The 72,089-nt window shown below is 41.5% G+C and overlaps 1 pseudogene across 1 annotated transcript; it reads left to right on the top strand.

Moving 5' to 3' along the window:
* The first annotated feature begins 41,400 nt into the window (after positions 1-41,400).
* On the top strand, positions 41,401-42,931 carry LOC103257964 (annotated as a pseudogene). Its single transcript, XR_002481838.1, has one exon. The product of XR_002481838.1 is annotated as an actin, cytoplasmic 2-like (transcript).
* Positions 42,932-72,089: the final 29,158 nt, after the last annotated feature.

The following is a 72,089-nucleotide window of genomic DNA, read 5'->3' as shown; positions in this document are numbered from 1 at the left end:
TTTATAAGCAGGCTACTTATTAATATGAGGTTTCAATGAAGAAAATCAATTAATTGGAAGCCTGAAAATTAATCAGAAAAACTGAGATACTGATGAGTTTTCCTCCACCCTAAACACAGCTGGCTATGCTAACAGCTCCTTTGGAATTTTTGCTCTTCTGGAATACAGCGAGAGAACCAGGTGAACATTTTCCCCCTTAAATGCTAACTCCCTATATTCTGCATCATTTCATTGGCACAAAGTCTTCTCTCTGGCTTCCCCCTTTTAATCTATGAGGATATCTGCAACCCTGGAAGTTCTTTCTAGACTATTTGTGTGGTATATGTGTGTGTATGTATACAGATGGAGTCTGACTATGTTATTCAAGCTGATCTTGAACTCCTGGCTTCAAGTGATCCTCCCACCTTGGCCTCCCAAAGCTCTGGGTTGACAGGCATGAACCACTGCATTGGCTTCTTTCTCAACTTCTTGACCCAAATCTCTTCTACCTAACAGGTAGTCTTTTTTCTCCTTCTCAGCTAAATCTTTTTGGAGCACTAAGACACTCTTCTGGACACTGAGACATAAGAATACAAACAGAACAACTCTCAAGGAGCTCAAAGATCCCATAAAACCCAAACAACTATGGTATAATCAATAAAATAATAGATGCATAGCCAGAGCTACAAGAATATAAGGAAACTGAAGAAAGCTGCACAGAGGACAGCACATTTCTCTCCTTATGGGGAGAAAATAAACTAGAATTTATAGTGGAAAATAAGGCATTTATAAGACCCTGGAGTCACTGTGCAAAGACACAGAGAAATGACCAAGGCATGCTTGTGCAAGAAAATGTTGGAGTGGAATAAGGCTATCTCTTAGGGAAGGCCAGATATAACTGGAAAGGTATATTATGGCCTTCTACATCATCTGGTTGTTGATTTTATCTGGAGAACTCGTGTTGACAAGAATAACTGGACATCATTCCATGAGATCCCATATAGCAGTGCTTTGTAAGTTAGTAAGCAGCAGAATTGATTAGCAATGTCTGCCATAGGCATGGTATTGGAGGACTGGAAGTCTTTTCCCTGTATATTTGCTGACTGCGCCTTTGGGAACTAGGAAACCAATGGAAATTTTGAATCAAGAATGGATAGAATCAGATGTGTGTTTTTAATGGACAACTCTGACAGGATTAATGGCATATAAAACTGCCACAACGTTCCACCCATGTATAGCATTCAGATCAACATATAGGATCTATGTGTGGTGAGCAGCCCTGTGCATCAGAACCAAACGTGAACTGTGATAATCTGGTGATCTAAAGAATGAAATATTCATCTCCTGCATGCCCACACATGTTTGCTCATGAGTGTATGCATGTGTACACACACACAAACCTATATATGCATGCAAAATTCAATAGTGGAGTAAGAGCAACATAAGGAAAATAAAAGATCTCATTTCAAAAAGATCCCATCTCAAAAGATCCCATTTCAAAATGCGAAACAGATGCACATTTGGGGGTCCCTTTCTCTCCCCAAAATTCTTCATACAACCATAAAGACATGGGGAATTAGGTAAACCTGAAATATTAAGAGTTATGTCTTTTGAAGAGCTGGTCCACTGCAGTATCAGAGGGTCACTTCTAATAACTCTATATATGCGTTCTCTGGTGACAGGCCAGATTTGAAGTGCATGAAAAGTTTGTGAAAGAGTTTTGTCTTGTTTTTCCAAAAAATCACACTGGTCCTGAAATTAATTAATCTATCCCTTTTTTCTTTGCCCTACCTAAATCTGACTGCAAATATAAGTTTCTCCATCAAGTTTTAAGTTAAACCACCTGTAATGCATCTGTAATGATTCTCTCTTTCTCTCTCTCTCTCTCTCTCTCTCTCTCTCTCACACACACACACACACACACACACACACACACACACAGAGGAGGAGGAGAATGAGAAGAAGAAGGAAGAAGAATGAAAGAATGAGAAGAATGAGAAGGAGGAGGAGGAAGAGGATGAGAGGAGAAAGAAGCTGCTGCCACCTTCAAGTCCTATTATGTGCTTGGCAATCATTGTCTTATTTAAACTTCAACATTTCTATAAGGCAGACACAATTATAATCACTATTTTACAGACAGAGAAATTGAATTCTAAAGATTAACTGTATTTTCCCAAGATCGCAAACCTAAGAATCTTCCAATATCTGAGCCTGGTCTTCTGGCCAACTTTTAGGAGCCACTTTCACTGATATTAATAAGCAGAAATAGTCTGAAGAAACAGGCAATTTTATTTAGTGTTGATGCAGATTGGAACAGTAAATCAGAAACTTCATGTTTTAAGCATGACATTAACTCAGATTACCATCTCCAAGTGGATGACTACATACCCTTGCATCCAGAAGCTTATGGTTTATTGTGACAGAAAAGGTTGAAGAGATGCACATTAAAGTGAAGATAAGAAAAAAGTATCTTGAATTTTTAATAAACAATAATTGGTCATCATTTTAATAAGACTAAGCTTCTGCTTATTTGTTATAGCATCAACAATAATAGTTAAACTGATTTTCATGAAATATACAGAGTGGATGGTATAACTGGAATATTTTGACTTAAATATCTTTATATGTTAAGTAATAATGAGCACCTCAACCAGATCCACTAGTCTGCTCCAGACAAAATTAAACTGAGGTGCAGTGCAATGACTGAACTAGAAACTGACAGTTGAGAAAGATATGCTGTACTTCTGATAGGTGCTTATTAAAGAAAACAAGCAGTTACTTCAAATATAAACTCTAAATATAAAGATAGAAGATTAGAGATTCCAAATTTTAGTCATTAATTTTTAGCTGAGTTGCAACACATGTAGTCATTTCTATGCATCTTGCTCCAAGACACCCAGAAGCAAGGATCTACCAATTTAATGATGGTCATATGATTTTCTTGAACCATGTTGAGGAGGCTCACACACACACACACACACACACACACACACACACACACACACACACACACCCACACACACACACACACAAATCCAGCTTATGAAGGACTCTTTAAAAGTGCTGGTTATTATATGACTGGAAGGTATTAGTGTATAACAAACCATATGTTGATCAAATAGTTTGCCTGCCATAGCCCTACAATCTGTCACTCTCAACAAAATAAAGAAGTCTAGAGTCTAGCACACTGGAAAGGCTAGAAGGAATCAAAGTAACCTCCAAACAGGGCTTGTATACCACTCACCTAATAAAGCCAGAATTAGAACGAAAAGGGAGGTAGGAGACTGGCATTCAAATAGCCCACAGAATGGCAAAGAGAAGCCAGATCAAAGTCAAGGGTAAAGGGATAATGTGAAAGTTCTCCCAGGAACCATTACTAAGAAAAGCTTATACTGCTGTTCAAGTTAAGTTAAGGAAGCTCCTGCTCTGCTCTTAAACCACACCTGGTCAGATGAATGAACCTCAAACAGGTCCCTCATCTCATCACTATACTTTCATTAGCTCTGTTGGAAGTAAGGACAACTTATAGGATCATAACAACTAGAAAGTGATTTTACCACCAAACCTAGGTGGTGGGGGTAAAGGCTAGGATAGGAATCAAGAAATCTTGGTTCTATCCGGTATTATGACTCACTGTACTGCTAAGTCAAATCCCTTGCCTTCTCCTAGAACATACATTTCAAATCTCAGATATCACTACAGTCTCTCTTTGGTGGATCCTGCCTCCCAGACTGTACTGCCACTAATGGGCTGGCCTGCCACTTTCCTTGGGAATATGAAGTCCTGGGCCTTGGCCTCCTCTGCACAACTGGGCCAACTAGACATACATTGAGAATGTCTGGCTCCTCCTCTACTTTCATATTCAGAAGGAACACCATCCCCATTGGTGGTATCTGGCAAACAAAACAAACACCAGAGGGTTGAGATGATGTGTCCCAGAAGTCAGTGAATTACTGTCCATGGGCTAAATCTTAACTAATGTAAAAAAAAAAAAAGAGAGAGAGAGAGAGATCAAAGAGAGCCAAGCAGATAGATTTCCCTCCTTCCTGCCTCTATGGACTACTCCATTTCTACTGCAGCCAATCCATGGAAGTTCTTTCTCTGAAGTGACCTGGCCTATTATGAAGGGGTAAAGTGCCTGATGATACCTCACTTCTCATTGTTTCACAAAGTTCCTTGCCTTACTTTCCTTTTTTTCACATTTTTCTTGTCCTGATCCACACCTCCCTAGTCAAAGGCATCAGACTCAGCTCTTGTCCCAGGCTCTGTTTTCTCAAGAGCCCAGGTTAAGTCTTAGGGGTTTTTTCCTTCAAAATAAGAGAGGTGGGACCATGTGCCCTCACAGTTACTTCTGGTCTGAGATTCTGAAGTTCAGGTTCTAACTTTTAACAGAACCCTGACCAAGAGTTTTTACAAAATAGGCAAATTGTGTCCACAATAAAGTATGCAGGTTTGAATACCACTTTCTACATTGGAAACTATTTCTTTCTTTCTTTTTTTATTTTAGAGTTGTGAGGTACAAGTGAGGATTTATTACATAAGAAAGTTGCATGCAGGTGAAGTTTGGGCTTCTAGCTGGCCCTCTCTCCCCTGATAGTGGACCAGGGACCCAGTGTGTTGCCATGCCCAGTAGTGTCAATAGTGGCTGATCACACCCTTGTGCACATGGTGACCAGTGATCAGGGCCCACTCATAAGTGAGAAAATGTGGTATTCAGTTATTTGTATTTTTGATAGTTCCCTTAGTATGATGGTCTCCAGCTGCATTCATATTGCTGTGAAGGCCATGGTTTTGTTCTTCTTTATGAATGCATGATATTCCATCTGCTTGATTGCTTTGGCTAGAACTTCTAGTACTATGTTGAATAGGAGGGACGAGAGTGGGCACCCTTGTCTTGGTCCAGTTCTTACAGGGAATGCTTCCAGCTTCTGTCCATTAAGCATGATATTGGCTGCAGGTTTGCCATAGATGGCTTTTATTGTTTTGAGAAATGTTCCTTTGATACCTAGGTATTTGAAGCATTTTATTAAGAAGGGATGCTGAATTTTAACAAAAGATTTTTCTGCATCTAATGAGATACACATGTGGGTCTTGGTTTTACACCCATTAATGTGATGAATTATGTTTATAGACTTAGGAAGGTTGAACTATCCCTGCATCCAGGGAATGAAGCCCGCTTAGTCATGATAGATAATCCTTGAAATGTGTTATTGGATATACTATTTGCTGGAATCTTGTTGAGAATTTTTGTATCTATGTTCATTAGGAAAATTGTCTTGCAATTTTATTTGCTTTGAAAAATACTCCTATGAGGTTTCTAGCATTCCCCCATTTTACACATGACGAAACTGAGGCTCAGAAAGCCTAATTCACTTGCCCAATACCATGTGACTAAAAAGGAGAAGAGCTAAAATTCAGACTCAGACAGTCTGATTCCTGAACCTGTGTTCCTTGTCACTACTTCAGTCTGTGCCTCTTAGACTCTTCTAGATTCACTTTTCAAATCTAATTGAATTTCCCATTTCTTAAAGTCTAGACAAAAAATTAAAGGGATGTGTGGGAGAAGAAAGCAAGATGGAATCTCCTAGGCTTCATCAGATAATATGGAGGAAAGAACAAGAAGAGTATGCCCTACTATTTAAAAGGCCAGCATCATATAACCTACAACCAGGAGGTAGGTTGTCTCACATTTTAACATTAATCCCCTTGATTTTCCTGAAAGAAAAATATCTTTAGTAAGAAAGAAAATCCCTGATTTGGGTTATAAAAATGTAACTTTTGCAAGCCTAAATATCATATCCGTTTACTTCTACCTAAGATCTTTTTGTGCCCCCAGCATCAATACTTATGAGAGCTTCATGAGTGGTATGTAAATGAATCTCATCTTTCCCATTTGTTTGTTTTCAGATTTGTGTGTCTTTAGAAGAGATAGTAACTCTTAGCCAATTCATATTTTTCACCTTAATTTCTCCCCTTTTCTCCTACTCCTGACTAGAAAGAAAGGGTGCAGATCTTAGACTTTTGCTTCCCAAAGACATGAAGCCTGCATTAGATTCTACTGATGTTTCCTGACTATCTGGAGCAAATGTTAACATGCAGCCCCCAAGAGTCAGCACGGTATGAAACCATAACAGGAGCAGACAACTTACTACCAGTGAGGCTGCTAGGTTTCAAGGGGTCAGAGAGATACAAAACAGGTATTCCCGCTGGCCACCCTGTCCCTGAAGTGCCTGCCCTTCCATCTGTAACAATTCAGCCTTTTCCAGGTTCATGATCCTTTACAAAAGAACCCTGATCCCCTCCAAGTAAATAGCTCAAGTTTCTGTTCAGATTCTTGGTACATTTGACAGTTTAAGGAGGGTTAGCGAGACTAGTAATTCTTCTACACACAAGACAATTCTCCCATTCACATGCAAGTGATACAAGTGACCTTGTGGTTTGTGAGGAAGATCAGCCCAAGTTTCAGAGGCTAATCATGTCTAAAGCAGGACAAGGAGCAGATGTTGTGTCTGCCAGAGGCATGGGAAGTTACAGCTTGTTCAGGAGCCCTCAGAGGGCATGAACTGGGACTGTTCGAGATTGGGGACCAGAATCCACATCAGTCGAAGACTGCTCTAATTTCATACATCTCTTTGTAGTTTCAGGATTATGAATACTTTAGCTTCCCAGAAGGATAGAATAGTGTAAAAACTACTTAATAAGTATTGAATGAATGAATTTAATTTTTCCCTACCCACCATAAGCACTAATTATCTCTTTCTTGGAAACAACCTGATATTGAAGTTTTTGAGGTTAGGCAGGCCCTTGAATCCTAGTTTTTGCCATTTACTAACAGGTGATTTTAATCTCTCTGAACTCTTTTCCCCATCTGAATGAAGAGCATTATAACCTCCATTTCAAAGATGACTGTGAATATTGAAAGGACTAATTCATAAAAACTATGCGACACACAGCAGGGCTCAGTCAATGCTTGTTTTCTTTCCCTTTTGTCCTCTCCTGTGTTATCTGAATTCCCTGGTCCCTAATGCCTGGTACCAGTGAGCCAAGGTCAGTGCCACTGAGTCCTATGCCCATTTCTGACCAGAAGAGGCTGTATCATAGGTCTCTCAAGAGCACAGATTCTGAAAATTGTTTCCACTTGAATACCAGCTCTTTGAACCTAAACCTCTTTGAACACCTGCTTCCACATCTGAAAAATAAGGATAATAATAGTACTTAAACTTTAAGGAATTTCATGGACTTAAGTAGAGTTTAAAATAATGTCTGGGCGGAGAACTGCTTACGTGTAACTAGTATTATGTCATGTATATAAATCTCCTATACCTGAAATCCAAACATCTCAAGTCAAGAACTAAGTTTTCTATCTCTCAAGCCTGTAGCAGGTACTTTGTCATCTTACCTGACTCATTAGACACACTCTTCTATTTGGACTGAGAATGGTTTGCTTTCCCTACCCCATGCCACACACCACCTCATTTTTCCAGATCTTAGAGAACTTGAGGACTTTCTGAGCAGGTCCAGGAATTTGAAAAGTGCTGCAGGTCTGGAGCACCTAGCAAGCCTCAAAGCGCCCCCTCTGTAGCATCCTAGGCCTCAGGGAAGCTCACAATGAGACCTTCCTGCAATATATTCTCCTCCCTTTAATGAACTCCTTAGGTTCATGTGGAATTCATGAGATTTTTAGCTTGCTGATAATACCTGAACCTCACCTCCACCCTGTCCAATTTTTCTAAGTGTTTTTTTTTTTTCTAGGAGAATGGGTATATGAAGAGCACATTAAGGTTTGTTAAGTAAGAGATAGAAATGCTTGCAAACTTTTACTGCTCCTTCCAGGCCTATAAACAGATCCCTAATTCTTATTTCCAAGGCAATAAAACCTGCAGGGAGGTGAGTCCTGGAACCTGGTGATGAGGGTAGGTCTGCATCCAACCTGAGTCTGAAACCCAGTGTGAGGCCATGGTAACAGCCTCCACTTCTCTGTCCTCCACGGGAAGAGAATAAAGAGGGAACACACAAAGCTGTACTGCTGGAGGCCCAGAAAGCCTGAGCCTCCTCGCTTGTATGGAAAAACTTGAGAAGGGGGGATCTCAAAGAGGCTGGAGACAACTTGGGGACCCAAGAGGAGCTTTGGGAGGCTCTGCAGCCAGAATCATTTATGAGGAAAAAAAGCAGTCTATAGCAGAGGAAAAACAGCAGACCATGAGCCAAAGTACTGATGTGTCTCTGCTGCTCACCAGTCAAGGGGTCCTGAGCAAGTGCTCTGACCTCTTTCTCAACCGGTTTCCTCATCTGTACATGAGGATGATGAGATAACAGGATGAGTGCATAAGGTGATAAATGCAAAGCAACACATGCTGTGCCAAGAAGGAGACATGAGAATGACACGACAAATCTTTACTTAAAGTGTGTGTTGAGCACATGAGTCCTGAAGGATTAACAGGAAGTAATGTGGGATTGATGAGTGTTCACAGAGGTTACCCCCTGCAAGTGTGCCTTGGTGAGAAACTTACCATCTTCTCAGAGAGTCCAAAGGAAGGCTTAACCAGACAAAGCCTCAAGGATTTAATAGGCATCAGTGATTCTAAGATAGGTTAGCAGCTCTCTGGCAGTTGGCATCTGAGGAGTCCACCTGTCATTGTACCACCAGCTTCCTCCTCTGGCTTGTGCCCAGCATCAGGTGGTCCTGCTTTTGTCCAATGAGCATCCTGAGCCCAGAGTCAACAGTGCCTGGGTCTAGAGCTGGGATAGACTTGTGGTTTGTACCCGATGTTATGCTGAACAGCACATGATGCACTGTAGCAAAAAGGAATATAAAGACCCACACCTGGGTCCAAAAACACAACTGCACAAATAGAAAAGGAGATCTGTGTTTCAAGAGTAACACCCATGGTGGAGTGTCAGTGCTCCTGGTGATCAATGATTTCTATTATGGTCCTTGACTGAATTAGATTTTTGTTTACCCCCAGTCAGTTGAATTTTCATCTGCAAGGCATGTTAACAGAACCACATTTTCATTCCAAACATTCAAGGGATGCTCTGATAGATTATTGATATACTCATTTTTGAAAAGTTACATGAATCTTTGCTCTGCCCAACTGAAAGATGAAGCAAAAACCCGAACTGAAAAATGGTGTAAAAGGCTACCAAAGAGCACTGAAATCTTTTAAAATACACGTATGACTAAACCAACACTTTAAGCTTAGTTATAAAACCATATACCAATGTTAAAATTATTTTTGAAAGAAAAAGTACTCAAAGTAAGCAAAAACAAAACAACAATAAGAATAATTTCATACCAACAATTTATATCTAAAATTCCAGAGCCTGTTGAAAATTTCTAAGTGGAAGAGGAAAATGAGGGGATGATAGAGAAGAAAGTATGCTAAAATTCTTAAGATAAACAGAGTGAAGTTTAATATAGGGTACATAAATTGTAAAAGTATAATGGTAATAGAGAACATAAAAGTATTTAAAACATACACAAAAGGCAAGAAATCAAGAACATGATAAGGACATATTAAAATACATTTTAAAACAAGTGGCAGAAAAATGAATATAATACTTATAATTTTATATATAAATGCAAAATATACCAAAAAACAAAATCATGAACTTTGCAGCAAATTGGATGGAGTTGAAGACCATTATACTAAGTGAACAATCATGGAAACAAAGAACTGAATACCACATATTCTCACTCATAAGTGGGCCCTGAATATTAGACATATTAACACAAGGGAGGGATCAGCAGTCACCGGGCACTGCTAAGGGAGGGAAGAGGGCAGGGTACACATGACAACACAAAGGGTACTTGGTTCATTACCAGGAGGAGAGAGAGCCAGTTAGAAGCCCAAACTTCACCTGCATGTAGCCTACTTATGTAGCTAATCCTCACTTGTACCCTACATTCTTATAATAAAATAAAATTTAACAAGTAATAATAATCAATATAAAATATGTGAAAACAAAGATTCTTAGATTTTATCAGAATCTAAATTTAAATAGTCATCAAAATGTCAAAAAATGAATTGTTAGTTAAAAGTAAAATAAAATAGTCACAGTATTACTATCAGACAAATGATTAATGGGAATAGAGAGCACACTGCTTAAGAATAAAAGCCCAACCCACCAAGAGAAAAAAGAAAAAGGTACAAGGAATAATCATAAAAAGTTAAGTATTCATTTCTCAGTTTTTAAAATTCAGAGGGTTTTAATTTTTTTCTATATTTTCTATATTTTCTTTAATGTACCTAAGAAGAAAATGAGTTATAACCTTTTCCATTTACTCCCCGCCCCGCCCATTCCCAAATAAGTAAATGCAATTTGGATATCACGTCATCCTACCATTACTAACCCACTCCCAAATGGATCCAATTAGACACCTTTCTCAGGGATGTGCTGAGCCAGCCCCTATAAACTACAGAGCAGAATATGTGCATCTCTTCCTAACTCCCTGTGTAGCAGCAGCAGATTGGTAGCTTGAAATCTGCCAAAATGGAAGAATTTACACCATGGGAATCAGCAAAAGCTACAAATCAGGGTCTCCCCCACCTAGAGCCAGTTGTATTTATTATCACACTATGGTTTATGTTCCTAGAAATGTGTGCCTATTCTTCTGTAGGTTTCATCATCTTGTACTCTAGTGATTGACTTGGCTTTTTTTCCAAGTGAACACCTAAAAGGTAAGACATTTCATCTGTTATCTCTTTCCCATATCACAGCACCTAGCACATAGTTTGTGCAAGGAAAGAAAGAAGAAAAAAAGGAAGAAAAAGAGAAAGGAGGAAGGGAAGACCCAAAGAAAGGAAAAAGGGAAGGAGAGAGAGAGAAAGAGAGAGAGGGGGCAAAGATAACTGCTTTCTTCCTCCAAATGTAATAAAATTGGCTAATTATCCTTAAAAAATCAACCCATAGCCCATCCTTTAGTGCATGAAACACAAAACTTTCCAATATCACTGAGATAAAGATCTGGAATTTCTCACTTCTGATTTCTAAGAAATCAGGATTTCTAAGGCAGACGTGTACCAAACATGCAGTCTCAATAAAGAGTTTAGGCTTGAAAAGCAGGCCCCAGTCTTTGGAACTTCTAGCCAGACTGGAAAGTAGAATGAGACTATAATTGAGAAGATATTCCAGAATCCAAATTAGAATAGCAGATTGTAGTTTTACTTATAACATGTCCTGGGGATTAACAATTTTTCCTCCTTCAGCACATGGGAAACATGATAACTCTCCCTCACCATGCCTTCTATTATTTCATTGAGAACCAGGTATTAAGAAAAGGCACCATAAACAAAGCTCTTGAAAGTGTGTCTGTTTGGTTCCTGACCTCTGTCTAAATGTGTTGGATTCTCTTTCCAAAAAAAAAAAAAATTATTCTGTTGTTATATAGCCTATTAGGTATTTTTTGGTAGTGATATATTCAAATATTGCGCTTATTAAGTTTATAGACCACAATGTATCTTCATTAACATAAACTCCTCTTCTTTATGACTACATAGACCCAGACCAGAAGAAGCCTCAAGAAACCTGATTAATTCAAGCAAAGCAAACCATAAAATAGTGGCTAGCTCAACGGGTTTAGCCAGTTTTTTTCTGATACATACTAGATACAGCCACTGAGAAGTAATTTCCATTGTTCTATTCAAGTTCCTTCAAGTTGCATGTGCCAGTATGTGTGTATGGCAGTGCTGCTTAAAAAAGAGAAGGAAAAGAAAACCACTAATTATTGAGTAGCTACTGGATTCACTCCTTGGCCTAACAAATATTGGCTGAACAGTTTGCCAGGCACTGGCCCAGCCCCTGGGGATACAAATGAATAAGATAGAGTGTACAATCCACTGGAGAAATGGTTCAGAGAGGAGTAATAAGAAATGTGTAAACAACATAATTACAAATTGCAATAAGTTCCAGGAAGGAATTACACAAAGTGTTGTGATACATTGTAAAGAGGGATGTATGCATTTAGGAGGAACAAAATAAATTTCTCTAAGGAGATGACATTTAAGCAAATGTACGAACAAAAAACAAGAAGATGGTCATGCAAAATGTTCGGGAGAGAAGCCTTCTCAGCAGAGGAAACAGCAGGGGCAAAGATCTTAAGGTGGAAAAAAAACTCAGCACATTCAAAAAATATAAGGGAGATATGTGTGACCAGAGTAGTTGAGAAAGAGTGAGTGTGGGAAATAAAGCTGGAAAGGTAGACAGCTACCAAACCTGCAGGGCATGATGAAGAGTTTAAATTTAAATGCAAGTGCAAAAGGGACCAACTGAAGCATTTGAAGCAACAGAGAGACGAGAGCTGGCTTCAATAAAAGCATTCCTGAGTATTACATGGAGAATAAGATAAGCCGGGCTCGGTGGCTCAGCCTGTAATCCCGCGTCTTTGGGAGGCTGAGGTGAGTGGATTGCCTGAGCCCGCAGGTTCGAGACCCGCCTGGGCAGCGAGACCTCATCTCTACAATAAATCAAAAAAATCAGCCGGGCGTGGTAGTGCATGCCTGTAATTCCGGCTACTTGGAAGGCTGAGGCGGAAGGATCACTGGAGCCCAGCAGGTCGAGGCAGTGGTGGTCGGGAGCGGCCGCTGCACTCCAGTCTGGGCAACAGAGTGAGACTCCAACTCAAAAAAAAAAAAAAAGAATAAGATAGAGGAGGCTTGAATAAGAACAAGGAGACCAACTGAACTGCTGTGTGAACTTCCTTTTACCACATTCTGGGACTCAGAGGCAAGAAAATAATTTAGTGCATGTTCACTGAATCCACTGTAAATTTTTCAAACATAGATCCATTTGTCCAAAGGAAACATTCTGCATTTTCACACCTTTCTCATATTTCTGGCTATGAAATCTTGGGCAAATTACATCACCTCTCAGAACTTGTGTCTTCACTTGTAAAAGTACTTTAGCTGAGTCTTCCAGAGTATCCAGTAAATGTTATACTCCTTGGTTTCTTGGAAAGGAAAATGACTCAGATCTGCTGGAAATAAATCAGGTATCTCCAGGCAGTTCCCTGGGCCAGAACACAGCCAACATTGGGTGGAGCCTGAAAAGGGCCAGGGTGGAGAACCAGAGAAACTTGGGTACCTGATTATGCATGCAAAGTCCCATGTCCCAGGCTGCAAACCTTCAGCTCAGAAATGTGGCCTAGGTGGGGCCTGTTAGTGATAGAAACAGCAGAGAGAAAACCAGGAGGCACTGGATGAAAAAATGTAGATGAATATTTAAATTATTGTTGGGTGGGGAAACATTGCTAAATTGGCAAGCAAAGGTAGAAATCATAAAGACAAAGATTGATAGAATTTATTTTATTGAACATCCAAGGTCATCCTACAAATCAAAAATAAAATCAGGAATGACCCATTTAAAAATGAGCAAAAGACATGAACAGGCATTTCCTAGAAGAATGAGTGGCTAATAACCCCTTGGCAAGGTGTCACACAGTGTTAGTGATTAGGAAAAAAACAAACCAAGACAATTATGATCTACAGTTTTACACACCCTCAGTTGGTAAAGATTGAAAGTTTGCAGTCCTTAATTATGAAGATTTAGATCTACAGGATTTCTCATACACTACTAGTGGAACATAACATGGTATCATCATCTTGGAAAATAGAGTAGTGTCTTCTAATATTAAACATCTATATAGTCTATTGTTCAGCAATTCCTCTCCATTATACACATGTATCAGGACACACAGCCAGAAATATTTAGAGTTACTGTTGACAATAGCAAAAACTTGGAAACCACTCAAATGTCCAACAACAAGAAATTGGATCAGTAAAAATGGTATATTTATACAATGGAATATCATACATCTGTTAAAATGAATGAAGCATAATGACATGACAAGCAATTATGTGGACACATTTTAGCAAAATGACATTAAGTAAAAATCATACCAAAAGATTGTATACAAGTCCTTTAGGCCACTGGAAGAGTTCTATATCTTTATATTGGAGGAAGCTACACAGGTGTTTATATAAGTAAAAAATCTATTGAACTCTACACAATATTTTGTGTATGTTATTGCATGTACATTATAAATCAATGCTAATTGTTTTTTAATAATTACATACCATTTTTATGAAATTACAAACAATAAAAATTTTAAAGCCTACCTTTTAATACTAAACTCCACTTTTATTTAATAAGACAAAATAAAAATGGATTCAGGATGATGGAGACCTCAGAGGAGAGAGGTGAGAATTGTATTTTGTTTTTTAAGAGATGGGGTCTTGTGCAGTCACCCATGCTATAGTTCAGTGATGGTGCAGTGATGTGGTCATAGTTCCCTGCAGCTTTAAACTTCTGGGCTCAAGCCATCTTCCTGCCTCAGCCGCCTGAGTAGTTAAGGCTACAGGCATGCACCATCATGCCCAGCTGTCTTTAACAATTTTTATACAGATAGCATCTTACTATGTTGCCCTGGCTGGTCTCAAACTCCTAACCTCTCACAATCTTCCTGCTTTGACCACCTAAAGTGCCAAGATTACAGGCATAAGCCATGGCACCTGACCCTCAACCATGTTTATATATAGCTTCTTGTGAAGAAAGTAGCTGAATTGGGGCAGGTATATTATAGGTGTCTACTGCATTATTAAAATAATTAAACAAAAAAATGACAAATGCAATGAAAACAACTACATAAAAAGAATGTCAATGTCTAGTTCTTTTAGAAGTTGCCACATGTTTTCCAAAGAGGTTGCTCTACTTTACATTCTCACCAGCAGTGTAGAAGCATTCCTTTTTCTCCACATCCTTGCCAGCATCTGTTGCTGTTTGTTTTATTAATAATGGTCATTCTTACAGAGGTTAGGTGGTATCTCAATGTGGTTTTGATTTGTATTTCTCTGATGATTAGTGAGGCTGAGCACTTTTTTATGTGTCTGTTGGCTGCCTACATGTCTTCTTTTTAGAAGTGTCTATTCATGTCTTTTGCCCACTTTTTAAAGGGGCTGCTTGTTTTTTTTTTCCCTTCGGCATGAAAGATACCAGCACGCGCATGTTTATTGCAGCACTATTCACAGGAGCAAAAACATGGAACCAACCATGCTGCTTATTGAAACTGGACTGGATAAATAAAAATGTGGTAAATATACACAATAGAATATTATGCAGCCATAAAGAAGGACAAACATATGGACTTAGCAGCAACTTCAGTGAATTTAGTCTATCCTACTCAGTGATCTATCACAGAAACAAAGAACAGAGTACCACATGTTCTCACTCATTACTATAAGAAAGGGATTGACAGTAGCAGGATACTGACAGTGTGAGGAGGCAGGGGAATGCAACATCAATAATAGTACCTGATCTCAAACAAGGCAAAGTGGGAACGAAAGGGAAGTCCAAAATTTATCTGTACAATGACCACTTGTATACCTAATCCTGAATTGTACCCCACATCTTTAAAATAAAATAAAACCGTTACATAAAAGGAGGCAGTAATGATTAATTTTATGTGTCAGCTTGACTAGATCACAGGATGCCCAGATATTTGGTTAAACATTATTTCTCGGTGTGTCTACGTGGTGTTTTTGAATGAGATTAGCATTTGAATCAGTAGACTGAGTAAACATTACCCTCCTCAGTGTTTGTGGGGTACAATTCAGGATCTCATCTAATTTGTTGAAGGCCAACAAAGAATAATGTTTGAGTAAGAAAATATTCTATCTCTGTTTTACTGTCCTCAAGTGAGGACATCAGTCTTCTTTCATCTTCAGACTCAAACTAAACTACACGATCTCCTGGATCATCAGTTTACCAGCTATAAATCCCAGGAGCTCTCAGCCTCCATAATCTTGTGAGCCAATTCCTTATTAGATAGATAGATACATAGACAGATACATAGATATAGAGATAGAAATAGATAGATGAATGATAGATACATATATACATACATAGTATCCCCATATCTGTCTATATATGGATAGATATAGATACATATGGATATACAGTATATAGGCTACATAGATAGGTATAAACAGACAGACAGACATGGAGATATGTTCAGAGATAGAGATATAGATATGGATGTGGATATGGATACAGATATAGACACACATATACATCGTATTGCTTCTGTTTCTCTTGAGAGCCCAGACTAATACGGATGCCACGAAAGGACAATAAAACAGTGTGTTAGTACCAGGGATCACAGTAAATAAATTCTGCACACCTGTGATTTGAACAAAAGGAAATAAAAGGAAAAAAAATTGTATATTTCTTTATGGGAAACAAAAACAGAATGAAAAAATTCTAAATAAAAAATGATAAACTTAGAAGAACATTTTAATATTTGTACATGTAACAGAGAAGCAGTTAATAAATATAATGCATATTACATATAATAACATATAATGAAGAATTCCAAATCAAAAAGGAAAAATCCAAACACATCAAATCAGAATTTATATATTAAAATGTAAAAGGCAAAAGCAAAATGTTAAGCCTTACTTGGAAACAAAATTAAAATACAAAATATCTTTTTTCAAATATATCTGAATATTGACAGCCAGTTTTCCCAGTATCATAGAAGTAGTTCACAATAGGAAAATGGAAAGATTAGTGTTTGTACACTAAAGAGGACCTAAAAGGCCTACACATCCACAGTATTCAGATCTTAGATTCTAAATACCCTCCGCCATTAAAAAGAATAAAGACTCCTTAGAAAATAGGCAGACTCCAAGGATGGGTTAGGAAAAATAGAAGAGAGTTCTAAAAGATCATGTTGCATCAGAAAAAAATGAAAGTTTTCAAAGAATGATAGGGACATATCACAAAAACACAGAAGCCAGCTTCAAGGAACTCCCACTACCAACATCTGGGACAATTTGAGCATTAAAACTGGATTATAGTCTAGTAAATAAAATATAGATCTATGATTCGGTGATAATGTAACTAAATAATTGACTAAAAAAAAAAAGAATAAAGATCTTTCTTACACAATATTATCAATTTGTGATTGTAGAAATAACAATAGAGTTAGAAAATCATCAATGAAACCTGGAGCTAGAAGTTGAATGTTTGATGACAGTATATTTGCATAGCCTCCAATATTTACCTACAAAGGGAGTACAAATGGAAAACCAATAACTTTATGGTAGAGAAATAGGGTAGACGTCACCTGAACCAAAAATTTGTACCTCTAAAAATGGGCAAAAAAACATCATATGCCTCCTTCTATGATGATCCAAGAAGGACACAACATTACTTTGGTTTTTCTACCAAATATACATAGCCTGAACCTATTCATGAATAAGCATCAGAAAAACCCATCTTGAGGAACATTCTACAAAATAACTGACTTGTACCCTTCATAAGTATCAAAGTCAGAAAAATACCAAAAAAGGCAAAGAAATTTTTCCAGAATAAAGAGGTCAAAGAAACATGACAACCAATGCAGGACTAAATTCTAGATGGGAAAAACCACATCACTACAAATAATATTAGACAACTGATAAAATATAAATTTGGACTGTGGATTAGTAGGGAACATATAAGTAGGTGTTACTCTTTTAAATGTGGGCAGTTCAGTAATATGTATTGAAACCATACAAATTTGACCTAGCAATATGGAAACATAAACATGGATGCACATAAACTCAGAGCTAAAATATACTAATGCTGAAAATCTGGGAATAACCCAAATGACTAGTAATAGGAAACCAATTTAACAAATTGTGGAACATCCATTTAGTGGAATAAAGGTACAATGCTTCAAAGTTTTAGTGCTAAAAGATAGTTTAGTACATGAAAGTTTTTCTACAACATATTAAGTGAAAAACTAGTATAAAAATTGAAAGATATATAATTTGAGTCAATTTTTGCACACACACACACACACACACACACAATTACATGATATGGGAATAACTTCATAATTGACCCTAGTTCTGAACTACTTTCTGGATCTATACCCTTTGTCCCTGATTTTGGAGTCCCTTGCTTTGACCAACAGACTGAATTGAAAATGTGGGTGCACCCATTCAAGCTCTAGGTCATAAAAACCCTCGCACATTTCCACATGTTCCCTTGTGTTTCTGTCCAACTCCATGAGAAGACTCTAATTGGGATGGTGACTTTTGTTCCACAGGAGGCAAATAAGAATCATATAGAACAGAGCTGTTCAACCAAGTCCAGCCTAGATCAGCTAACCCTCAGCTGCCCCTCAGATTGATAAGACTAAGTGATCTCTATGCTAAGCCCTGAGACTGGGGGTGGAGCATTTTTCTAGAAATAGTTGAATGATATCTATTTGAAGTACATATCCCAGAGACTTCCCAGGGGCTGTCTCCGGATTGCATTATTGCAGATGATTTCTATTTCTTTTTATTTTGTTTAGCTTTATTATCTAAATATTTGAAGTGTACATGTTTTACTCTTGTAATAAAAAAAGAACTTCAAGAAATGAGGAAACATAAAAATGATTACAAAAGTAATTATAAGGTGCTCAAATTCAGTAGATCTCAAAGGATTCCTAGAAAATGAGTTTCAATACTCAGTGAAATAGATAGCTTCAATTTATTGACTGTCCATTATAACCCAGACATTTTAATAAGTGCCCTCTCTTTGAGGGAGTGCTTAAAGTTAGGTAAGATTATTTCCATTTTACAACTGAGAAAACTACAATCTGTGTAAATTGAGAAACATGTCTAAAGTTACTCAGTAATAAATTTCAGAGCTGGTATTCAAACACAAGTCTGCCTAACATGAATTCACCATCCCTAATTGGTATAGGAACCCCCTGGATCCTTGGTCCAAGGAGAATTCTGCTGTTGACCTTAGAACCTTTGCCCTCTATTTTGAGTTATATGGAATCCTGCACATGCAACATTGCTTTGCTACCATGAAGTTACCGGCATTATATGCTCACCTCCCGCAAGGTAAGGGTAGCAAATTTTTAAAAGGCACAAATTTGTTTGCTACTTTTACCACTTAAAGATACAGTCTAGTTCCCCTCCCTTTGAATCTAGGCTGGTGTTAGTGACCTGCTTGACCAAAAGAATGTTGTGGAAATGAAGTCCTGGGCTTCCATGACATCCCAAGAAGTCTTTAAATTTCTACCTGACCCCTTATGACTCCATCATCCTGCTCTGAGGAAGTCCAAGTAGCCCCTTGGAGAAGCCCACTTGAAGAGAATTGCAGCCCTCAGCAGACAGTCTCTGGTTCAGCTCCCAGCACCAATGTGTCAGCCCTGTGAGTGGGCCATCTTGGAAGCTGAGCCGCCTCTGCTGACAGCAAAGAGCAGAGAGGAGCTGACTCACCAAGCCTTGCCTCAACTGCTGATGCATGAGCAAAATGAAGAACTGCTGTTTGAAGCCACTATGTTTGATACGGTTTGCTATGTTGCAATAGATGACTGAAATAGTGGGTATCCTTTTTTAAGTGATAAAGGTATGGAGGGTATCCTTTTTTAAGTGATAAAGGTATGGAAGAAAAGAAGGGAGGGAAGAAAGGGAAAAGAGAAGAGGGAAGAGTAGTTGTCATGTCATTCCATGGAGAAAATTGCACAAATAAGTACAATCCTCTTGGTAAGCAAAAGCACCCTGACTCCTGAGCCTCAGTGGTGCCCCTGGAAAGAAAAGGGCATAGTTCTGTCTCTGCTTCAGGCTGTTCTGAGACTGCTGTCTTTGTCATCAGCAAGATCAGATTGGTAAAAATATTCAGGTTACTGATGCAAACCTTTACTTGTCCAGGCAACTGCAAGAGCAATGTCTACAGTAGAAAGGCAGAAGCTTTATGTATGCACTTTCTTGTGTATTTATTTATCCTGTCAAAGGCACTTTCAAACTTGTCACTTTAACTCCAAGGAATTTTTCATCCATTTTGGAATTTCAATCGCCATGTGACTGAATGGAGAAGATGATGTATGGGCAGCCAAGCTCCTCTGAGCAGTAAAAATCCTGTGGCCTCAGCCTCCAGGAAAGCTAGTCCTTGGTGACCTGCTGCCAACAGCATTTAACCAAAGGAAGCTGGACCCTGACCATGAGGTGACATTCTCAAGCAAGATGCTCATCTGAATGTTGGCTTGTTTCTTGCTCTTGAATTGTGATTAAATCCTAATACAAGAGACTCTCCTTTAAGGATCGCCAATTCTTTTTTTTTTCTTTTTGAGTTGGAATCTTACTCTGTTGCCCAGACTAGAGTGCAGTGGCCACTCCCAGTCACCGCAGCCTCGACCTGCTGGGCTCCAGCGATCCTTCCGCCTCAGCCTTCCAAGTAGCTGGAACTACAGGCGCGCGCTACCATGCCCGGCTAATTTTTTGATTTATTATAGAGATGAGGTCTCACCAAGTTGCCCAGGCGATCTCGAACCCGCGGGCTCAGTCAGTCCACTCACCTCAGCCTCCCAAAGCGCTGGGATTACAGGCTGAGCCACGAGCCCGGCTATCCTAGCTTCTTATTAGGATTAGCCAAGTCTAGTTCAAAATACTGGTGGGAGATTTGAGGGCGGGAGAAAAAAAGAATCCAGAGCGCCTCCCCCAAACAATCTTTGGTCCTGGCCAGTGACTAGAACTCTCTCATGACTCCCACTAGTGCAAATGGCCCTAGTTCCCTGGTTCCCAGGCTCTGTGAGCTCCACGTCCTTCCTTTTATACATGTATGCCATGTCTATACTATCTCTAAGATGTTCTGGTGCCAACACTCATGTGTTTGCCCCTTTTTCCTTAGCTTCTCCTATTCCAAATTGAGCCCTTCAAACTCCATAATTTAAAGTTCCTGAGCAGGACAATAAATACCCATTATTCTACCTTTCCTCAGTTTGCTGCAGTCATGCATCCTACCCATCCATAAGCTCAGCTCTCCCATTGAAACCCACGTGGTCAGGAGGCTTGGATCTGAGTCTTTTGAGCTGGCACTTATTTAGCTCTTGAAATGCTCCATTTTAGAGCATAAATATTCTATGGATAAATAATTCCAAGTCAGTATACATGAGTCTCTGAAGGTTTTGGACTGTGCTGCACATGTATTTTCATCAGCAACATTCTGGGTATCTCATGCATACCTGGTTCTGTGCTGGGTGGTGAAGCCTCAGAATTTCTCAAAAAAGATGTAGTACTGTCTTAGACAGTCAACAGTCAAATTGGAATAAATCATTTATCTATTCCAAGTCTTAGTTTTCTACTCTGTAAAACAGGATTGGCAATGGTACCCACCTCTTGGTGAATATTGGGAGGCATAAGTCAGACAGTACCTCTAAAGTGCCTAGCATAGGACCTAGAACATAGCCAGCACTAAATAAGTGTTTGTGGTGGTTGTGATTTCAGATACACCTTGAAAATTCCCATGAATCTATCTGTCCCTCTCCTGTGGTCCAAGTAATGCCAGATGGCCATGGAAAGCAGAATCTGTGATGACAGACATGGAGACCAAACTCACAAGAAGTTGAAAAAGTCACTGATGAGTCATCAGTAGGGGATGTCAACCCAAGTCCCAAGATCTAGTCCTTTCTAAACCTGAGCCCTCTCTGTGAAAAGGCAAAGATACCACAGACCAAAACCCAAGTTACGGTAACACAGCAAGACTGGATTAGATAATGTCTACAAAGCACTTTAGACTCCTTGGAGAACAGTCGTCTATAAATAGCAGGTGGTGGTATTATTATTAATCAGGCCAACCTCTTATTGAAGCTAATTGCTACTGATGCCAATGGGACATTTATCTGGGTGTAGCCACGGAATCAGGTTCTACAGCAGTGATCTATTATTTATTCATCATTAGATTAGCGGCCAAAAAAGAAATGCATCTTGTAAAGAGCAGTGGTATTTATTGTCTAAAATAAGCCCAAAAGGCAAAAAAAATCTGTTGTTCTAGTCATAAAGACGGGTTCTAATGCCACATCCAGCTGTGATTGGGTACATGATAATAAGTAAATACTGAACTTTTCTGAGTCTCAGTTTCTTCATCTGTAAAAGGGAAATGATAGTTTTTTACCACAATGTCATAAATACGAAATGTAACAAATCCTTATTCCCAAGCTCATTGCCAGGCATAGACAACTGGGGCAGCTTCCAAGACGCATTGTAAATTCTTAGGGTTTTTCACTTGTTACCATAATCTAAACTGTCTTGTCTACACCACCCTTTGTCTTATCAATTCTGTCTAAGTTTTTGTAACCAAGGAAATAGGTCCAACTTTCAGAGCGAAGAAAGCGATAGGAGATATCTCAGTAAAAACCAAGATAAGTGACGCATTGTGCTCCTGTGCCTTACACTTCTTTGAATAAAGTTGAATATCTGCCCCCTAATTCCCTGTCCATCTATGATTCCAACCAATAAGGAAGGACTGCAGTCAATGTTATACTTTTTTGCTGGCTGAAGTCTACCTTTCTTTCTCACTTGCCAGTGATTAGAAAGAAAAATTGTCTCATGTTTGGACTGACCAGTGAGTGAGAGACAAAAGCCACAGTAAGAGACTGCCTTCTAGGTCTGCATAAACCATAAAGTTTCCCCCAAGTAAACACTGTTGGCTGTGAGGAATCAGGGATTGCCACATCACCATATTATGTGACACATTCAGCAGAGCGCAAATGACAAAAACAAAAGGAGGAGGAGGTGAGGAAAGAAAAAAAGAAAGGAAGCAACTTGACTAGAGGAATACAATATTCATTTTCTGGTAACAAAAAGTTTAAACTTAGTGACTTAAAACGACACACATTTAGTATCTTACAGTTCTGTAGGTTAGAAGTTCACCACAGACCTCACTAAGCTAAAAACGAGGCATCAGCAAAGCTAAGCTCCTTTCTGGAAGCTGTATGTGAGAATCCATTTCCTTCTCTTTTCCATCTTCTAGAGGCCACCCACATGCCTTGACTCAAGCACTCCTTCTGTTTTCAAAGCCAGCAGCATCTTATCTATCTGACCCTTGGTCCATTTTCACCTCTCTGTCCACAGCCAAGATAGCTTCTACATTTTGAAGTGCTCACTTGATCTTATTGGGTTCACCCAGATGATCTAGGGCAATCTACTCATTGTAAAGTCAGCTGATTAACAATCCTATTGCATCTGCAACTTTACTCTCATTTTGCCAGTTAAGGGAAGAGGTGCTGTAGTTAGGTTATGGGCATCCCTAGGGGATCAATACTCCAACTACCACAAACACTAAACCAATTGCTTTTAAATTGTAGTCCCTGGGTTATTTTCACCAGAATCATCAGGATAGGTTCCTAAGTATGGAGATTAAAAGTCTGCATGCAAGACCCATAGAATTTGACTTTTTTATGGGTAGTCTTGGCATGACAGATGTTTAAAAGCTCCTTAGGAATTCTGTACACACGCTCAATCCTGAAAACCTCTATTCTAAATAGTCCTCCAACAAGGCCATTATCTTCCATTGACAAATATATTTTTGTTTGTTTTGTTTAAGTTGTTTATCTGATCAATTGATGAGGCTGCTTGCATTTAGAACAAAAGATTCCAGTTTTATATTGAATGTCTAATCGTATATCAAGTAGCTACAGTACGTACTCTGAAGAATCTGACACTAATTTTAGTCCAATAAATGCTGGCACCAATTTTAGTCCATCTATATCACCAAAGAATTTCTGTGTTTTTTTTTTCTTTGTACCTTAGGACACTTAGGATAATTTGCAGCCTACCAGCAAAGAGCTCAAACTCTACTGAATGGACCTATATAGAATTGGTCTAAGTCTTTGGGGCTCTAATCTATAAAAAGTTATACTGCTTTATTTTCTTCATCCAGTTAATCTAGAGCATAAAGTGTACTTCACTTCTAGAAATGAAGTGCCCTGTGTGCTCAGTCCTTATCTGTGGTAAGGACACAAGGTCAGCACACTATCTATATCTCCATCCTATGGCTCCCCAATACTCTCAGAGCTGAGCTGCCTTCTTGTCCATTCATAACTACTGAATGGAAGATGGACACAAGAAAATGAAAAGGTATGAGGAAACTTCTTATCTGGCTCTTAACTTATATTACTTCATTTAATCTTTGCAATTCTAGAAAGTAAATATTACTATGCAAATTTACCCATGGGGAAATTGGGGATCAGAGATGCGATCCCTTACCAATTCAGAGTTCTTAAAAATGGCCTATCTGGAATTCAGTCAAAAACTGCCCTCCCTCTTGTGGTAGAAGAGTGTACTCTGGGAAGTGCCTGAACCCTGCTGTTTCTCCATGCTCCACTCTAGCCAGGTTTGTGCAAATTAGAATTGGAGCTTAGAGCAATTGACCAGAGAATTGGGGAGTGTAAGAGCTTTGTTGGGATATTTCTATCTGGGGGGATGGAAATATCTACTTCCCTTTTATAACAAAGAACTGGCTTAAAGTCAGAAAGTTGTGAAATTCTGCATGCTTATGCAACTCTCAGCACTTTGGGATATGTACAGACAAGGAATTAGATAGTAAAAATTCAGGCGACTGACAGTCTATCAAATAATTAACCAACGTAAATAATTTTCAAAAGAAAATGTTGAGTATCTACCATTTGCCAGGCACTGTGCTAGGCACCATATCTCAGAGCAAAGAGTCTAGAGGTGAGTGACCATCAAACAATTATTTGTTTGAGACATATGAAATTGCCAATATTTGATTTCCTCACCAATAGAAATGGCATTTTATATAGTTCAACCTATAATCACACAATAAACTATATTGAAGTTGTAATTAGAGCTATGAACATCTTAAAACAAAGGGGAATGTTGCATTAAAAACTGAAAGACGAGCTTTTTATCTGGAGCAAAAGAAGTGAAAAAGATTGGCTCAAGATGCAGCCATAGCAGAGGATAGGGAGATCAGGCAGGATCTAGCAGAACCTTAAGGCAAAGACTTTGGGTTTAATCCTGATGCACTGTGAGCTGTTGAGGAAAATGATCCCAATATTTTGTTCTGAAATTTTCCAAACAGAACAAAGTTGAGAGAATCACACAGTGAAATCTCACATTCGTACTGCCTACATTCTGTAACTAACATTTTGCTATGTTTGATTTATAACCTATTAGCCATCCATCTCTCCATTTATTCACTCATTTTTTTCAACACTCATAGTAAGTGGCAATCATCAGCACACTTTACCCCCAAATTTGCAGCATATGCATTATTAACTGGAGTTTTATATTTGTATAGTTTTTAAAGGAACATTTACATGACAGGAAGTCACAAATATTAAGCATATTATTCAATGAACATTCAGACTTTTAACCGGAAGTGTAACTTGACTCTAGATTTGGGGTAGCTAATTTCTGGGAGCAAGGGGAGATGAAATTGATGAAGGAAATCATTTGGGGCCTATAAAACTGGTTTAGAGGGAGACTCAAGTGGTGGTTATGGGGGCAGAGATAAGAGGATGGATTTAAGAGATGTTTTAGAGGTAAAATGAACAGAACTTGGTGATAAAACTGATTTGGGGTGGTGAGGGACAAATAACTAAGGTCAAGATGACTTTAGGTTTCTGGGTGGATAGTCTGAAATGAGCCAGACTTTGGGTTGGTTAATAATTGACACTGAATATAGAGCTACCCTTGCCCTTCCTAGCCTTCTCTGGATTCCACCTCTGGCTAACAACCAACTTTTCCATGTTGTCTCCTAAGGGTCTAGGATACAGGGTCTTGACTCACTGTCTGAGGTCAATCTCAGCTATTTTGTCACTGTCTAGAGTCTTGCCTTTCTACCTTTCAAGTAGACACCACTGGAAGGTCCTGGAGCTGATGAGGCCCAACCTGACAGCTCCCTGATGCTTTTAGAGAAGGAAGACCAAAACCCAAGAGGTCTTAATGGAGGCTAGGGCCTGCATGCTTGGCAGCATGGCTCAAGTGCCCCAGAGCTTCAGGCAGGTCCGAGAATGTCAAGTCCACTCCTTTCTGTTACCCAGAGTGTCTCCAGGGGGATGGCCAGTTACCCAACTCTCATATTCCTGCCCTTTGGTTCATCTCTAAGGCCAAATAGGTGCCCGAGAAAAAGAGCTCACTGGATACTGGGTGCTTTTGACTCCTTACTCTGTCCTTTAAGACTGTGGGTTCTTACAGGCGTCCCAGGCAGAAACCAGCTGGCTTTCACAGGGGATATGCTGTTGTCCCGTCTCTGGCTTTTGAGTGCCTTGAGGACATAGATTGCTCATCTCTATACCCCACAGATGGGCAGGAAATGATTGAGGAAGGAGGAATGAAGAGAGGACATCCCACTTATCAGACATGTGTTATATTCTAGGCCCTACACTGAGCACAGGGAGCAAAAAGATTCATCCACACTGACCTTACCTAGCTAAAGAGACAGGAGTGGGAGATAAAGAAATCACAATGCACTTAATACATTGCTTGATAAATGTATGCAAAATAAAGAAAGAACAAACACCTGCAAGTCAGGAATAGGGTTCCCAGGGCAGGTGACTTGAGATGGGTTTTGACAAATGACCAGGTGGATCTCAGGTAAAGGAAGAAATAGCATCTGCCACACAGTGTAGCAGAAAGGAAAGAGACTGTGGATTCACATCCCAGATCTGCTTTTAATGTTGGGCAAATGGGGTATTTATTTGTTTATTTATAAAGATGTGGGGTACAATTCAGGATTAGGTTGACAAACGTTGATTATGCAGGTACCCTTGTTGATGAGGTATGCCCCTCTCTCTAAATGGGTTCTTCAAAGGCAGTTGCTAATCCCTGTCTTATATGCTGTTGTAAGTATGATCTAAGATACTATATGCTCAGGGTAGATAATAATAACAGCTAATCTTTACTGGGTTCTTACTGGCTTGTGCCAAGAACTTTGCATGATTTTCTCATTTATTCCTCACATCATGGAATAGCTATGATATGGAGTATGATGCTATCAATGAACTAATTTTATATGGGAAGAAACTGAGTCACGGAGATGAATACAACAGTGTTATATCCAGGCAAGCTGATACCAGAAACAAAATATGTAATGCTATGTTACAGCCCCTTCTTGTCCTCAGAGATTCTTAATTGCTTGTGGGTCTTGGACCCTTCTGAGAATCAGTCTCTGCGCCAGAAAAAATGTTAATTTGTTTTATATGCAAATACAGCATGTCTTCAGAGTTCTCTAAGTCCATTCACGGACTCCAAGCTTATAACACCACCAAACCAACAGTCACATTGTGTAGGACTTACCACAACCTCAATGGGTAAGAAGGGAGGAGAGAAAGAACCAGAAAAGTGGCCCAGGGAAGGTGTTTCCAACTTGCCCAGACTAGTGGAAGCCAGAGCCTGCCATGGGAGGAAAGCGGGCACTGAGCACCCAGCCGCAGGGAGGGGAAGGAGGAGGCTGCAATGATGACAACCAAAGTCAGGTTAAGGTGGGCTGGCCCCAAGCCAGAGTGGCACCTCCTAGGAGCCCAGAGCATCTCTCTGACTCAGGGCGCAGGTCACTGAGGCCACGGTGCCTGCCAGGAAAGCACAGAGGAGAAAACCAACAGGAGCCAGAGCTGTCTGCATGTGGCAGCAACAGCAGGGCTCAGCCTGAGCTGTGGGGTGGGGTAGTATTGGCACAGCCCCGTAATGTGTCTGCAACTCAGACCAGCCCTGGCCTGGGGAGGCTTGGGTTGGACCTGGCAGAAATCCCTTCTAAGGAGGAGGCTGCCCAGGATAGGATTCCAGAGGGCCTGGGATGGGGATGGGGCCAGACCAGGGTGAGGCCACTTCCCAACAGCCCATGGAAACAGGAGGTCCCAGGCTACCTTGGGAGGATGAGTTAGCCCACATCCTGCTGGGACTTGAAGAGTTGCTTTCTTCTGCCTTGTAATCCAGAAAGGCTTATAGAAGTTACTTTTTCCTGCAGGGATTTCAAGTATTTTTGGTTTTTGTTTCCCTAAAATTTTTAAAATTTGAAATAATTACAAACTCGCTGTAAATTGCCATAATAACACATGGAGTCCCTTGAACCCTTTTCCCAGTTTCCTTCAATGGTGACATCTTAGCTTGTAATACAATATCAAAACTAGAAGACAGACATTAGAAAAATACTGTTGACTAGGTCACACTCCTCATTTGGTCAACAAAATATGTGTGAGGCTTTAAATAAATGTTTTGTGTTTATAGGGCCTCATCTTACTGTTGTGCCACCTCACCGGCCCTTGAAGTAAAGTTGCTGTTTGTTTGATTGGGAGGCATAACAAGAGACAGAGGGGTCAGGAGAGAAGAACAAGATGCAAGCAAGAATCATTTCTGAAGTCAAAATTGTGACTGTGCCATACAGCTTGTACACAGTCATACTTGACCTGACAACACAGGTTAGGTGGAACCCTTGGCACATACTCAGGCGCTTTCATGCCCTTTTTTGTGCTTATTCTATGTAGTGGGTTGAATGGTGGCCTTCAAAAGGCACATCCAAGCCCTCACACCCAGAACCAGTAAGTGTGACCTTATTTGGAAAGGAGTTTTTGCAGATATAATTAAGGATCCTGAGGTGAGAACATCTTGGATTATCCACCGGGCTTTAAATACACTGACAAGTGTCCTTATAAGAGACACCCAGAAGAGCAACACAGAGAAAAGAAGAAAAGGCTACAAGAAGACAGAGGCAGATTGGAGTGATGCAGCCACAAGAAGTGTGGGCAGCCACGAGTAGCTGGAAGAAGCAAGAACAGATCCTCTCCCAGAATTGCCAGGGAGAGTGTGGCCTTACCCACGCCTTGATTTCAGACATCTACCCTCCAGAACTGTGGGAGAATAACATTCTACTGTTTTAAGCCAAGTGTGTAGTAATGTGTTATGGTGTACCTAGGAAACTGACACATACTGTAATGCAGATGATCCTTCCACATAGCTGTTACCTTTAACAGAGCAGGTAGACAGACATTACCTGGTGTGTTCCTTGCATGAGCATCAGGAATCAGGGTGAGACTGCTGATGCCAGTTTACCAACAAGGAAACCTAGGCGCAGAGCAGTTCTCTGACTTGCCCATGGATGTGGAGCTGCAAAATGGTTGACCTATGACTCACACCCCTCTTTGGCTTAGGCCCAAGGCAGTGATCCTCACTAAAGATCACTGAGGGCCCTTTAGGGGAACAGCTGGTTGCCTGTTGGAGCACATTTTTGTTCTAAAGTCTCGGCCTCTCTATTTTTTTAAAAAATAACGGCAAATGTCAAGAGCCTGAAGGCATTTACTCAGTTATCCCCTCACACGTGTGTGCCTCCCTCTGAAATGAGGTGAAGTGAATCACTGAGGAGAGGGGCATAGGAACCCAACACAGTAAGCCCTAGGGGAGGAAGGTGGAGCCTGGATGATGCCAAATGTCCAGCAGAACACTCACTGGCTTCCGCTGCAGCTGTGGGCAGCTGCTCTTCCCTGGCAAACCCCAAAAGGGCCCCTGTAAGCCAAGTTCTCAGCCAACCAGTCCTCTCTGTGCCTCTGACCAAACCAGGCCAAGTTACCCTCATAGCCTGGCCTAGCCTGCAGGATCCTGTCCCCCTGCATACTTTCCCTCAGAATCCAAAGACACCTGTGACTGAATTCTCCTCCCCAGAAATAACAACTATTACCAGTTTTGGGGTTTTCCTCCATAGAGATCACTCCAGAAGCATGTAGAACTAGACATAGCCTCCTTTTCTACAAATAAGAAGACTCCATATGCATCCTTCTGCATTTCTCTTTGATATAGCTTGAGGATTCCCCATAACGGTGCACATTTTTTATAATAGTTTCCACAATATTCCTTCGCATAAATAAGCTGCAATTTCTATCATTTTCCCTCTGTACTGCAACACTTAGGATGTTTCCAATATTCTCTCACTATAAGAAGTGCTGTGATGCATGTCTTGTACGTACATATTCAAACATATGTAAGAGTACCTCCATAAGATCAACTTCGAGATATAATAAGATGCATGGCTACATGCATTTTAAAATTTAATAGAAAATGTGAAATTGGCCTCCAAAGGGTTCTAGGAATTTATTCACCCAACCTGCAGCAAATATCTGTTGCCTTGCAATTGTATTACAATTATGTCAAATCTTTTGTCTTTGCAAATCAGATAACTAACAATCACATGTGAGTGCTATGAAGAATCTGGTGGTATGATAGGAATGTGTACATGTGTGTGCATGTGTAGGAATCATTGGACTGTACACTGAAGATGAGTGTACTCAAGTTACTTTGCTATATGTTTGTTGCACTTCCATAAAAAGGAAAACAATATGAAGAAAACAGGACACTGAGATTCAAGAATGATACACCCTTAAAGAGGGTGGTCTTGAAATGTCTCACTGAAACCTTAAAGAAGATGAGTCTCCCATGCAGGAGTCAAACATGTGAAAGAGCATTTCAGACACAAGGAAGAGCATAGTCAAAGGACAGGGAAGGAGCCTGGCCTATTTGAGGAAGTGAAAACAGCCAGCTAGGGGCACTGGTTCCAGATGAGGCTGGAAAGGTTATCAGGGGCCAGATCAAACAGAGCCTCTTAGGCAAGAGCTTTGGGTTATTTTCTCATTGAAATGGGAAGCCATTGAAGAGATTGAAGCACGTGAGTGGCGTGATCTGCTGTATGCTTTTTTTTTATCACACATCTGCTGTATGGAGAGTAGATACAGCAGTAGAATGGAAACACAGAGGCAAATTAGAGGGCTGTTGCATTCTTTAAGCTGAGAGATGGTGGTTGCTTGGATCAAGGTAGGGAGCGGTGTAAAGTTTGTGTATATATTTGGGAAGGATGTACTATAAGATGTCTGTACTGATCAAGAGACTGTCAGCTTTCTGACTGGGCCAAGTAGATGAATCATAGTGCCATGTAACAAAAGTGGAGAAGACTCCAGTAGGTTTCGGCTGAGGTCATGAGGAGAAAAATCAAAATATGACCTTAATCTTATTAAGTTGTGGATGTCTAAGTGGCAAGAGTCATCAAGCTGGAATCACCTGGAAGAGAGTACTTGGTAGGCTGTGAAATGTCTGTCTTCACATGTGTTTGTGTACAGACTCAATTCACGATCGCCCCTGCCTTAGGCTGAAGTTCTAAGGATTTGTGGACACTGTCTTTTTGTAGCTATGGGATCAGAACATCTCTATTCTGTCCACCATTTGACTCTAAGTTCTTCAAGGGCAGAGACTGAGTGTTAAAACTTCTGATGGGTATGAAGCAGAGTTGATGGCTCTTCAGAGTTTTAACCCAAGAGGTCTCAAAAGAATGGCAATCAACTGAACTCAGATCATAATCCAGAATAGGAAGTGTGGGCCTGGCCATTGGCAGAGGAAAAGAAGAAAGTTCAAGTCTCTACCTCATTGTAATCAGAAGACCCTGGTGGCATTGCTTCCAGCACTCAGGTGACCAGATCCAGAAAAGATCATTGTTAATAGTGATGGACCTGCCACTTCAGCCAGGTTGTGAAAGTTTCAGGTAGTCATACAGAAAGCTTGACCCCTCTTCTTCTGGACCAAATGTCTTACTACAACCCTATTAATTCTATGTCAAATGTGTCATCAAGAAAGTCTATAAGGTTCCAGAAATTAGCTTCTTTTGTCTATCCCCAAAATACTCCAAACTAGCCATTTCCTCTGTCCCATCATCTCCATGTTTGGACCTTCAAATCTGTCCCCTGCAGGACTGCTAACTTAAAAATATTATCATCTCACCTCTCTTCTTTAAATTATTTGATGATGATTCTCATTGCTTTTAAGGTAAAGCCCAAACTTCTTAGCCAGGCACATATGCTCTTTTATGATCTGGCCTCTGCCAACCATCTTTTCCACCCATATACTCTGAGTTCCAGACTCATAGATTCTCTCCCTATTCCTTTAACCCTTTTCTTGAAAAAAACGAGTACATATTTTTAAAACATATATATGTGAAGATGCTAGCAGTTCCCAGAGAACACAGATTAAAATGGGATAGTCTTTTCACTTATAAATTGGTAAAAATGGTAAAAGATTTATAACACCCAGTGGTTAGAGAGAGGAAAGAGGCTGTTCATTACTCTGTTGGCTAAAGCATAAGTAATTATGTCATATTTAAAAGGCTGTGCAGCCGGGCTGGATGGCTCAGCCTGTAATCCTGTGCTTTGGGAGGCTGAGGTGAGTGGATTGCCTGAGCCCGCGGGTTCAAGACCTGCCTGGGCAACTTGGAGAGACCTCATCTCTACAATAAATCAAAAATTAGCCGGGTGTGGTAGCGCACCTATAGTTTCAGCTACTTGGAAGGCTGAGGCGGAAGGATCGCCGGAGTCCAGCAGGGCGAGGCTGTGGTGGCCAGGAGCATGCCACTGCACTCCAGTCGGGGCGATGGAGTGACTCCAACTCAAAAAAAAGCCTGCATATATTTAAAAGGCAGATGTGCTTTGACCCCAGCTATCACACCTTGGAATTCTTTCACATCAAAGTATTTGAACAAATACATATATAAAACACGTTTACTCCAGCCTTATTTTTCATAGCAAAAATAGAAGACAATTTAAAAGCTCGAAAAAAAACAGAATGACTAAGCCATTTATGGTACATTCAAAGTGTTGGATTCTATGAGGTTGTTTAAAAGAATAAAGTAGAGTTGTATGGACTGATTTTGAAGGATGTACATGTTATTTTGTTAAAGCCAAAAAAAGTTGTAAATTTGGATAATGTGATCCCAGTTTTGGCAAAATCCAAGAAGAGAATAAAGAAAGAAATCTGGTGTACACATCATGTCTCTCATGGTAATTCCCATAGGCAGTAGGAGTAAGGAAACTGAGCAGATAGGAAAGACTTTCAGTTTTTACCTTGAGTATTACTACATAACTAACATATTTATCTGCATAAATACTTAGCATAGTTTTCCACAAACATGTACTCCTTTTGAAACTGCAAAAAGACATTTATAATCCAAAATAATAAAAATTTGTAAAGGGCCACAGGGCAAAGAGTTAGCAAGGCCAATTGCTGCTGATAGTTCAAGAGAAATCAAACCTTAATGAATGTGGAGAAATTCTCCCCAGGTTCTGGAAGGAGGTGGTACAGAGGGTAGAGGTAGAGAAAAGAGAGCCATTTGCACTAGACCTCAAGTCTAAGGAGGCACTGTCAGAAGCATGTTTGTGCAAAGTAGCAGCAGGGATACCATGCCACGAGACCTGGCGAAGATCAAAACATGAATGGCATGTGGCCCCTTGTCACTCAGGCCTGCTGATCTCCAAGGACTTGTCATATGGCCATTGCTTAGAATCATCAGCTCTGTACCTGGGGCCCTGCTGGAGCCAAGCCCTGTTCCTACTCGTGTGACCTGGTGGAACATCTGCCAGAAGCAAGTGTAGGATGAACATCTCAGGAGAGAAGTGATAGTAACGGAAGATGAGATAGAGCTAGTTTAGATAACATTATGGTGTCTACATCTCAAATCCATCCTTAGTCCTGCCTCCAATTCTCATGTCTGTGTCCTGAAAAGGTGGAGTACATGAAGAATTATAATGAATGGAGTACTAGTCACATTCTTTGCCTCAATCTGTGTGCTGGGTTTGAGAAAATTCAGCAGCAACTGTACACTTAGGATATGTGCACATATGCATATTATAGTCAGTAGAATTATTTATAAAACTGAATGCAATGATCTGTGTCAATTTTTAAAAGCTACAGAGAATAAGGAGGGGGATTCTTTGGCCCTACGAGGGCAAATCAAGAGAAAGATGTTCACTTGGGCAACTTGGGGGTCTCAGCATTCAACCCAGCTTCAGTGGAGACCACAGTGACAGTGGTGCCCATGAACCCTATTTGCAAATACCTAGATCTCTATTTATAGATCTCTATCTATCTACTGTAGCTGGAGATATAGACAGGGAATATAAACCGGGGAATTCCTTTATTTGTTGTTAACAGAAAACTAAAACTAAACTAAGAACAGTGGCTACATGAATAAGTCATTCTTATGTTTTACTTCATTTATTTCTTCATTATTTGATTATTTCTACAACTAACATTTTAAAATTACTTCACAACTTTTTAAGGTCTTTTCTTGCTTGCTGACAAAACTTTACACATCTTTTGGCGTGCAATCTTTTACCATGGCACTTTCTCTGACTTCCTTGTACAGATTTTCTCAAAGTGTTTTCCTCCCACCCAGATCACCTGTCCAAAGATCACTGGGGAGATGGAGTGGTGTGTAGATGCTTGGACCTCTCCCCAGACTTCCCAAAGGAGAAGATCTGTATTTTAAGGTGATTCTGTGGCTCACTGTCGTTTGATCATTGTGGGGTGGCAAGGTAAATTTCTCTCCTTTCTAGGCACCTAGGCCTTCTTATTGCTTGCATTCTGTGGCCCAGGGTTTACTTGACCCAGTGTCTGTCTCCTCCATGAGATTGGAGCCCCTCAAGGGCAATGATGTATCCAATTCAACTCAGTTTCCTCGGAGTCTGACACAGGACCCATGAAATGAGGTATTCAATAAATATGTGCTAAATGAATGAATGGACAAATGAATGAATGGTCTCCGTCCTCACATAATCATTGAGATCTTGAGAATGAGACTCACATGGTGGGCCGAGTGCAGATCCGCCACTGGGCTTGGTTCAGGTACGTTTTTGCCATTCTAAGAAACTCCAGCCTATAACCCCATGCTGTCCTGAGTGGAGAGGAGCCAGCCTTGTTCAGACAATAGGGAAACCCCAAAAGCCAGTGAAACCAGCCTGAGAAGCGACCTAGTAACCTAGATTACGGGTTCAGTTACCATGTGTTGGGCTCCGTCTCCATTAACCTTAAAGGAACCATGGCATAAACAACAAGTGATACAGTTCCCAAGATTAAAGAGCCCTAAGACTAAAAAGTTCAAACTCCCTAAACAGTACAGAGCAGTAATCACAAGTCTACACTACGTGGCCAGGGGTCTGGGTTCAATTTCTTGTTCAACTTGTTAACTATGTGATTTGGGGTTTTTTCCCCCAAATGAGCCTCGGTTGCCTCATCTGTAAATTGAAAAAAAATAATAGTACTTAATTCAAAGAGTTGCTGTGTCAGGTTAGAAAATTCATGGAACAAATATCCGTTAAGCTCCTACTATTTGCCCAACACTGTTCCAAGTGCCAGGGAGACAGCAGTAAACAAAAATAGCATAAAACCCTGTCCTGAGGGGTTGATTCATGTAAAGCAGAGTCCCTGGCACAGAATAATTGCTCCAGGCGTTCAAAGGAGACTCCCCATCCTGACCTGATCCACCTTAAGGAGGAGTTTTGAAACTGACTGTTGGTTCCTGGATCAAGAAATTAAGACACGCAAAGGAGAAGACAGCAAAAGTCATGCCCAGATCCCAGGCAATGGTCAAGGAACTATAGTAGATGGCCAGTAAATAGAAACTTTAAAAACTGCAACTGTCTAATACTCACCTCGCTCTGGTGGAGCACAGAGGCAGTGCCTCTTAGGGCCCTGAAGCCGGGAGAGACAGGAGCTGTGTAAACAAAGCACTTTGGGAGAACAGGATGCCAAAATGTGTCCCCAGCCACAGCTCAGCTCAGCAGACTCCCCTGGCTCCACTTCTTGGAAATAAGTAGCTCCCTTTTGCCAGAAGAAAATAAACTTAAACAGGAAAATGTTTCATGATTCAGTGGGTAACTCAGGGCCCTTGAGGTGTGAGTGGGTCTGAATATGTCAGCGGTGGCTTTCCGAGCACCCCAGCGTCAGGAAGGAAGCCCAGTTTCCTGGATGTGAGCATGCCCTGCGTTTGTGTATTTATGCCCATGTCTCTGGTACATGTGCATGTTTACATGCTCCTCTGTATATGTGTACATGTGTGTGCATATATATCCATGTGCATGTGTATGTTCCCATGTGGGCGTGTGGCAATATGTGCCTGTGTGTGTTTTTGCTTCTACTTCTGAGGATCTGGATTTGTGACTTCTACATGTATTCCTGTGTGTGTGTGTGTGTGTGTGTGTGTGTGTGTGTGCACCTCTATTTGCATGTGTCTGAGTATGTGTGCTTAGGTAACTGTAGGCATGCTTTTGTTGAGAAGTAGGAAAGTAGAGGGAAAGGCCTAAGCCAGGAGAAGACGGGGTTCAGAGCCTGCTGGAGAAATGGGGAGCAGGAACTCGAAGGGCTCCTGTCTGGGAGAAGTGATGAAGAAACAGATCCACAGAGCATCCAGTCATGGCCTCTGGGTTCTCTCAGATCTGGTGGCTGCTTTAACCTTGGCCTAGGTGGGTTCCAAGGACAAGATCCCAGAGGGTTCTTCTGCAGACCTGCTCAGAGGAATTGGTCCATCAAGGCCTGCACAGAAAGACTTTCGGTATAGAGGGCTTCCAAGATTTGGGGAATTTAGATGGTGGCGATTGCTCTGGGCTGACTTTCAAGTTGGGAGGGTCTGGCCTACCAGTTTACCAGGACAATCTTCCTGTACATTGGCTGCTTCTGTCCATACAATAGCCTCCTTCCCCATGACAGTTTCCTCTGCTACCTTCCTGAAGCTCCAGCTGACTGTGCCCACCCCCAACCAAGCAAGCAGAGCTTTGAGAGAGGATGAGTCTGCCCAACTTTCCAGGCTCAAGCATGTACCAGTGAGGCCCACTCATGGCTGTTCTACCCCATCCTGGGATTTTCTTATGGGACCAAACTTCAGTGTCTATTTTCAGTGGACAGATCTAGAGCAGGGGCTCAAACTTCAAACTGGGATTATAAAAAAAGAAAACCACCTACTTGCTCAACGACAGGAAGGGGTATTCAGCAAGTATGAGGTGAAGACCAAGGCTCTCTCTTTTCCACAAACACCCTCAACCCACACTAGTGAGAAGCCAGCTGGTGCAGGCTGCACTGATCCCTCTCCCTACCACTTCAGCCCTCCAGCAACCTTCTGTTCCATACTGACTGGAAAATTCTGTTTTAGGGCCCTGGGAAGCCCTACACATGTCCACCTGGAATTCAAAGCTCAAATGGAATCGGAACTCAAGATTGGCCATAAATGGTCTAGGGCCTCTGTTACCCCTGTGAGTGAGCCCTTCCAGGGAACACCTTAAGAGAGAGCTAAAGCTAGGGACATGGTCATTATGCTCTCACTGAATACCAATTACTGTCATCGGGAAAAGGGAGAGAGACTGCAGTGTCCTGGCACTGAGACCAGAGAAGGGTAGTGAGCATGAATTATGTATTACACAAGCAATAGAGATAAGAGTGGAATGGGGGAAATCATAACCCTATTAATAATGGAAGTGCAGTTTGTAAACTCTCCACCAGGAATAATTTGCATTGCAATATAAACAGAGAGTATAACACAGAGCAGACGGCAATGGTGCTTCAGTAAAATGTAAAAGCCACCATTTCAAACATTAAAAGTCATGATTAAATTATAAGAATTTGTTCAGCAGAATGTACAAAGAGAGGGCATGTTCCCTGACTCCAGCTGAGCACAGGGTCAGTCCTTCCTCCATGTGTCAGCCAGGAGCATGAGCCAAGTACGTGGGTCCTTGAGACTTTGGCAATTACTATAATATTATTACTACTAGTTGTTGTTGTTGTTGAGAGCTTACTATGCACACCACTCTAAGCATGTTGCATGCAATAACAGTTAATTCTTGAGGCAACCCTACAAAGGAGGTACTATAACATCTTTATCTTATAAAAGTAAAAACAGAGATGAAATGACTTGCCTTAGCCTGCACGACTGGTAGCTGGAGATGTTGCAGTGCAAACTTGGACTGCCTAGGCTCTGAGCCCCGCACCTGATCCCTGCACACTGGTGTCTGTCAGGTGCCCCTTCATGTGCCTCTCAGATAGGGTTGGTGGGATAAAAAATTAAAACCATCCCTTCAGAAAAGAATTTGGCAGCATATTAGGAACTTCATCAGCCTTTGATCAAGTTGTCCTCCATTTCTAGAAATTTCTTCTAAAAAACGTTTAGCAGCATTATGATCTCTGATAGCTATTGTGGTATAATAATTATTATTAGATATTTACATGTAAAAGTTTTACGTTATTATGTGAAAAAATTAGAAATAACCCAACTGTCTAATACTGATTGAATCACTAAAAAAAATAATGAAACATCATGCATCCAAAAGGGAGGTTGTTGAAAAGAACTTATGATAACATGGAATGTGCTTGTTAAGGGAAACAAGCAAGATATACAAGGGTAGACCCTGTATGAGCTCCACTGGGTAAAACATTATATAGAAAACCGTGAGCACGTAGTTACAACTTAATACTATTTCTCCATGTGCCAAAAATATGGTGTTTCCTTTTATGTATTCTGCATGTTCTAAGCTTGTATTAATTTTATAATAAAAAAGATATATAGCTATATTGATTAATTGACTCTGGTACTTAATAACATGTAAATTTGAAGATGCCCTTATCATCTCACTCATAGATACCAAACAGAATGAGAACAGCCTTCTTTGTCCCAAGCTTGCTATCCCTATTTTCAAAGTCCTTTGGGTCCCTCATCTCAGAAGCTTCTCTCTGTGAGTACCTCCCTCTCTGAGTCATCAGCTCAGAGCTTCCTGGAGCAGAGGACTAGAACACTCTCCCACATAAGGTGAAGAGTGCCCATGTCGTCATATACCTTTCTCTCTTGTTTCTAGAAACATTAGCCATAGGGGGAAGCACCTGCAGTCACTTGTCTATAGACCTAGAACCTGACAACCCCATGCTCACTCCCAGGCAAATGAGGTCAATGGGGCTTCCCAGAGGCTAAAGCTGGGTGTGCCTGCCCTCATGGCAAAACTGAAAAGCACTGGTTTAAGAGACACTCCTGGCTCCATACTGACCACCTGGCTGTGTGATCTCAGGTAAGTCACCTGAGTTCTCTGCATTGCAGCTACCCTACCCATAAAACGGGTTCATTTGACTTGACCATGTAAAGGCCTTTTCCTACCATAAGCCTGTATAAACACAAGCCTACATAAATTTGAGACAAATCTAAATGTGAAATATTGAACTCAGTTGCTGAGCATTCCAGTGCATGGTAACATAAAAGCTCAGTTACCTTGCCAGTTCAGCTGCTGGCTGTGGAAACAGAGAGGGGACTTGGACTGGAACAAGATGACATTAACATGCAGTGGGCCTTGGGCAGGGTGGTCAGGCTACTAGCCTATTTGATTAGCCAAAGTATTGCCATTTGGACCAGATTCAGATGAGCTTTGTCACCAATAGCTGATATCCTGTCCAGTGACCTGTGAGAGTCTTAAAGAGGAAATACTAGCAACAGGCAAATCAAGCCTCCTGGAGGATGATAGAAGCAGGGAAGCTAAGAAGATTCTCTAAAAGGGGATTGGCATACAAGAAACAGGATGTCACAGGATGGAAGACCTAGAAGTCCCAGAACTACCTGGAGGTTCAGAGGCTCTGAGAGCAGATTGAAAGGGGACTGGCAGTCAACTGCACTCCCCACTGTTCTCAGCACATTATTGACATTCCAGAGAGGAGAGGCCGAGAATTAATTTCACAACAACTTCCTCCCCCAACACCCTTACCTCTCCCCTGCCCACAGAATCCCCAGCCAAGTCCAAATGAGGACCTGAAACTTGCAGGAAGACAAATGATCCCAATTAGCAAAATGCTCCAGGGGCCCCCACATTCCATTTCTCCATCCGTTCCTCCTCAGCATCCCACATGAGGCCGTGGACTCAAATGCTGGGCACAGTGGCAGGCAGTCAGTGCTTAGTAAATGTCTCTTGGCTCTGAACCACATGACAGTTTTCTCAGCTCAAATATTCTCCAACTGCCCTGTGAAATGCCACCTCCCCTGGAGTGAAGACAAGCATTTAGCATTAACTGAGTTCTTACTCTGTAAAGGTGACCCCTGTTTCTACGGCCTCCTCCCATAAAGGTCTCCCTGCTGCCAGTGTCCCTGGGGCTCAGAGTGGCAGGTGGCCTGGGGGGCTTTCTCACAGCTGCCTTTAACATTTCCTTCTGGCTTTGGCCCTGCTGTTCTGGTGACTGATACTGTTTGTCAGTCACTACCCAGGAGTCATAGAGAAAGTTTGTTCAGATGCCTGTCAAGATCCAGGTACAGCCATAGGTGCTGACACCTTGTCACAGTGTCACCCTGACCTGATCTTATTGGCCTTTACATGTGGCTGCCCAAAGAGACATCAGGAGACATCAGTGGCTGAGAAGGGGAGTCCCTGGAGCCCAGACCTGCTTTCCTATGTTGCAGCAGAAAGGTGGTCACAGCAACGCAGGGATGGAGGAGAATGGCGTTAGTGGAGCCTGGAAAACTCTGGGATCCTGGGATAATGAAGGCAAGTGAGAAAGAAGACAAGGTCAGAGAACAGGTTCTGCCCAGGATGGGGCAGGAATTGATTGTAAGGAAATAATCATGCACATGACTCATAACTTTTGTCCAAAGATGGGCATTTCAGTGCCATTTATAAGTAGGAAATTAGAATGTCATTGCTTAATGTGCTACCTTGGGCAAGACATTTAACTTTAATCCTCAGTTGCATCAGCTGTAAAATGGGAAAAATAATAATACTTTATGAATTTGCTGCAAAACTTACATATGATGATGCATGAAAAGTACTTTACACGGTGCTTGTAACAGAGTAAAATTTCAATTTTAGTAAATAGTATTTAATAAATAGTCAGTAGATAATAACTATTACTAAAATTGTATCCAAAGATAATATATTGTTATACAAATGATGATATGCCAAAATAATGTGAAATAATACAGTAAGTTGAAGTGGGTTTCTTTCAAGAGATTTACTGATAAGGAAGTCAATCTACGGTATAATTCGTAATTTAAGTGTATCTGTATTTTTCATATAAAGTGTGCACATTTGTGGGGGAGTGAACTTTATATTTTACTGAAACTTCAGGATTGTGAATGACAGTGTATGTCCAAGCTTCACTGCTGGGGACAGGAAAATCTTAACTGAATCTAGGAGGGAGCCCAGCTGAGCCTGACTAGGGAAAAGTAGGGAGTCTGCTTCCCCCAAGCAGTTGAAATCCTACTCTGAAAAATATCTTCTGGTTGCCCCACACTGATTTAGTCTGTGTGTGTATAGATGGTTGTGATTGCATATTTATGTGTGTGTGATGATGATGTGGGCAGGTGTATATATGTGTGTGTGTGTGTGTTTGTATGTAACCGTGTGTGTTTGAGTGTATGTATATATGTATATATGCGTCCCCTGCTGCATATGGATTTCCCAGAGAAACGTTTTCAGATTGTTCTTCTCTATCCTTGGTCTTGTTCAAAAAGCAGATTCAAAATCCAGATGACTGATTAGAGCTGAGAATGTCCTGAACTCTGAATGCATGAGAACACCATAAGGATTCATATGCACAGGACATGAGGAATTTGGTAACTTTAAGGACAGAGATCTTATCCTGTTCACTTTCAAATTACAAGCGCCTGGCCTAGGACCTAGTACATAGGAGGCCCAACAAATGGTTGCTGAATGAATGAATGAATGAATGAATTCATTAATTAACCAATTCATATCTTCCCAGCTTTGAGGAAAATACGTATATTTTGAACTGTACTAGAATGTACTTTCCTGGGTCTCACTCGCTGCTGCTCTGTGTTCTCCTGTGGCCCCTCCACCCCGCATCTCTGCTGATCGCAATGGAAGAAGAAATCGCCGCGTTCATCATTGACAATGGTTCTGGCATGTGCAAAGCTGACTTTGCAGGGGACAACACTCCCCGAGCTGTGTTCCCCTCTATTGTTGGGCGTCCCCGACACCAGAGCGTTATGGTGGGCATGGGTCAGAAGGACTCCTACGTGGGCGATGAGGCCCAGAACAAGCGAGGCATCCTGACTCTGAAGTATCCCATCGAGCATGGCATCGTCACCAACTGGGACAATATGGAGAAGATCTGGCACTACACGTTCTACAACGAACTGCGTGTGGCCCCCGAGGAGCACCCGGTGCTATTGACCGAGACCCCCCTGAACCCTAGGCCAACAGAGAGAAGATGACTCAGATCATGTTTGAGACCTTCAACACCCCGGCAATGTATGTGGCCATCCAGGCCGTGCTCTCCCTGTACGCGTCTGGGCGTACCACTGGTATGGTCATGGACTCTGGAGACGGGATCACCCACACGGTGCCCATCTACGATGGCTACGCCCCCTCCCCATGCCATCCTGCATCTGGACCTAGCTGGCCAGGACCTGACTGACTACCTCATGAAGATCCTCACGAAGCGCGGCTACAGCTTCATCACCACAGCTGAGCGAGAGATTTTGCATGACATCAAGGAGAAGCTGTGCTACGTTGTTCTGGACTTCGAGCAGGAGATGGCCACTGCCGCATCCTCTTCCTCCCTGGAGGAGAGCTACGAGCTGCCTGATGGCCAGCTGATCACCAGTGGCAACGAGCGTTTCCGGTGTTCAGAGGCGCTGTTCCAGCCCTCCTTCCAAGGCATGGAATCCTGTGGCATCCACAAGACCACCTTCAACTCCATCATGAGGTGTGACGTAGATATCCGCAAGGACCTGTACGCTAACACAGTGCTGTCTGGTGGCTCCACCATGTACCCGGACATTGCTGACAGGATGCAGAAGGAGATCACTGCCCTGGTGCCCAGAACCATGAAGATCAAGATCATTGCTCCCCCTGAGCTCAAGTACTCCATGAGGATCGGTGTCTCCATCCTGGCCTCCCTGTCCACCTTCCAGCAGATGTGGATCAGCAAGCAGGAGTACGATGAGTCGGGCCCCTCCACTGTCCACCGCAAATGCTTCCAAACAGACTGCAAGCAGATGCGTAGCATTTGCTGCATGAGTTAATTCATAAGTATAAATTTGCCCTGGCAAATGTATACACCTCATCCTAGACTCACGAAACTGGAATAAGCCTTTGAAAAGAAAGTTGTCCTTGAAGCTTGTATGATATCAGCAGCAGATCGTAGAACTTGTTGCTGATTTTTGACCTTGTATTCAAGTTAACTGTTCCCTTGGTATTTGTTTAATACCCTGTACATATCTTTGGTTTAAACCCTTAGTACACATGTGGCTCAGTCACTTCATGGCTGAAGTGAGAACATGCTTATGGAAGAGAAGTCTGTGATCTGTAAATCTGCGTGACCAAGAGTTTTGATCTGTGCAGGGTATTAATGTGTCAGAGCTGAGTATTCCCGGATTTCTCTAGAGATTGACAAGAGCTGAACAAGTTGTCATTTCTGTCTTGCCAGTTGGTCTAACAGGGTTGGAAAGGTCCCAGCCTTAGGACCAAGTTTCCTAACTGTTTTCCTGCCAGAACACCGTGGGTTGTTACTTGCATTGAGTTGGAAGTGGTTTGCATTTACACCTGTAAATTTATTCATCCTTTTAATTTATGTAAAGTTTTTGTACGCAATTCTTAATTCTTTAAGAGATGACAGCAGATTTTGGTTTTCTTCTGTTATGTGAGAACATTAGGCCCCAGCAATACGTCATTGTGTAAGGAAAAATAAAGTGCTACTGTTAAAAAAAAAAAAAAAGAATGGATGGGAACCAAGAACAGAAATGTTCAATAAATTTATTTAGTTAATTAATTTTTACCAATATTGATTAAAAGAAAGGTTCTTTTAACTATCTTCCTTAACTGAACTCATGATCACACATGGAAATGTCTTTTGGTAGTACCGACCCAGGCCAGAGGGTAGTCTGGCCATAGGAGTAAGGATACCCATGAAAGTGTGGCCAGATCTCACTCTCATAGCAAAAGACAGAATAAGAACAAAACTGTAATTTTTAAGTGCAGCTACCTGTCAAATGTCTATGGTTTCCCAGAGTTGTCAGGGAACGACTTCTCACTTGAACCAAGACACACTGAGTTGAGTACCACTTTCACAGATAAGATTAAAGAGACCTGCCCAAGTTTCTTCAGTTACTCAGTAGCATCATCAAGCCATGAATTTTGTTCTCTAATTCCATTTTCAGGAGTCTTTGTTAATACAGTGTTGAAAAGACCATATTTTAGTTTTGCTTGCCCTTCTCGGCTCAACTATAGGCAGATCCAGACTTCGGGAAGCACCCAGCTAAATGTGTCAGTTGTTCCCGTCCAAAGCTTTAAGCATTGAAAGAATATTTCATTGGTGGTTCTGATTCACCAGCCTTGAATGGCTGAATGGGTTTGGCCTGTTTGCACACAAGTGCAAAAGTCATTAGGGAATCCCAGTTCCAACACCACAGATTGTGTTGTAAGTACCAATGTCCACAAATGTTCTCCATTACTTATCTAGAATTTCAAAATCGTGCAACAAATGTAAGCTACAGAGAAGATTTAAAAAAAATAAGGGCAATGTCAGAGAGGAAAACAGAAAGAAAAAAAGACAATATTTTTCAAATATTTTCCCAACTGTCATTTTAATAATGGCCTAACAACAAAGTATGCTAATTTCCCTCCACAGATACCTGTAAATGCAAATGCAAAACAAATAGCAATTAATGTCTTGGCGTGAAAATCAAGCAAGTGGTATTAATTCTGCATCAGACCTGAGATTATGCACATTCAAAATCATGGTCTGTTTTCAGCAGCAAGAATGATAATCATAAAGAAATGGCAAGGAGAAGCTCTGGAACTAACAGAATCCACATAGCCATTCTTAATATGACCTCTCCCACCAAAATGCTTTAGCCCTTCGCATTCACTAATTCAATCAACCATGGATAAAAAATCTTCAAAAAATACTAATAATACAACAGCTAAAAATAATACAAATAAAAACTATACGGTATAACAACTATTTCTTTATCACACATTATATTAGGTATTAAAAGCAATCTGTATATAATTTAAAGTATACAGGAGGATGCACATATGAGGGACTTGAGTATTCACAGTCTTTGGTAACTGCAGGAGTTCTTGGAACCAATTCCCCACGGACACCAAATGATGACTCTATACACAAATACTCTCAAGGTTAGAAAACATAAACAACCAAGTCTCAAATTCTGAGCAAGTTTTACTAACTGTAGCATGAACAGAAACTGATGAAAATAAAGTCATTCTTAATGGCTCATATTGACTTCTAAAGCACAGCATCAAGGCTGGCTGGCACTGTCAAACCCTAGTTCACAAGCAGAGACCTGAGATCTTTTCTGAATAAAAAAACAGACTCTGAAGTATGCTCCAAGAGCTTCCTAAATCTGCCTCCATGAAACTACCAGGAATGGTTTTCTACTTCAGTTTAGAGACTATCATCTGACTACAACTCTGCAGTGGAGGGAAGTGGAAGCGATCCAAGGTGGGATATGAAGTTGGCATTAGGCTGACAAAGTCATAAAAAGAGGCCTGGAAGCTATGCTTCTTGGAGATTGTGAGGTTTCAGATATTACTTCTACAAAAGGAGAGAGAGAGAGAGAGAGAGAGAGAGAGACTATTTCAGAATATCCAGAAATAAATAATCTCGCACTCAAAGAAGCAGGGAACAAAAGATCCCATGACAGTCCAGCAAAGTGCACTGTAGACAACGTATAAAATAAAATAGAAATTCATCCACAGCTACACTGTTCAATATGATAGGCTCTACCTATGTGTGGCTATTTAAATGTAAATTAATTAAAATTAAAGATTTAGTTCCTAAGTTCATAACCATATTTCCAGGACACAGTAGCCACATGTAGCTAGTGGCTAGCATATTAGACAGCATAAATAGGGAACATCTCCACCATCATGGAAAGTTCTGTTAACAGCTCTGATCTGGAACCTGTGAACATAAACTAGATGATGGATATCTTTCCCTTATTCATCCTCCCTACTCTGCACCATGCCCCCATCCGCCATGGGATGTGGTAAAGGAATCCTTTTTCTCTGGTCTCTGGTTGACTTCAGCAACTGGAGGGCACTAGCAGGGCATTCTAGGGCAGGAGAATGAAGTAGAGTATTTGTCACTCTGGCTTCCTCCCTACTGATTATTGTGATTTAGATGTTTCTCTGTCAAACACCATAACTCTTGTCAGGCAGCTCTTCATAAAACTATTCTCTCTAGCTTCTGATAACACTTTCCTCCTCCCTTGACCCTTCAGGCTTAGGGTAAGTAAAGGTACCTCATGGACACTAAACTTGGGGTGTTGCATCATGCCTTTTGGGAAACCCTAAACGTTTCCACACCTTTGGAAACAATCCCTTAATAAATATTTTCTCAGTTACCATTATGAGAATGTCATCTGCCTCCCGAGAGTATCCTGATGGGTAAGCTCCTGCTGCTCTAACTTAAATTGTGTGACTTTATCAACGCAAACAGTGACAGTGGAATCTATAGTCCTCTGAGGGCAAACAATGGATTTAAAGATATCTCTCTTTATGTTACACTGATTTAAAAGAGGAGAATAGCACAGGGGTTGGCAAAGTTTTTCATGAAAGACCAAATAGCAATATTTTAGGTTTTGTGGGCCATACAGTCTCTATTGTAATTACACTGTGGTATGTACAAGCAGCCATGGACAATACATATATAGAGATGAATGAGTGTGGTTGTGTTCCAATAAAACTTTATTTATAAAAACAAAGAATGGGCTGAATTTGTTCTATAGACTGTAGTTTGTTCAAAGTTGTGAAGAAAAAGCATGCCTCTAAATTTGTTTAGTAAAAAAATAGAAGACACTACATATATATATACACACACACACACACACACACATATATACACACACATACATATATTTATGTTTTATATATATATACATATATATGAAGACTCAGTTCCTAAGTTTACAAGCCATATTTCCAGTACTCAATACACACACACACACACACACACACACAAACACACACATATATCTATGTATATGTATGTAGTTCTCAATAAATTGCAAGGATTCTAGGGGAGAAAAGGAGACCAAAAAAATGAGACAAAATACAAAAACAAAATGCAGGCTAAGGTGAAAAAAGTCTAACTGAGATATCAAAGAAGACAGAGAAACAATTAAAGCGTTCTTAGAATTATGGCTTGCATTAGAAGTAATAAAAGGCAGAACTTTTTCAGAGAAATAACAAATTTGAAATGTATCTTTAAGAATCTAGAGTTGAAAATAATGAGCAAACAGGTGGCATATATAAAGAATTAAGAAAGATGATCCAGGCCGGTCTCGGTGGCTCAGCCTGTAATCACAGCACTTTGGGAGGTTGAGGTGAGTGGATTGCTTGAGTCTGCAGGTTCGAGACCCGCCCAGGCAACTTGGCGAAACCTCATCTTTACAATAAATCAAAAAAAATTAGTCGGGCATGGTAGCACGCGCCTGTAGTTCCACCTAGTTGGAAGGGTGAGGCGGAAGGATCACCGGAGACCAGCAGGTCCAGGCTGTGGTGGCCGGGAGCGTGCCACCGCACTCCAGTCAGGCGACAGAGTGAGACTCCAACTCAAAAAGAAAAGAAAGACGATTCAATTTATTAAAAAAAAGACTAGTGTTCCTTTAAAAAGTCTCTGAAAAATTGAGGATATTTTTGAGCTTAAAAAAATCTAAAATTGCAAAACAAATAGTATATGCTGCACCAAGCATAATTGATTTATTTTAAAACTCCACAGCTTGATAGTAAGGAAAAAATAAATTATAAGTAGTCCAGGCAGAAAACAAAACAAAGCAAAGCAAAAGTAATAAGAAACACATTGTTTGTAAAAGATTAAAAAGAAAAAAGTCAGACTGAGTTGACCTCAGAACTCTCCTTGATGAAAAAGTGAAAATAAACAAAATGGCCCACAATGTGGAAATGGTTAGGTGTACTTACAGTACAACCAGATGTTAGAATATTATGCAACTATCTAAAACAATAAAAAGGCAACGTTATTAATAATGAGTCTGAAAAATACTTAGAAGAAAATGTGTAGAAAGAAAATTCGACATGAAAATATATATAACATGTATGTATATGTATTAACACATCTATTGTATTTCTTTTTAGTCTTTCATCTACCTGTATATATAGGTAGAAAAATACCATGAGTACTATTTGCACTTTCACCACTCACAATTTCATTTTCCAAAAAAAGTATGAAATGGTAATATTATGTACACAGTACAGTTAAGGAGACTAAGGATCAGAGATTCATGAGTTTGTCCAGTCATCCAGATACATTCATGAAGTCAGAGACTGAGCTCTGGGTGAAAGGAGATAACTGAAAGAATAGGAAAAACCTGAGTCCTGTGAGCAGCCAAGGCCCCAGGGACTTGGTGCTACCAGCAATAGTAGGGCTAGACGAATGGAACAAGTTTTCCCTTACCCAGCACAGCTGTGAAATGTCCCTTCAGAATGTCAACAGTGACTCGTTCCCCTCTAACTGGGATCTTACCTCTGGAGAGCTTGGAAGAGCCTATCAAATTCAATGGAAACCCAGGACTGGCTAACTTGAAGGATAACTGATGTTTTACCAATGTGTTTGGATATAAATTTAATGTTGTAACCTCCTACATCTCTGTTCTAATTCTCAGTTAGAAAAACCCTAGGAAGAATGTTACTGTCTCTGGCTCCAGAAAAACAGATCAGGAGAAAAGCTACAAAGATCATACACAACTCTGAAATGTCTACTCTCTTCAGAAGGAATAGTTTATAAAGTCAAATTTTGATGCTGGATTTGCTAATAGATTTAAGCCTTTGGGAAACTTTAAAAGCATCCAAAAAGAAAAGTGAAAGATTAAAAGGAGATACCTCTGCCCAAAAGGAGAACAGTAAAGAAGAATGTATTTGTTCCAGACTCTGGACTTTCAAATTCTTCATGATATGAGAAACTGTATTCAACTGTTCATTGACTCATTCATTTACCCTAAACATCTTTATAAAGCATCAGGCACAGTGTAGGACTCACAGGATACAAAAAGACATCAAAATGTTGTCCCTGTTTCCAGGAACCAATAGTCTGGAAAGCTGGGGATGGGGATGCTTAAAAAGAGAGAATCACATAACCCACTGTGTGGTTTAAAAAGCTCATTCTGGGAAACATACAAATGGTAGACCATTCTTGTGTTATAAAGCCATTTGTGTGTTTAAATTTCAAAAAAAATCCAAAGTAGTGTTATACACATATGTAAACATATACAGACATGAATTGAATACATTTTCATATTTATGATGTCTGGTTGCTTTGGGGGAAGGAAAAATATTTAAAAGAATTAGAACACAACAGACTTTACATCTGTCTTGGAAAATGCCTTTCTTAAAAAGAAGATTCAAAATAAATACAACACACAAGGAACACACATTGCATGACTGCATTTATGTGAGGCTCACAAGTAGGTAAACAACTCTACGCTGTAGACTCACAATAATGGTTATCTTTGATGAATGGCATGAGAGATAGCAAGAAGGGATTAAAAGTAAGATTAGTAGACTGGGCGTGGTGGCTCACGCCTATAATCCCAGTACTTTGGGAGACCAAGGTGAGAGGATTCCTGAACCCACAGGTTCTAGGCCAGCCTGGACAACTTAGTGAGACCTCATCTCTACAATAAATCAAAAAATTAGCTGGGCGTGGTGGCACGTGTCTGTAATTCCAGCTACTTGGACGGCTGAGGAAGAAGGGTCACCTGAGTCCAGCAGGTCGAGGCTGCAGTGGCCTTGAGCAAGCCACTGTCCTCCAGCCTGGGCAACAAAGTGAGACTCCAGCTCAAACAAAAAGAGAGGCTAGTAATGTTCTGTTTTTTTTTGTAGTGCTGGTTATGTGACTAGGTTCACTCTGTGAAAATTCAACAGCTATACAACTATGATATGTACACTTTTCCACGTGTGCTATTTCAGTAAAGAGTAGATAGAATAGGGGGGATTGTTGACGTTTGTTGATTTGGAGTGCTAAATATGTGGGTGTTAGCTATAATATCTCTGCACTTTTCTGTCTTTTTAAACTTTTTTCTAGTAATGTAAAAAAATATATAGAAAAGATTACTCTAGCAGCCCTGTATAAGGGTTAGAGGGCTGGAATAAACAGACCACCTAGGAAGCCATTGCAAGAGCCAAAGTTAGAGAAAATGAGACTGGAAGTAGGAGAATAACAACAGGGAAGGAGGTAAAGGTGAAGAATCTACGGGACCTTGTGGCCATGGGCCATTCCTCTGGTCCCTCTAGGGACTTTGAGCAACCCATCTGCATGGGGTGAGATTGGCCCTGCAATCCCCTTCTCCACTACCTCCCTTTAGCCTGTCCTCCCCTGATCCTGAGCCCCTAGTCAGTCATTCCCCCAGACCCTTTAATTGGTTTCAACACTAGACTGGAGATTCCCTGGGAGGGGTAATCTATTATTGAACTAGACATAATCAGCATGATTAGTTTGCCTGATTAGCACGCTCTCATTTCCCATTATCACCTACCAGGGAGGAGGTCACACAGGGCTTTGACAGCAGGTAGGCAAAGACTAAGGACCTGATACTGTGGGCAGGAGTGGGAAGCACTGTAGGGAGTGACTCTGAATGACATGGGGCACCACGCCCACAGTAGCACCTGTCCAAAAGGAACTATAGAAGGAACAAAGAAATAGGAAGGCCAGTCCTCACCACCAACACTGAAAATACCCACCCAATGGTGCTTTGTGGGTCTATGCACAGCCCAAAGAAATGCCCACGAGTTGGGAACACTTCTCTGAACCCCACAGTCGAAGGGCTTCTGTTTCCTCTCCTTTTATAAGAGCAGTAAGAGCCTTGGCACTTGCTATTTCTGTCTTCAACCCCTTACTCCTCCCATCCTGTGGAAAGAGAAATGATTGATCTGCTTGGTGAGTGAAAAGGGTTTTTCAACCACTGCACCATATTCACCAGGGCCCAGTGCTGTTATTTGGAATCATGAGGGTCTCTATCAATCTGTGTCCTCTACCCTTGTTGGTATTCCTATCTTTAGTGAGCCTACTTCTCAGCATTCTCTATGTCAGCGATCTCCAAACTTTTGGCATCAGGAACTGGTTTCACAAAAGACAATTTTTCCGCAGATTGGGGGTGGGGATCATCAGGCATTAGATTCCCATAAGGAGCCGCGAACTAGGTCCCTTGCATACGCAGTTCACGATAGGGTTCATGCTCCTTTGAGACTGTAATGCTGCCCTGATCTGAAAGGAGGCAGAGCTCAGATGGTAATGCCAGCGATAGGAAGTGGCTGTAAATACAGATGAAGCTTTGCTCGCTCACCCACCCCTCATCTCCTGCTGTGAGGCCTGGTTCCTAACAGGACACTGACAGGTACCCAAGGTTTCCTGTCTGCGGCCCAGGGTTTGGAGACCGCCGATCTATGTGGCCAGCCTGTGGAAGCAGTTACCTGCCTCTAGCAGGCCAAAAGGGCCTGTGCTCTCTTTACTTCACCTTCTATTCCTGCAACTCATTAATAACTTCATCCAGTCCAGCACTAGAGGCTTGGGGAGAGGAAAAGCAAATCCTCTTTGGCCTAATATTACCTGTGATATTTTTCCCATTTATGCCTTCCTGTACCTCTATCCCCTGTGTGTGCTTTTAGTGTACTTCCCACTGAAGACAAAGGATATTTCCCTGCCCCACTGAAGTTGGCATTGTCCGTAGAATTTGCTCTGGCCAAAGGAAAGTGGGTAGAAGTGACAGTGTTCCAAATCCAAGCCTTGTGTTGGGAGGCAGTACCTGTTTCCGTTCTTAAGCATCTGCTCTGCTTCTCCCATTACGATGGAAAGAGCATGCTCCAGTTGGCCCACCTGTCCCTGGAGAAGGACAGACATTGAGACATGTGAACCAGGGCTCTACCCAACATTTAGCTTAGATTCAAGTCAGCCTAAATCAACTAACCTGCAGGTAGATGAGCAAGAATAAATGATTGCCTCTTCAAGACACTGAGTTTAGGAGTAGTTTTTCATGTAGTATCATTGCACCAATAATGCTACATTATTATATGATGGCTCATACCCCATCATCCTTTGTTCTTCAATTCAGTAGAGAAAACACTAATCTGGGATATAATGCTAATATTTTGCCTAGTTTGGCTGAAATCTCTGTGTTTTTACTCTATCAGCCAAATCCATGGAGATAAATTTCAGTGTGTGGTAGGATTCGTGCACTGGTCAAGTCTAGGGTAACCATATGTTCCAGTGGGCCTGAACATTCCTGATTTACACCTATTATCTCAACATAATTAATAATAGCACCTTTCTCTTCAAAAGCACATCCTGGTTTGGATTATTAAATTACAGTTACCCTAGCTAAACCCAACAAGATTCAACATAAACCATATTTCCCCTACAATAACCATAAGCACCTCTTTGTTGTCAGTAAATACTCCAGAATTTGTTTAAAGCCATGCTCTGGAAGGCAGGAGACCTGGACAGTGATTCTCATGGCAGCAGGTAAGGTAAAAACAATTCTTCTAAATGCAGTCTATCTGTATAAGGTTTTGTAAAAGTGCTATGGGGTATTTTCTGAGAAATAAACTCCTTAATATGACTTCATAGTAAGAGTTCTATTTCCATTATTCTCAGGAGTCCTAGGAAAGAAAAATATGCCCCCTGGCAGTGTTCCATAAAACTAATGATGTGGGGGAATACGTGAATAATTGCCTGAATCGCCCGGTTACATATCTGTTAGGAAATCTCTTGGCAATATAAGGAAGGGGCTCAGGACACTTAAATTGGAGTCAAGTGAAATAAACTCCTGCTGCATCAGCTAGACAATCTTGTAGATCAAGGGAACTATGGCAACCCTCTCTATAGCTTGGAAAGATTGGGCCTCCAAGTATTCTAGGTTCACAGCAACAGGGCCACAGAGTGAGGAACGAAGCAAGGAATAAATAGGCATGTTCAAGACATTATAGAAAGAAGCAAAGGGAGCAGTGCCTGAAACAAGACTACCAGCTACAGGTCAAGTCTACCAGCTACAACTCAGGCCAGGGTTCCACATTTAAGTTCTAAGTGATGGAGGGGCTAGGTGTGGTACCTGGGGGTTGTACCTGGGGTCTTGGCACGATAAAACAGTTACAGACATCTTCCCCAATTAGAGGGCATTGTGTCTGCGTCTTGCTGGGTCAAGAATCAGTCCCCAGTCATCGACAGTCCAAAGGCCACAGGTGACAGTAAATAGGAAGGAACACCTGAAAATAAAATGCTTGAAAGAATTTTAAAAATGGCATCTCCTATCCCCATTCCAGTATGTGGTTCAGTAGTAATTAATTTCCTGAACCATGAGACCCGATGGTTATCTGTAGAAAACACCACAAGATAATCTTTATCATCAATTGGAGAAAATCTGGCAATGCTTTAATACACCTTTGAAGTTTGCATAATTAATATATTCTACCAATATTTATTGAGTACTATTCCTGTGCCAAACACTGCCTGAGGTACTGGAAATGTGGCAGAGATTAAAGAGACATTGTCCCTGCCTTCATGGAACTTAGTTGCACATTACAATCACTTGGAGAGTTTTAATAAAGTACCAACCCCTGGGCCCAGAATTACCAGAAACTTTACAGTTGAAAACCACTTGACTAGTGGATGGATAGGTAAATGAATGAATGAATGAATTTTTATTGTGTAGTTATTCTTTGTGTAGTATTGATGTTGTGCTTCATAATATTGTACTTCCAAACTTAAATAAAGCCTTTTTGAGAATGTTAGGTGACAAAATGTAAAAATACAAAAAGCACAGAGAAGTTCAGTGTACTGAAAAATATGGTAAGCTCAATTATTTTCTTATCCACTCCATTCTCAGCCACCAGAAAAGGACTGATATTCATAGCATCAGAGACTATCCAAGAGAATACAGTCATCTCTTGGTATCCTTGGGGATTTGCTCCAGGACCCCTAAAGATACCAAATTCCCATGAGATGAAATGGCATAGTATTTGCATATTACCTATTCTCATCTTCCAATATACTTTAAATCATCTCTAAATTACTTATAATATCTAATAAAATATAAACTCTATCTAAATAGTTGTCATGCTGTATTGTTTTGGGGACTAAAAAAAACACACAAAAAAAGTCCATATATATTCAATACAGACTCAGACACCTTTTTTTTAAAATAGTCTCAGTCTGCAGTTGGCTGAATCTACAGATGCGAAACCCACAGATGCAGAGGGCTGACTGTGTTTTAGATTATTCTTTCAGGGTCATATGGAGATTTGGATAAAAGTCATTGAATTTGAGCAAAGTACACAACCTGTTTGCATAACCCAGGACACCAGTCCTGCCCTTTACCTCCAGGTGTATGGTGAGGATGTGCATTCATGTCAACACAACTTTTTAAATTGCTTTTCTTCCTCCTTCTCACCCATGTGCCTTCAAAGTAAACTGAAGAAGTATTTCAATGAAACCATAAACCTCTCAGTCTCCCAAGGTGTACATGTGGACCCCATGTCAATTTTCTCTCCCACACTGCACCTGAATTCTTTCAATCCATTGACCCTGTTGGCCAAACCAGATACCTCAGAGTCACCCATTAGTACATCCTCTCTCAAACCCCCAGCCCTAGGTAGTCCTTCCTTCTAAATATCACACATTCTTCCAGTTCTTTCAGCTCCCAGCCTATGTACTTTGATCCAGGTCTCTACCACAGCTCCCCTAGGTTGAAGGAGAACATCCTCTCTGCTTCTCGGCCTGGGTTCTTCCTTTTAAATCCACCCTAACACAGCAACCAGAGTGATCTTTCTGAAACACATATTTTCCTTTGTTGGACCTCTTGGAAGCACATCAGTGGCTTCATGCCATCTTCAGAGTTAAATCCGAACTTTTGTATGAAGCTCTGCACAATTCAGCCTCTGCTTGCTCTCCCAGCCTCATCTCACCACTCCCTGCTTCTCACTCTAGGCATACCTCCAATCAATAGGCCTCCTCTTCCAGCCTCGGGTACTGGATTGCCCACTTCATCCTAGTCCTTTCTTTACCTAAGCACCATTCCTTCATTCCACCGGACTTGGTGAGGCATTCCACCATATTCTCCAATACGGTATCTCAAAGGCCCCCTCTCGCTCTCATCCTCGAGTCTGAAAGATCAATCTTGTTTGTGACTGAGTTTCCAAAGCCTAGTTCAGTTCCTGACTTAAAGTAGTTTTGGGGAAAAAACTTTTGATTGTTAAACAAACCTATGAGCTGAAGACGATTGTTTATTAATTCAATGTATATTAACTGAGGGCCCCTGTGTGTGGGGCACAGTTCTTACTGTGTGATATGCATCAGTAAAAAACACAACTGACTGAAAGTAACTCATGACTATAATCCCAACATTTGGCGAGGCCAAGGCAGGAGAATCACTTGAACCCAGGAGTCTGAAGTTTGCAACGAGCTATGATCACACCACTGCACTCCAACCTGGACAACAGAGTGACACCTTGTCTCCAAACACACACACACACACACACACACAATCCCTGCCCTGGTGGCGCTTACCTTTCAGATGAAGGAAGAAATTTACATATTTAACAATCATTTATTGAGCACAGAATCATAGCACACGCAAAGAAGATGTGATGGCCTGGCCACACATGTGCGTGGGAGGTCAGTGCTAAAATTTTTTCCTTGGTTTTGGTTTCTACCTTAGTGAAAAATGTGTTATTGCCTTAGTGTTACAGTCCTGGAAATTCCCAGTGTCCCCTTTTTCTGCTCACTGGTTCTCTGTAGCACAGTTCACCATCTAATATAAAGAACAACACAATGTTTGTGCTCAGTCAAGGCTGGTGGAACACATACGTGGTTGAGATCTCCCAGAGCTCATTCAATAAACATGCAAACAGCTAAGAAGACGAGCTTTATGATCAGCCTGTTCAAAGCAAAAGAGAGGAGAAAGAAACAATTTTTCTGGGTTTGCAAAGTTCAGAGAACCAGGAGCAGTGACTCATCTTTATGATCTAGAACAGAAGTCTGAGCACCGCAGTCTGTCTCAGGTGTTTGTTTGTTTGTTTTTGAGTTGGAGTCTCACTCTGTTGCCCAGACTGGAGTGCAGTGGCCGCTCCACCGTAACCTGACCTGCTGGGCTCTGGCGATCCTTCCTCCTCAGCCTTCCAAGTAGCCGGAACTACAGGCGCACACTACCACGCCTGGCTAATTTTTTGATTTATTGTAGAGATGAGGTCTCGCCTGCCCAGGCGGGTCTCGAACGCGCGGGCTCAGGCAATCCACTCACCTCAGCCTCCCAAGGGCACGGGATGACAGGCTGAGCCACCAAGACCGGCGTCAGGTTTTAATGTAAGGTTATTTACATAGATGCCTAATTATCATGTCTCAATATGGTGTGAGGGGGAAACAAGCGTTTTTCTACTCTCTGTTAGCCTTAAAGATCTGAGGGTAATAAATTGTTAGTTTTATTCTTAATTGGTACATGCTTCTTCCAATTTCTTTTCTTTAAAAAAATCAATACATGGTTTGTGAGACCTTTAACGGAGAATAAAGAACTGTGACTAGACTTTTTCTCTATTATTGAGATAATCAGTCAGCATTTATCCTTTAAAGGGGCCTTGAGTAAGGCAGACCCATGGCCAGGTTTTTGCAGAAGTAACTACCAGGCCACCATTAGAGTTAAAATGATATGAAAGGTATAACCGTGTCAGGCTACGCCTGATAAAAGCCAGTGTCTCTTTTGCAAATCGTGGGCTGTGGGTCTGGTCGGGCGGGGCAGGGCTCCCAGCATCTTGGAAAGGTTGTGCCCAACCACTGCCCACTGCTCTGGCCCAGCTCCTGCCCCCACTGAGCTTCGGGAAGTGACTGCTGCTCTTCCCAGCGAGTCTGACCAGAGGCAGAGGCCGTTGGTAACCTTAACCCCACGTGGGTAGGCCCTCATCAGAGCCTCTCTCAACCCTAAAATTAACTGGCAAGTTTTTGGAGGGGGAGGTGGACAGAAAAGTGTGGGACCACGTCTGCTATTTGGAGCTGAAAGCTGGCTCCTTGGGCCTGAAAAACTGTAATTGTTGGACGAGCCCAGGCATGTGTACAAGAGCTTCCCTACCTCAGTCTGCAAGTCAGGCACCCTGGGAGTGTCAAACGGGTACATGCAATGTCCCTCACAATTAAGAATACGGTGTGTGTGAGCAGTCCCAGGATGCTGGTGGGCAGAGTATGAAATTAACCAGTAACCAAGTAAGTGACTGAGGCTGAGTTCAGATAAAGCCCTGCATGCAAATCTAGCTCACATTCCCTGTGCACCTCATTGTGCCTATGTATACCAGACAATGTGCCTCAATTTAACCTCTGCAAAACTGTCTGATATGATCATTTATTCTCATTTTGTATATAAGGAAGTAAAGGCTCAGAGAAGTTAATTAACTTTTCCAAGACCACACAGCTAAATGCAGGGCTAAGATTCACAATCACTCTGTGTTATGTCTCATGTTATCTTTATTATACCAAACATCACAAGCAAAGAAAGTAGTATGATGGAATGGTAAAGAGCATGGGCTTTATAGCAAACTGCCTAGGTTCAAATCCTGACTCTGCCACTTACTAGCTATGTGGCTTTGGGCAAGCTACTTAATCTCTCTACCAATTTTCTCATCTGGGAAAGGGACAGTAGTTGTATATTTATCACTGAGAGATTAGGAGAATGTAAATGTGTCAATATTTGTCAAGTACTTAAGAAACTCCCTGGCATATAATAAGACTAAATACATGTTTCATGTTTATTGAATAGATAAATGAAGAAAGGAATTTTTTCATTTTCACCACTCAAAAGCTCATTTTCTAATCCCTGGACTCAGAAGTTGCCATAAGTTTCCTAACATTATGGTGTCTACAAAGTGCTTTTGCTGCAATGACCTCATCTTACTGTCACGACAGCTGTCCAGAGAAGAAAGGAAGATTATACCCATGTAACAGAAGTATACACTGAGGTCTGACCACATGAGGACTTTTCCAAGGTCATTTCGCATGTGAATCAAGGAGCAAGGACTCCAACTCTATCTTTCTGACCTTGAATCTGTGCTACACACACACACTCTAAACAGAAGCATGAGCTTGTGAGTTCATGAATGAAAACTTGGCATTGTATCCAAAAGAAGAAGGGACAAACTGCCTCTGCCGTTTTACCCTGGCTTATTGGTCACATGTGCTCCAGGGAAATTCCTCAACCCTCCCCATAAGTCAGGAACTCCTGGTTCCAACACTGCTGTGAATTGTCCATTACACCTCTCCTCTGTAGTCAAAAGATGGAAGATTCTCTAGAGTTCATGCATCCTTAACCACTTGTACCAAAGACAATGCAGTGTTCTCTTTTTGCACACAGAACAAACAAAACTTCAAGAGTGCCAGTGATTTACTCAAGTCACATGAGTTCAGTGAGTAGGGAACTGCATCAAGAGACCTAGCTTCCAGTTAATTTTACTAACCTTATATATATTGCCCAATATGTGTGCTCAACCCCCCTGGTTCCCTGTTTTTTGTGCAATCAGTGACCTAAGTTCTAAGGAAGTTAGGGTAGGGCTAGGGGGGGGAGACAGGGAAAAGCAAAAGAAAACAAAATGTTCTCAGTTTGGTTTGAAAGAAGGGCGAGGAAGCTAGATCCAGATGGAGTAGGTACTGGGGAAATCAAGGAAGTTGAGGTCCTTGGAAAGAATTGAAAATCTGTGTTTTCGGAACGTAAAAATATGGCTGGTGGGAATGCTCACAGAGGCCCGGAAGAAACCAGCAACACTTGAACTCAGGAATCAACATGAGTGTCTTCTTGCTGGTTGGTGACCCAAAATAAGGTGTGCAGTATTTAAGATCAATACCATTTATATGATGGAGAAACTGAGGAGCAAGAAGTTGTGTGAGTTCTAGAGTCCTTCCCAAACCTTTAGATCCCAGGACAAGGAATACGGGATTGATTCTGCTACCTGCTCCCACTGGTGGACGTCTAAGCTCCCTTCCCCCATGGTAGGTCAGGACAGGCTGTGTGACCCACACTTGCTCCTCGAGGGATTGACAATAAAAATGCCTACATTTTAAATGCATGCAAGCTACAATTTTCTGATTGTAAAATCAATAGAGACTTATTTGAAAAGAACCTGGATCTGCTGGTATATGCACATACTTTCTTCTGCAATGAATCAAAGGATTTATTACCTATGTGCTCATTTGGGAGGGCTGTGGATGAGAAGGAAGACTTTGGATTTTGTTTTTGTACTGTTTTAAATTAAGAACTAAGCTCATGTGTCTGTGTGAGTGTGTGTGTGTGTGTGTGTGTGTGCGCGCGCGCGCGCATGCATACACACACATAAAAGAGAGAGGAAAAGGAATATGTTAATAATGATATACATTATATAATTTGAAAACTAAAGAAAAAAATTAATCACCAGTAATCGCACCACTCATCCTTTTAGTATATGTCCTTAATGCTAAAATAATGAAGATATTCTATAACTGAATTCTACTTTTTTTAATTTATCCTTGTTTTTTATTTATACCATGAATAATTTTATATGTCACCAAATGTTATTCAGAAGCATTTTCAAAAAGCTATATAGGAGAGTTTTCAGAAAATATAATTTTTTTAAATCTATAAAAACTCGTGTTCACTGAGTGTTTCCCAAATGTTCCTGCCTCACACCGTCTCAATGGTGAGGATCAGATGGGACGGAACACACACGGTGACAGATAGTGTAACCAGATAGGTTGATGCCAGAGACGAGGGGCTCAACCACTTTACTTCTACATGTAGCGTGATTTCTTTAACCTACCTTCTTTTGTAGAATATTTATATTGTTACCAATCTTCACTCATTAATAACCCTAAGATGAACATCTTTATCCATAGATCTTTATGTCTCTGAATCTTTCCTCAAGTGGACACTCTTCATAAGAGTGTTGTTTGACTCATAAGAACAAAACTTTTTAGACGCTTCATACATTTCCCTAAAGAACCTACCTAAAGAGCATTTGAGAGGGTAAAAATTAGATGTTCTTTTTATGCTTTCTTATGGTTTATTTCATTACAATTGAGGTGACCTTCCAGTTTATTAGCCATTTACATTTCTTAGTAGTCAACTTATTGTTTTATAATAACTCACCTGACTGACACTGTAAGAAATTGATGTTTCTTTAGTGTACATGTGGGAAGTCTCTTTAAAAATCAGCAACATTCTTGTCTGGAGAATTGAATCATCATTTTTTAGTATGCAGATGCACTGTGAGTGAGGGTTCCAGAAGGAAAGAGATGTGTACTCAACAGGGATAACTGAGAAAAGTATTGAAGGGAGCATTTACAAGGGTGTGAGCAGAGTTAAGGAGACCCAAAAGAGTTGATGTGACATCCTGGGGCTAGCCGTACTGGGGAGCCATTACCTCCCCTCCATTTAAAAGGCAGCAAACAGTTTCAGGATCCTGGAGACAGCAGCTGTGATTGTCAGAGAGGTGCACTCAGTAGGGCAGAATGCAGCCAACCCTCGAGGGGAATGCTCTGGTCTCCTTCATCCCTTCCACCTAGGCTGCAGGGTAAAATGACTATGCCACTTCCCTTGGGTCTCGTGGTAAAGCAATAACATCTGAGAAAGGAAACCATTAAAGTCTCTATTTTGAGGGGAAAAAAAAAACAACCTCCAGACAGACTCACAGGAGACCTAAACGGCAATTTAGGACCAAAGTTTTAGCTCTGATTAGCCTTACTTCTTGTGTGCCCTTTCCTGCCTTAAAGCCCTTCAAGGAAGGTGCTGTCTGGTGGAAGGTGGAACTCAGGTTCTCCACAACACCATTTTCAGGAAGAGCAAGTCACTTTAATGGTCTTTGTGCAAACACCCCACCCCGTGGCCCCCTCAAATCACCTCCGAGTGCTCTAGATAGGGGCTGCCATCAATCCCTGATAACAGAGACCCAAGGGAAATGGCATAGTGACTCCACTCTGCACCCTGAGGCTGCTTCTCCCAGCATGTAGGAATGTCTTTTGCTGCTGCAGAATGAGTCTCCCTGAGCCCACAGAAGGGATAACGGAGATCAGGTACCACACACGACCAATGTTAACCTGGGGGCCTGTACCCCAACTCTTTAAAAGGACAAAAGGCAGCCTGTGTAACAATAATGGTGTTAATGGGTTTAAACCTAGAGTCAGATATTGAGCCAACCATTTAATCTTCACAATAACCCAATTAGGTAGGGACTATTTTTATCCACATTTTATGGATAAAATATGGGTGAGCAAATAAACCACAGCGAGGAGCAAGGTTACAACTCACTCAAGTTCACCCTGATGAACTCAGCTAGTGAGATGTGAAAGCCAAGTGGGTCTGACTCCAAACCCTCCACATCAGCCATTGCTGTGCCTCACTCTGATGGAAATGGTATGGGCCTAGGATGGAATCTTGGTTTGGCCTCACACCATTATAATTATTATTATTATTATTATTATTATTATTATTATTATTTTCTATTTCAATACCTTTAGGGGTATGCTGGTGAAATCTGGGCTTTCAGTGCACCTATCACCTGAATGGTATACGTTTTATCCAATAAATAATTTTTCATTCCCCATCCCCATCTCTCTCTCCCCCATTCTGAGATGCTAATGTCCATTTTCCCACTCTGTATGTGCCTGTGTACTCATAGCTTAGCACCTCCTTATAAGTGAGAACATGAGGTATTTGATTTTTCCATTCCTGCATTACTTTACTTAGAATAATGGCCTCCAGTTTCATCTAAGTTGCTGCAGAGGACATTATTTCATTCTTCTTTATAGTTAAGTAGTATTCCATGATGTGTGTGTATATGTGTGTGTGCGTATATGTTTATATTTGTGGGTATATACAACAATTTTTTTTACATTTTTTAGACCACTTATCAGTTGATGGTCATTTAGGTTGATTCTACATCTTCGCTTTATTTATTTATTTATTTTTTTAATTGTGCTGCAATAGCTATATGAGTGTAGGTGTCTTTTTGATATAATGACTTCTTTTCCTTTGGGTAGATACCCAGTAGTGGGATTGCTGGATCAAATGATCGTTCTATGTTTAGTTCTATGAGAAATCTCCATACTGTTTTACATAGAGGTTGTGCTAACTTACACTCCTACCAACAGTGTGTAAGTGTTCTTTTTTCACTGCATCCAACATCTATTGTTTCTTGACTTTTTAATAATTGGCTTGGCCTCAAATTATTTTATGTCTCTGAGTCTCAGACCCCTCTTCTATTAAAACAATTAATTTTTTGAAAGCCATTGATGCCATTAATGGCCCCAGATGTTGTCAAGATCATAGGTACTCCCTGTATTTCCTCATCATCACATGACAATAGTTTATTTCTTGGGGGTCTCTGCTGCACATGGCTCATCCAAGAGGACTTCCCTGCTGACCCCATGCAAAAGAGTAAGGCCTTACCTCCTTACCTCACCTTTGACACTCTCTCACTCCTTACTCTATTCATTTTTTCACAACACTTACCACTAACTGGCCATGCCATGTGTGTGCATACATGTAGAATATGTGTGGAGTGCATGTGTGCAGCATGCATGTGGAGTGTGTGTGCATTATGTGTGTGTACATATGTGCACTTTTTTATTTGTTCATGGTCTGACATCCCCTCTACACATTGAGCACTACAAAAGCAGGGACCTTGACTGTCTTGTCTACCACCAAATCCCCAGCACCAAGAACGGCACTGATATAAATTGGATATCTGTCTTCTCCAAATCTCATGCTGAAATTTGATCTCCAGTGTTGGAGGTGGGGCAGGTAGGAGGTGTCTGGGTTATTGCTATGGACCCCACCCCACCCCACGAAGTGTTTGCTGCTGTCCTTTGAGTAAAGAATGAGTTCTTGCTCTGCGAGTTTTTGCAAGAACTGATTATTGAAAAGAGCCTGGCACCTTCCACCGCTCTTCCATCTTTCTCTTTCACCATGTGATACCAGCTCTCTTTTGCCTTCCACCACGAGAGGAAATTTCCCAAGTCCTCGCCAGAAGCAAACTCAGAGGCCAGACTTCTTGTACAGTCTGCAGAACCATGAGTCAAGCAAACCTCTTTTCTTTATAAACTACCCAGCCTAAGGTATTCCTTTGTAGCAAACAGAATAAGACAGGCATCTTGGGAAGTACTCAACAAATATTTGAAAAATCAATAAACAAACACATGAATGGATAGTGAATATGAACACGAACTATATAGTACGTGGCACATTCTAGTCACAAAATGTATTTATAAAATTTATTTTATTTGAATCTGAATCCCAGGTGACCTATGATAAGAGTTAAGATAAAAGTTTAAGAATTTAGCCCAATCTTAAACAAATGACAGGCGTTAGTACATAGAGATGAAGGGAGTAGAAATATTCCAATAACTTTTTTGAGAGGAGTTACAACAATTGAGTGCAAATTTAAATTATAGGTATCCTGCTAGCCAAGGCAAGGAAGTAAACCAGATGAGATACCACAATTCTATTATCTGTAGAAAGCAGCATGCTGTTGCCCAACCCTAATGTCTCATCAAATGCCTCAGGTGAGCAGGAAGGTATTATGACTCCCACTTGGCCTCTGCAGAAAGAAACAATACAGTATTTAACCTTTATTCCATGCCGTCAACTCAGACCACTGTTTCTTCTTTCCCTATTCATATTCCTATCAACTACTTTTTTAGCAGGAAAATGCCTGGCTTCCATCGTTTTCCCTTCTATAGCAGAGGGGCTGCATATGATGGGATTCATGCCCATTTCCTGGGTAGGCCAGTCACTCCTGGCAGGAGTCGGTTTACAAATGTAGCATGCCTCTTCAAGAGTGCGAGGACTCTGAAGGAGACATAGCTTGGGAACACTCTAGAATTGAAAGACAAGAAACACTGCAACCAGAGCAAGCCCCCAAAGGCAGGAGCCATCTCTCCTAGGAAACAGCAAACTCACTCAAATTAGAAGCCTCCGTGAGGTGGATGTGAATGCTGATTGCTCTCTTAAGCTTAGAAGATGGGGGGCAGCCATAAGCCAGGGTGTGGGCTGCCCAGAAGCTGAGAAGAGGTAAGAGCAAAAGCTCCAACCACGTGTTACTGTCCTGCCTCTAGGAGGCGCCCCAGTGCAGTGGAAGGACCTTCAAGCCCACCAAGCCTGGATTAAATTCCATTCCCCCACCCCTCCACCATTAACCACATGACCTTGAACCTCTCTATGCATGGAACCTCTCTACACATGGAACCTTCCATCTGCAGAAGGAAACTGCTAGTCTTCCCTGAGTCTCCTAGGGGTTAGAAATACAAGTCTGAGTCTGACTGCCTGGATTTGACTCCTAGCTTACTGCTAGGGTGTCCTTGAGCAAGCACCTTTGTGTATCTGTCTTGATTTTCTCTTCTATTAAATGAGCATAGAAATAAGACCTACGTCTATGACCGTATGACTATGGTAAAGACAATATATACTTAAGGATAAGGTGCTACTGTTTGGGGTTTCCAATATTTTGGGCTTACTGTGAAGTCAAAGAATATGTGAAGACCTAGCACAGTGCCTAATACTTAGGGTTTGCATCTCTTTCTCGGGGAAAGTCAGACCCTGAGTTTAAGCCCATTTCGGGGGTGGGAGTGAGGTCTCTTTTGCAAATCCCAGAAGGGGTCCCTGGGACACTGAGATGAGGAATTCCAGGCCAAGGCTTTTCCTTGGATGTGGCGGTGAGAAGAGAGTCTCTGGGAAGGGGCTGGCCAGCGCCTGCCCCCCAGGGAGTCATAGGAGCAGAAATAGGAAGCCCCGGGCTGGTATTTACAGTAACTCCTCAGCCCCTGACCACATTGTCTTGTCTGTGGTGCATTTATTTTGAGGACAAGCACTGAAGTCATTGCTGCCCGAAAGTGCTCCAGGCAGGCCCGCCTGCCTCTGCTTTCCCAGGAAAGCCCTGAGACGAGGGAACCAGACCCACAGGCCAGCCCAGAGGTGCCCTGAGTCTGGCAGGCTGACCGCAGGCAAGGATCAGGCCCCTGCCCAGGAACAGACCCAGGCTCCCCAAGAGACTTTAAGAAGTGCTCCCAGCAGGAAGCTCTGAGGGGGAGGCAGAGGGAGGGGCAGCCCCGCCAGCCCCGCCCCACCACCCACTCCCTCATTGTCATCTCACTTTCCTTTTCCTCCTAGGTGGCCTCCGCCCGCCTTCCCAGCTATCGATGCTCTTCTTTCTCCCCTTTTCTTATAACTCAGCGAGAAAAAGGGGAAGCCTCTCCCCAGTCTTGATGAGCAAAAACCCAGGGTTCCAGACCTGGGTTTAGGCCTAGGCAGGCCTCTGGTAACTGGCCCCTGGCTGAAGGGCAGGCAGCCCTGAAATGGCTGCCTTGGTTCCCCACACCTTTGCTGAGCAGGAGCCACTGAGCTTCCCTGGAGGCAGGCCTAACGCTCCACCTGCCACAGGAGGCCTGATTTCTTCAGACTGTCCTTCCTGGAAGTTTCCCTGGCCAGAGCCTCTTCTTCCTGCTCTGGCATACTACTGGAATGGGGCACTCCCTAACCCACATGCCCATCCTACCCTGTCTCCCAAGGCCAAAGAGCCCTGCGTTACAGTTGCCAGCTCTGCCACATTCTCACAGTGCAACCTTAGCTTCCCAGTTGCAAAATGCAGAGGTTGAATAGGGCCCTGGCTCACACCTTTTTTTTTTTAAATCTTTAAAGAAAACCTTCCACAGAGCCCAGCTTTGTACTGCAGGCCTTTTTTGAAAGTAAGTGGAGACCCGCAGCCACATCTGCTCGCCAGCATCCCTTCCCTTTTCCCAAAACCAACTCCATGGAAGCCCTTAGGCTTCCATAGACAGTTGTGCAGGTTATGCACTGCACAACCTTAGGATGTACAGTACACACTGAAGACTATGAGGATGGCTCCCCCTAGAGTTGTCCAGGACCAAATATTGTGGCCCCATTCTTAGAGTTTCATGAAGCAGAATTTTAAAACCACTAGATTTGATCATCACTTGAAGGCTTAGAGATCTAACACTCTTCTGTCATGCTGGCATTCATCCAGTACTTCACTAACTCTAAGGTGCGAGTTCACAAGGGCTTAATCCACTAACATTCTTAGAGCATCTGGGTATTCACTAGACACAAAAGCTGTTTAGTTCTCAGGTTTAAGGTGCGTAGGTGGAGAATTCTGGGCATTGTCTAAGGCAGGAAAAATCTGGTAAGGTCCAGGAATCTTCCTCATGTCTGACAATTTATTCCAGCACAGCAACTGCCCTGCCTGTCTGTAACTGGTGATTTCTTGGAGCCAAGAATTATGCCTCTTGGGCATTTTGACCTCCCTAAAAGACACGTGCCATTGTGGCTGAATGAGGTAAAGAAGAAAACTCAGACTACCCTCACCTACTTTTAGCCAGAAATTATGTTAGCAGTGTGACAAATGTCACCTCATTTATTTTCACAACTACCCTTCAGGGTTGTTATTATCATCTCTGGGAAACAAGTTATTGTGAGGCTGAGACCATCTAAGCATATTGTCTGAAGAGACAGAGCAATTAGACACAAACTCATGATTTGAATCCATGTTTCTGTACACCCAAAGACAGTCTTTGCCCCCATTAGATAGAATTCCATCTATGTTCTGGGTATCAGAATCCTCTGAGGAGTTTATCAAAATGTGCATTTCACCCGAAATCTGAATTTCTAGGAGTGAGTCCCAGAAATTTCTATTTAATCCCACCAAGGGATTCTCGTATATATACTGGTTTAGAAACTAATGTTTTGGAAGGTAAATTGGTGTTTGGTAGTAGAAATAATCTCACAGTCTCACACAGCCCACTTTCCATGTCTTTATTTATGAATTCTCCTCTGCCTAGAAGGATGTTTTCTCTTCTATCTTTGAAGGCTGGATTCTAATTTAACCCTCTGCAGGAAGACTTCCTGGAGTGCTTATTCAGCATGTGGTTTCTCCTCTATTTCCTACAGTTATCCCCTTGTGCCTTTCTAATGCACTAACCACCACGTGCCTTGGACAGGCTATCTATCTGCATGCTTTTACCTCCCCGAGGCTTGAAACTTCTCCTGGACAAAACTTGAGTCTTGAGTATTAGTTCCCATTCACTTCTTTCATCGTAGAGGACACCAGACACCTGGACAGAGCCTTAGATGTGAATCAAAGAACATCCACTGAATTGGGTTAGATAGAATGATCATAACACTTCATTCCAAACGTGTTTCTAGGTGGTGAGTCTGCAGATCCCTCAGAACCTTGGCTGGTTCTTTGCCTTTTATCACCCAAATCCCTTGACCAGAAATAATCTCTCTCTCTGTAACATAACCACCTGGTGAAATTCCCTTGATACTTCCACCACCATCTCCTTTGCAAAATCATTTCCACTCAAGGCTGCCTTTGCTACAGTGGCTGCCTCTGGGAAACCTCTGCTGGGATAGGACCCATCACAGATCTCCTATATTATCTTGTGTGCCTTCCTCACTGGGCTGCAAGGTCCAGGGGTCAGAATTAGGTCTTATTAATTCTATATTCCAGGGGCCTTGGTGCGTGAACAGGTGCATATCAGAAGTTCATGGGAAGGATGAATAAATGAATGGACAAATGGATGGAAAATAACTTGGTGCCAGGTCTGGGTAATATCTCAACAGGAGGTCTCCTTAGAGTCAGTGTATTTATCAGAACATAAACAGAGGGTAGCCAGCACCCTACCAAGATCTGGGTTCCACAGACTTTCCTGGGAGTCATCAAGTAGTTCTGGGTGGAAAAAAGGCATCCCTGAAATCAGCTGTCTCTCTGCATCTCAGAGGTTTGCACAACACCTAGGACAAAGGAAGGCCATGGTAGACAGTTCAAATTTCTTTCTCTCCTTCTTCGCTTCCTTCTTCCCACAAATACCTCTTTCATAATATGCTTTGGCCTACTGGAGAAATATCTTGAATTGGATTTTGGATGCCATCAGTGCCCCTCACAAACCCATTCCTACAACAAAACAGGGGCCCGGCATGGAGCTCTCCCTCCTTTCCTCTCCTTCCAATGTCCACAGGCATCAGAAAGAGATGTGCTGGGAGATCCCAAGGGTTTCATCAGCATGACCAGATCCAAGTCACAGGGGTCAATGTTTTTCCCATGTTTTGCCCATAATTAGTAACAAATACAGCCATAACTCTGAACTTGCTTTTCTGGTACTTTTTGAAAGACTTTCAGCCACAGAATTTTTATTAGTTTTTTTTTTTTTTTTTTGTCATTTAACAAATAAGAAAATCCCTGCAAATTGAAGCCAGACATGTTTGCATGGGCTATCAAAAGCCACTATATTTTTATCATGTTTGTTTTTACTTACTCAGTCTTCTTAGCTCTCTAGTCATGGGGTTCCAGTGTCTCCTTCTTGTTTTGAAAGCCAGGAGATGCTGGCATATGGTATGAATTGATTCTCCATCAGGTCCATGTGCCTAAATCTCTAGAAGGTTCTTTGAAAATCTCTGTCCCATTTTCTTAGACTCAATTGAACATGCCATCCTGTACATATAATTAAACCCTGATACATATCATAATTGTGAAACTGGCACAATTTTGTATCTCATTAAAGTAAGTGGTGTGATTAGAACAGAAGAATGTACGCCATATACCTCCCTCCTCCCATGTATAACCCAGACCAGGTTTCTATGGTGTCTAGGAGCTTTTTACATAGTCTATCCCAGAGAGATGTGGACCACTACCAGGTTACAGAATCACCAGCATACACTCAAATTGGGACCATACCCACCTACTTGGTGCTCAAACCCAGAGAGACTCATCCATTTTTCTCTGTTCCAGGCTGAGGAGAAAAAAATCAATATTCCTAAGTGGGAAATGACCCAGTAAGTTGCTGAAAAAGTTACTTCCATTTATATTTTTGCTACTAAGTAGACATCTTTGGGTCAGTGAAATTGCAAAGTGGTCAGAGCACAGAGGAAGTAGCAGGCAGCCCAGCTCCCCTCTCACAGCCTTGCAATCCCAGAAACACAACTAACCTCTCTGGGCCTTGCTTCTCCATTCATTAGTACTTATTTATTTGACTTCCTTATGCTTGCCCTTTGTGGAAAGAAATCACCTAAGGGCACAGACACAAAACAGTAACAATTAAAATACACCCGCTGAGTTGAGACGGCCAACAGCCTCAAACTCAGAAAGAGTTGGATAAGCCTTTTTTAAAGCTCTATCCCCATAACTTGCCAGAATGACAGTAGGAGGACAAGAACACCACAGCAATGAAGAGCTCACTACATGGGGAGCGAGGTAGCTTCCGATGATCTTGGGAAGCATTGGCAGCAGCACCCTGGCTAACTAACTGTGTGCTAAGAGCAAAGCCTAGCTCAAAAATGAGGAAGGTTCTCTAAGCTTTAAAGCCAATGTTGGAACTACTGAGAATCTTGAAGGATATCTGTTTGAGAATCACACAACTCAGCAAGGACCTGGACACAACATGAATGACCCTTACTCAGAGCCTTGCCAGAGCTCCCCATAGGAGTGTACAAGAGGCAAAGTAGCTCAAAATAAGAAAGCTGTTTCTGAGAATTACAGTTGCTCAACAAGGGGAAAGTGACATGACAGACTCTGTCCCTGGAGGAGCTCAAACTGAGATGGAGACCTACTATGCTTCAGGAGCCGTAGCAGACACCTGCATAAAAGTTCCCAGGGAACCAGAACACCCAGGTTAGGAGAAACAGTGCCAAGCAGGTGACATACCGCTTGATTTAACACTAATTCACACAAAACTTCCACATGGAAACAGTTTTTCAAGACTGAGTCGAAAAGCCTACTGTATATATTTATTTACTGTCTTTTTCACTGGGCAACATATCATGGATATCATTCCATATCAGTCCATGAACAAGGTCTTCATTCTTTTCAATGGTGACAGTTATAAGCATCTATCAAAATATAATTTTTAAAAAATTTAACCAGCTCCCAGTTATGTACATTGAGATTGTTTCCAGTGATCTGTAATCACAAACAATCCTTGTATTGCCTTATAAAAGTATATCTTTTGGTCACATTTCTAGAAGTGGAACCACTAGGTCAAAAACTGTGCCTACAGAATGCTGATGGATACATTGTTTTTCTTAGGGATTGTATCTTTACCAAACATTACCAGGAACAAAAGAATTGTCACATAGTGTCACTGAATGCTAACCACTAGCTGTGGTTCTTCTGCTGTGCATGCCAACTTCTCCTACAAGTCTCTCCAGGCTATCAACTCCTATAGTCATGGGGCTGCATTCCCAAATGAAACATAAGCCTCTATTTCTGGAAGTCCTTGAACACATTCTGAATATTTGAGCTCAAGAGAACAAAGTCCGAAGAGAAAATCTCCCTAACTTAAAGCCTACATTCTATTTTCCCATTTCCTTTTATAAGGTCTATTTCTTTTTATATGATTCTTATCCAGACAACCATTCCTTTCCCTTCTCAAGGATGTAACCCAAGATTCAACCACTAGACAAACCCAACAGAATAGATCACCTCAGCATCTGCACAAGATCTATCCATATGGTGCTTTATTATTGGCATTTTTCTCTCTCTAGTCACTACAACCTTCTAAAGAAGACATGGTATGCTGTTTAATAAAAGACTCATGTGCTGCTGAGCACGTTGATAAGTTTGGATATATAAATATTGACAAAAGATGGAGTTGAACCTGGGGAAAGCCAAACATTCCTGCACAATAAAACTAGAGGAATTTGGAGGTTCCAAGAGAAATCTCTGAAAGAGTAGATGAGAACGAGAGAGGGAAATGATATGAAACAGCCATCAGGATACCAGAAAGCAGGAGTTGTGCTGTCTGGGAAGCATGCCAGGAAGGCTTCTTCCAGAGGTCTTGGGACCCAAAGACGTTTTGAACAAGGAGGTCACGAATGTTGACTCTAAGGCAGCTGTTATACTCGAATGTAGGTGCCATCTTGGTACACATGCTGCAGAGGTATCGCTAATTATTGTGGATTATTGTTTCTATGTGTGGCAATAGTCAATCAAGGAAGAAGCTGACCCCATCTGGGTTAATATGGCATAGATCAAAAGCTGTATTTACCTAACTGAACCTCAGAGCTCAAGATGACCGTGGAAATATTAGCCCATGGGATTCCCAGGACTTAGCAAGGATCTCCGTTGATCAAGGAGTCCAGAGACTAAAGATTTCTCCTGCTCTCTGAATCATACACCATGACTCATTCCTGCATCTCTCTCTATGAAGATAGGCCAAGATGTTTATTCCTGACACCACAACTCTTCTTTCAGGTAGCCCCATGGCCTTCTCCCTCACTTCATTCAGGTCCCTGCTCCAATACCTCCTGGTTAAAAGTCCTTCCTGATCTTTAACTGCAATCACACTCCCTGACCTTGCCTTATTTCTCACTAATAGTACGTCTCATCACCAGGCATTGTGTATTTGTTTATTCCCTTATTGCTTGTCTCCCTCCACCCTCAAATGTAAGCCCTGTATTAATGGGAAATTTCCCATCCTTTTTTCTTCTTTGTCTTCATTGCCTAAAACTATGACTGGCACATAGTAGGTGCTCAGTAAATATTTCTGGAATTTACTAAGCAAGCCAATAATGACCAGAATACATGGAAAATAAATCATTAAAACATTTAGACATTGTTTAAAACTCAGCAGATTAAAATTTTAAATGTCCCAATGTAGCTGAGAAAACAACTATTTTATAAGGAACAGGGTGAAATTAAAGTCTGAGACCTCAAATTAAGAAATAAAATTGGTCCCGTTATCCTCATGTTTTGCAGACTAATAGCAATCACAGACTTAGATGCAGAGAAAGATTTTATGAATTGCACATCTTTCAGCAGCACATGACTGCCTGCCACAGACAGGGAGGGTGTGAGTCCTAGTCCAGATAACCATGAGCCTGCGTGAGTAATTGTGACCAAGTTCCTATTACCAGGCCAAACTTTGCACTGGGAATCAAGCATGTGTCACTGAGATCAGCATTTGGCTCTTCTGTCCACTGTTTTGTGCCAGCCCAGACAACTTGTGCTCTACCAGTGATATTACAAACTGTGCTCTCACTTTTACTTCAGCTACAGAAGTGAAGAACTTGTCATGCTTCGTGGGGAAAGGGAACCGAGCACTGAGTTTAATCCAAGAGTTATCTGTATTTCCACCACCAAGCTATTACTTTCCACTCCCCTGCCCGATTCACCACTCTCCCATTGCCTATTCAGAACAGCCATTACAGCCGGGCTCGGTGGCTCAGCCTGTAATCCCGCGCCTTTGGGAGGCTGAGGTGAGTGGATTGCCTGAGCCCACGGGTTCGAGACCTGCCTGGGCAGGCGAGACTTCATCTCTACAATAAAATCAAAAAATTAGCCGGGCATGGTCGCGCGCCTGTAGTTCCAGTTACTTGGAAGGCTGAGGCGGAAGGATCGCCGGAGTCCAGCAGGTCGAGGCTGCAGTGGCAGGGAGCGGCCACTGCACTCCAGTCTGGGCGATAGAGTGATCAAATAAAAAAAAAACAAAAACAAAAACAGAACAGCCATTACTGCAAAGTGAGAAGATGACTTTAGCTAAACACTGGGGTCATTAACTCCA

This window comes from Carlito syrichta, unplaced genomic scaffold (assembly GCF_000164805.1).
Source record: "Carlito syrichta isolate Samal-C Ts95f unplaced genomic scaffold, Tarsius_syrichta-2.0.1 Scaffold301916, whole genome shotgun sequence".
Classification (NCBI taxonomy): Eukaryota; Metazoa; Chordata; class Mammalia; order Primates; family Tarsiidae; genus Carlito; species Carlito syrichta.
The sequence above is the reverse complement of the archived record's forward strand: the minus strand, read 5'-3'. Positions and strand labels throughout refer to the sequence as shown.